Genomic DNA, 65,707 nt, shown 5'->3' on the forward strand with positions numbered 1-65,707 from the left:
TAGCTTTTTATAAATAAAACTGTTTTTAATTTGTAAAACTTTTTTCGTTAATAAAAATCTGTGACCTAAAAGTTATAAAAGTATGATTCAACTCATTTAGAACTTCCGGTTCAGTTGAATCGCAAAAAGAGGATCACATAAACATTGTATTCCTTCTACCTTAATTGATATTCTACTAATAGACTACCTAGTACTTACCTTTCCCAACACAATTGATATAAAAAAATTTAACCATGGCCCACTTGCATCCCCAAGAAATAACTTCTGCGACGGTAAGTGAACTTCAATAGATTGAGTTTTCACAGCTGTCTCTCCATGATAAAGTTGAAATTAAGAAAAGAAGCCGTTCAACGCCTGATATTCAAATATCTCAGCCAGGCATTAGCAACAACAAAGTGCATATTCGTAGCTTTAATGGTACCAACGGAAAAGTTGGCTTTGCGGCTGTGAACTAAAAAAGGCATTGTTCTGCTTTCCTTGTTTGTTGTTTGGGGGTGATGTAACGTGGACAAAGGACGGTTTCACAACTATTAGCAAAATGAAAGATAGAACTGAAAAGCATGAGAAGTCAAAGAAGAACGTTGACAATGTAGTTTCCCTATCAATTCTGGGGACCCTAAATATTAAAGAAAAACTTAGTGAGGCCTACAGACTTTCAATCAATCATCATAACATGAATGTTAAGAAAAACCGTGAAATGTTATCTAAAATAATAGATTGTATTTTCTTTTGTGGGAACTTTGAAACTCCCTTACGAGGACACGATGAAAAAGATGATTCAGTAAATCCAAGTGTATTTAGAGGATTATTAAATTTTGCATCTTAATTAGATCCAGATTCAAAGAATCACTTAGAAACCAGTAGTTTCTTCAAAGGTGTTTCCAAGACCATTCAGAATGACATACTTGACTGTCTTTTACAAATATACCGTGATGAAATTAGGGCAGAAATTAGCAAAGCTTCCTTTGTAGCTGTCATGGCTGACGATACAACAGATGGGTCTGAACATACACAAATGATCATTGTTTTATGGTACGTCTTGGATGAAAAAATACTTGAACACTTTGGGGATTCTTTATTCCAGAAAACCAAACCGCTGATGGGATATCAAAATTTATTCTACAACAATTAGATATAATTCTTCAATGGAATCGCCAAAAACTGATAGCTCAGACATTTGATGATGCAAATGTCATGAAAGGCAAAAAAGCTGGTGTTCAGGCGAAAATAAAAGCAGTTTATAGTAATGCCCAGTTCACTGTTATGCGCATCAACTTAATTTAATAATGAGTTATCACCACAGCGTCTGTCCATTGTCAAAAAGCATCTGAATGTAAGCATTCTACGTCCATCCGCCACAAGGTGGAACTTTAACATACATAAATAGAGTTCATGAAAATGTTCAAGCATAAAAATCTGTCACTGAAATTCAGTCAACATCATATGTAGATGAGACCGTTGCAGAAGCGAGAGGAATTCTGAAATATTTGAACGATGAAATTTTCATATTTTGGTTTGAGCTATTTTATAAAATTATGTCTCATGTTGAAATTATTTCTCGAGAAAATTAGCATATATAAAGTCAATGAATACATAACAAATTTTAAAACTGCTCTTTTAAAGATAAGAAACGCCAAATACTGTGAAAATCCTTCACAGACACTCAAGAGCGAAGCTAAAGAACTGTGTGACTATATATCTGTTGATATAACGGACAGATATTCTTCAACTAAACATTTAATACTTGCTAAATTGTTTTACAAGAAAAGCCTTGCTAGTTTTAAGAAAAAACTACACACAGAACAGATATCCTTGACAACCGAAGCATATCTCATGATTGAAAGGAAAGTTTGAAACTGAGCTAGAAATATTTTATAGTAGGTCAGATATCCATGAGTATTGCAAAGTAATTGATCTCCTGAAATTTATTTTGAAAAACAATTTAAACAATATTCTTTTAGTGAAATCACAAAACTCATAAAAATAATCATGACAATTCCCATGACTACATCAGAGGCAGAACGGTGTTTTTCAACTCTGAAAAGAATAAAAACTTTTCTAAGGAACACCATGGGTTGCGAAGGACTAAATGCACTTACGGTGCTTTTAATTGAAAAAACGTTCTTCAGCAGTCATTCAGAAGTTAAGGAGAAAATTATCAATCTTTTCTCACAAATTAAAACAAGAAAAATTGAGTTTAATTTCAAATGAATGTAATAAGTAAAATATTTAAAATATTTACATCTATTTAGAATTCCTTTAAGTAATTGTATTTTTATACGTGTGCATATGCATACATTATGTATATTTTTCATGTTTGTTTTATTTTTACACAATATTAAAATAATAGGTATTTTTTTTAAACCAGCACCCTCACTAATCTTAGGCACGAGCCGCCACTGCTTATATCTGTGTGCTGAATTATGCATACCTTCAATTAATCTTAGTTGAATTAAGTCTTCTTCTGTTGTCTGTTCTTCTGTTCCTATTTTTTCAAATTCACACTATTTACTCACACTTCTTAACCGGTGTAAATATTTTACTATCGGTTAATCCACTTCCTGCTTCATTGCCATAAACTTGGTCCTTTTTACAATCACCAGTCTTTTCTTTGGCCTCATGTTTCCCTTGACAACCTGACTTATTTCTTTGAAAGTCAATTCTTCTAGTTCTCGAGGGTAAACCATTGTAGCAACCTTCATAATTGCTTCACAACGAGCGTTAGCCATGAACAAGTCGGTGACTTCATTCTCCTCTCCTTGTTTTTGTTGTCTTTCAACTTTTTGCTTCTCACATTAGCAGCAAAGCAACGAAGTCACGTATCCACGTATTCCGGGTCTTCAAAGACCAGAGAGTATCCTATCGTCGACGCCATTGACACGTCGTGTATAACTCTAAGCAAGCGTTCAACAACCACTTGTTCTAGTTGGAGTCAGTTTATAAATATGGGCTCATATGTAAATTATACTTAATTTGCATATCATTACAAAGATTAATGTGCAAAATGTATAACGATTTTTTCAGAAAAAAACAGAATTACGAAGAAAAGAAGAAATAAGACACTTTAAAAAATAGAAAAAGAAAACTGTGAGTTAACGATATTTCTGTTTTATATTTAAATCTACACTAGAAAGAAAAAACGGTACTGATACAGTTTTGCTACCGCGCTTTTTCCAAGCCTTCACGAGCGTTTCTTGGCAGATATCAAGAAGAACTGGGATATGTCAAGCCGCGTAGTCTATCAAATTCAAGTTAGCAGACGCCAAAAAAATTCAATGATTTTTTTTTATTCAATTATTTTTTATCAAAGTTCACCTTTTAATAAAGTTCATTTTGCCAAAGTTTCCAGTTAAATAAAATACTGTATTTATAAACTTTGTTGACCCTACTATACACGCGACAACGAACCACGTCGAGAGAATGTGGAGGGAAGCAAAGCAAAGAAACAAAATCGAATGCGGAACAAATATGGAACTATTAGAAAGCGACCTGACAGAGTTCATGTGGAGACAGAAATTCAAAGATCCTTTCGTTAATGAACCAGATAGCTCCCTTCCACTTTCTCTACGGCCTCTTCTCTACCTTTGCGGTTATCGTCTGCTCTTGCAGCAAAAGAAAATTTGCCAACCACCCTACCCTCTACATTAGAAAAATCATTAAAAAATAAAAACAAAACAAACAAAAACACATAAACATGACCACTAACCATCGGCAAAAAATGTAATAACTCACAAGAAAAACATTCATAACAATGCCCCCTCCCCAGAAAAAAATGGCCTCTTACAATAATAAATCAAAAAAAATTGTAATTATAAGGTTTCATAAAAAGACACCTGCAAAAAAAAAATGTTTTCATATCTTGTTTAAATTCTTTTACATCGTTTTCGTTTTCTTGTTAAAATAAAAGTTTAAGATTACCAGTGGTGTTTTAATTATTTTCTTCTTAAGATATATTAGCAACTATTTTGCGTTATTTGGTTTTGGTCTTCATCGCGTTTCTGCATCGGCATATCCCGATTCTTCCTAATATCTGCTCGGAAACGCTCGTGATATCTCGGAAAAAATCGTGATAACAAAACTGCATAAGTACCGAAAAAAAAAATTTTTTATGCTATTTTTAGTTTTGTTTCATCATATCAAATTTGAAATAGACGTGTCTAAAAGAAAAAGAAATTTTCGTTTCTTCCATTTTTCATTCTGGTTTGTAGTTGTATTTATATAAAACAAAAACAAAAAATGAATAGAAAATGTTACAAAGCGGTGACAAAACAAATCCCAATAAATATTTTTATTAAATATCGTAACATTACATAAATATCGTAACATTACATAAATATCGTAACATTACATAAAACGCTACCCCCCATCGTACTTCGATCTTTAAAACAAAATGTTCACTTTCAGAAAATTTAAAGACAACTCACAAAAGAATGTACCTTCGATATTATAGTCCTAGAATGAAAGTTTTCTTGTTTTCCTTGCCAATGACATTGTCAAAATCTATTTGTCTTGTAAGTTCGTTTCCAATCGACAGAACAGCCGGATCCGATAGTCTCGACTGGCTCATGGTTGACCGGAGGTAATTTGTTATAAATTTCATTTTGGAAAAACGTCTTTCATACGATGCCACAGAAACACATATGGTCAGAAGGAATTGTAGAACCAGCGATGGTATGGCAATGACTCAGTAATGTCCCACTTGATGATAAACTGTAGAAATTGCAGTACAGTCCAATGCTTGGCTTCCTCCAAGTTTATTTCGGCTACTTGTAGCTATCGCCTTAAACGTAGAATTTCTAGACAAAGGTCTTCAAATAGCTCATCATACACAGTTGTGAGCCTGGCAATAGACAACTGTATTTCTTCCTCGCCGGCACAAATAATATGGTCTGGCTGAACGGCAGAAAAAGTCAATTTTTTCACATTTTGCAAGTGCTTTCTGGAAGGCATTGTCAACACCAGCTCTCCGGGTGGTAGACACGATATCCAAAGATATCCACACGATAGGCACATCAACAACAACGGGTCAAGATATATAACCGGCTAGCATGGGTCGCTTCTTGTGTTCATTGCGTCGTCACGGGCATCTTTCCATCGTCGGCATTAATGGCATGCTGGAATTTAACGCTTATTCAAGAATAGGGAAAAAATGCATTTTTATAAAAATATAATTTATTTAAGATGAGGAGCATATTTTTCTACAGACCAGTTGAAACCAGGCGCGTTCTTCGGCTCAAGAATGCAAGTGTACGAGCCTTTTTCAAGTCTCACACAAAACACACATTCATATTTCAAGCTGTCATATATATACGCGCACACAAGCATTCCCCCACTCTTTATCTATGCCTAAATCAAAACGTAGATTCCATGAACAAAGCTTCTTTCTTAGAACTGCACGCCTGTGGAACTCTGTTCCGTCTGCCTGCTTCCCTCCGGACTACAACTTGGATGTCTTCAAGTCTAATGTTAACAAATTCCTAATGAACCGCCCCCTTAAGTAAACACTCCATCAAATCTCCACACTAACGTAATGTACTTGCAATAACCCTTATCCCTGAGTGGCTTCCGGGCCTTGATAAGTGGTGATCACTGTGTAAAAAAAAAAAAAAAAAAATACGCGCCCACGTCCACACATGTACACATATTCACGTTCGCGTACATACACTCACATTCACGTATATATACACACACGCTTACGTATACACATGTACTCACACACGCGAACACGAACACACACATGGACGACGTCACTTCCGCTTTCTAAGGAAATACACATGCGCAAAAGACACTCCAGAAGCGAGTATAAAACATGGAGACAAGTTGTTTCTAATCCTCTTTTTAGGACCAACTCTCAACTAGAGAGGTTGGGCGAACAAGCCGCCGCCATTTCGGCGCGCGCGCACGCGCACCTCACGCCCACTTCTTACTATGTATGGGGCACGAGCTGATGACTGTATGTATACATTCTCCCTCTTTCTCTCTCCATCTACTACTGTCGACTAAGAACACCTTCGCGTAGCTGACTACTAACTGATGACAACTCTAATATCCACTCGTTGTCTACACGCTGGACTACCATTCTCAATTTTCCTACAACATTTATTTCTCTTCCCACGCGCGAACAAACAATAGTGACCCGAACTTGAGATGAAAACACATTTCCTATTCTTGCTACAACACCAGTCCTGCAACGGACATTGGTTACATACGCGCGGACATGTTATAACTAAATGTTCATTTCTTTCAAGAGCAAATAAACGACGTTTATCTTATCCATTACTTGAGTCTTTGTTTCCTTCAATTCCCATTCGTTTCATTATTCTTCTGTAACGGGATTGGGGTATTTATATATCCTAGTCCCCTACACAAGCGCCAATTGTTTAAAACAATAATATTATATTTAATTCTCTCTTTCTTCATTGAAAGAGAGAAACAGGGAGGGGGGTGAAAGAGAGAGATACATTGTTTTGTTTTTGTATCCATGAATTCTTTCGAGTGTGGCCTTTCAAATTCTGAGGTCTTATATCGTTTTTCCTTTGTTCAATATTATAAACAAACTGTCATTCTTGATTCATAGCAGAACATTTTCAAAATCACAAACACCTGCTTAACACATTTGCACCTCACAAGTACAGACCAAGTTAGGCACAGGGTTCATTGTCTCGTCGCTTTCTTCAACATCACACACAGCTTCAATAATTTTCACAAACTGGTTAAACCTCTGTATCACCGGCTTCACTGCATCAGCGTGTGCACTCCAGCGAGTTGTGGACAATCTATTCACTGTAAGATCTGTGTACTTTACTAACACATCCCAGCGATGGGTCGACAGAGCGAAAAAAAGTGTACAGTGCCTCAAGATTTCCAAAAAATGTTACCCAAGAGAAATTGTTAGAAAACGAATATTTTCTTGTTAAAATAAAAGTTTAAGATTACCAGTGATGTTTTAATTATTTTCTCCTTAAGATATATTAGCAACTATTTTGCGTTATTTGGTTTTGATCTTCATCGCGTTTCTGCAAAGTTCAAAGAATGATTAGAACAAGGTGCAGAAACGGTCCTTGAATTAATCTCCTTGATCTTTTTTTTCTTTTTTTTATTTGCACACCTCCGTGGATTCCAGCCATGTTTGCAACATTATCATACCCTTGACCACGACAGAACTTAATATCTAGTCCTTCGTTTTCTAATTTCTCGGGGATTTCGTAAGTCAATGCAGTTGCTGCTTTACCTTTCAAATACAAAAATCTTAGGTATGACTCCCGCACTTCTACTGCACCATGGCTGATATGTACATATTGATTACTGTTGACATTTTATCTGCATGCGAAACGTCTGGTGTGCTATCAAAAGTATACCAAAGTACTTTGCATTCTTGATGTCAGCAATGAGTTTTCCAAGCACATGTTTTGCCAAAAGAGAAATAAACTCGTTCTGTGTTTATGACGACATGTATGAACATATTGCCTGACTGTCGACCCTTTGCTGGAAGCTGAAAAGATGTTCCTTTAACACTACATCGTAGTGAGAACACAATTCAAAAAGCTCCAAGAAGTTACCTTTGTTTAATGAGGACGTATTCTCGCGATGTCCTCTTAATGATAGGTTCTGTCATGAAAGAAAAAGTATCGCGTCTAAAATTCTGTGCAGAATGTCTCTGGACTTCCTTTTCCCTTTCTCCATCAGGGAAATGTACGCTGCAATCTGCATCGATATTTTTATTTATTTATTTATTTATTTTATTTTATTTATTTATTTATTTTTTTTTTTTTTGGAGCTGGAGTCCTGAGGCCAGCGTGTTCCACTTCGCTCAACACGACTTTGATTGTTTATGCTCAATAATTTTGTGATTTAGCTTCCACGAAGCTTCAAAAACCAGTAACAAAAGAAGACGTTTCAGGAGCCTTGTCATCTTTTGTAAACAACCGACAGCAAAAGCAGTTCAACTTTCCGTCACGCAGCGAGTAAGCTATTCACGATCAGAGCACCGTGTCGCTATTTGATAATGAGGAATAAAACCAGGTTGTGGAAAGTTACCGCAATTCATCTTAAACCTTTGCACCTGGCCTTTTAACCGACATGAAAGGTCACTGCTTATTCTGTAATGGCTTGCTCCCCTTTTTGATGATATCAATTTTGACACTATCAAGCAAAGGAATTTTCCACGATGACACGCCGAGTTTCAACTCGACGCGCGTGTACGCGCGTGTACGCGCGCGTCGAGCATCAGACAAGAATTCCAATAGCAATTAGAAGTGAGAAAAAGGAAAGAAAAATAGAATTCGATCGGTATATATATATATATATATATATATATATATATATATATATATATATATATATATATACATATATATATATGTGTGTGTGTGTGTGTGTGTCAAAGTCAACGTGCGTGTGTGTGTGTGTGTGTGCGTGTGTGTGTCCGTACACTTCCCTACGCAATAACTCTGTCGATTTTCAGTCTACAGACTCGAAATTTGATATACAGCGTACTGAGATTTGGGAAAATCTTTGTAATCGGTTTTCGCCGAGAAATTTGGCTGTTACGGGGTCAAAGTTTAACGATTTAGCCTTTGAGAACTCTACCAAACTCCTCCACCAATTTGGGGTACAAACACTTGAGATTTTGGATAGAGGTTCCTTGGGCATGGATGTAACTTAATAATATGATTTGAGCTTAAAATAATAAATGTTAAGGGGTCATAATAGGGGTCATAGTTTTAAAAATTGACTGCTTTAAAAAATTTTTTTTTTTGCTCAACATACACCTCAAAACACCCGGCCAACCCCGGGCTGAAATGCTAGTATATATGAAAGTGAAAGCGTCTGTTTGTGTGTGTGTGTGTGTGTGTGTGTGTGTGTGTGTGTGTGTGTGTGTGTGTGTGTGTGTGTGTGTGTGTGTGTGTGTGTGTGCATTTTCCAACACAATAAATCTGTAAATATTCAGTCTAAGGACTCGAAATTTGATATACAGGGCACTGAGATTTCGGATAATCTTTGTAATCCGTTTTTGGCCAGAAATTTGACTGTTAAGGGGTCAAAGTTCAACGATTTGACCTTTGAGAACTTTACTAAATTTCTCCGCCAATTTTAGTTCTAAACACTTGAAAATTTGTATATAGGTTCCTTGGACATGGTTCTACCTTAATAACTTGATTTGAGCCCACAACACTAAATGTAAAGGGGTCATAATAGGGGTCAAAGTTTAAAAAGAATTGCCCGTTGCGTTCTCTACCAAATTACTCAAACAATTTCTGGTCTAAACATTTTAAATTTTACATAAAAGGTATTCAGAGATAGGGCAAGCTTTTTAATCGGTTTGGGTGGAAAATTTGAGCTACATTTATATAAATGTATATATGTATGTTTGCATGTCTGCCTAAAATTTTCGAAAGAGACAACGGATTTTCCCAAGATCAGTATCGTTTTACAGTTTGACCTTTCAGACGACAAATATCGAAAAATTGGCTAAAAAATTAATTTCTTCATCTTCAACTGGGCACTTTTTTACAATGAGAAGTCTTTTTTTTTTCGCTGATATTGTCGAAAGTCATCCCCTCTTTTCGACTGTCTAGACCGGTGGTTACCAACCTATTTTGGGCCATGCCCCACCTAGGCATTTCTAAAATCCTGATGCCTCCCCTTTGTGATATTTAATATATAATATGGTATAGTAAGCCCAAGGGTGCACGTCCTGCCCATGCCCCACCAAAATATTGCCATGCCCCAACGGTGGGGCATGCGCCCCACGTTGGGAATGACTGGTCTAGACTTAATTTAAACCTACGTTACTTCCAGTTTGGCAGTGGTAGTAACAACAGAGACGTCACGTTTTTTCCCCGTTCTTTTCCTCCTTTGCGGTACGGGTTCGAGCCTGCCTTCTTACTACCACTTTGTTTTTTTTTTGTTTTTTTGCACAACATACACCTCCAAACACCCGGGCAACGCCGGGCTGAAATGCTAGTATATATATATATATGAAATGCTAGTATATATATATATATATATATATATATATATATATATATATATATATATATATATATATATATACCAGTTTTGTTTGTTGTTTACATAAATACTTGCAAAACAAATACACAAAAAAGTTCGTTCCACTTTTTCTAAACTATAAAAAAAATACTTTAACAAGAAAGTTGCTGATTAATTTTTATGACTTGCCCCAACGTATTATAAACACCCCAACCTCCTCATGTTAAAAACGGCTTTCGGAATACCCCCACCTTCCATGTTAATAACGGCTTTCGAGGTTTGGGGTGTATTTAATCCGAAAGCCGTTTTTAACATGGGGGGATTAGGGTGTTTATAATACGCTGGGGACAAGTCGTAAATTTAACCAGCAACTTTCTTGTTATGTATTTTTTTTATAGTTTAGAAAAAGTGAAACAAACTTTTATAAGGAACTCAGCAAATCATACAAAGTTTTACGACCCAATACATTAGATAATATCAATTTGGAAGCAACATACACAAGCATATAATAATAATAATAATAATAATAATAATAATAAGAAGAAGAAGAAGAAGAAGAAGAAGAAGGAGAAGAAAAAGAAGAAGAATCTCTATAATAAAGAAAAAAATTTTCGATCCATCTATAGACATAATAGCAAAATAATTCAAACCTTACACATAATTCTTTCTTTTACATTTTAATTGATTCTCTTATATTTTATTTTGTAACTAAGAAAATATAGTAAACATCTACGATATTAACTCAGGGTGGTGGTGAATCTGGGAGGGGGCATTATTAATATTTCACTCACTAGGAGTTGTGTCACAGGCCATCATCAGTGATCGTTCACTGGCAGTAACCTGTGGTATTCGCTGGAGACCGAGTGACAACAAGTCTTCCCAAATTTCTAGTGTTCTCCACCTCTTAACCACTCGTGCAAATGATTGCACATTATCACAACAGCCGTTTGCCATTGATTTCTCGTTGGCATCGACCATTAGTGTTTCCTGGGGATTGGGTGACAAAAAGCCCCTCCAAGGTACCAGATTTGAACTGCACACTTCCAGTGGAGATCTGGTTAGTACTGTCCTTCCTCGGACTTTCCATCCTCTTTGACCCTTCACAACTAGTTGGTGTGGCGCCAGTATATGTCATCTACAGTTTGTTTTTTGTGGCACTTTATGGGGGAATGTGAACCCTGCATAAACGGGTTTTAATTTAATGGCTGCTCCCTGAGGTTTTCTTTCACTTTCTTTGTATATATCTCATAGACTTTTTTGTAATCGAGTGTGTATCTATTTTATTTTTTTTATTTTTAATTCCTTTAATTAAATTTAATTCTTACTTTTATTTCGTGCTTGTTTTTATTTTATTTTAATTTATTTTTATTATATTTTCCACACTAAATATTTTTATTTTTTGTTACATTTATTTTTTTCATACATATTCAAATAATGCTTTTGGCCTTTCTTTTGTCTCAAATAGTACATTCAAAAAAATTTTTGTGATTAAATAAACGAATGAAAACCTTTTGCGCGTGCGCTTTTTAGGGAGCAACCATTAAATTAAAACCCATTTATGCAGGGCCCACGTTCCCCGTGAAGTACCTTTTTTTATTATTGTTGCTGTTGTTGTAATAATAATAATAATAATAATAATAATAATAATAATAATAATAATAATAATAATAATAATAATAATGGTGCTTATGCAGTGTACACACCGTGCTATATTTTAGATAGGATTTCCAAGTTAAATTAAATTTTTATGATATCTTTTTTTTCATTAAACTGTTAAGTGAAAGCGCAGAATTGTTAGAAAGTTCCCCCTCCTGTTAAGAATGGCTTTCTATGTACAATTATTATAATAATTGCAATTATATAATTATCCAAATGGAGAATTGTTTTTTTCTTTTTAGGAGAAGAAAAAAAAACATGCAAATTACCACAGTCATTCTCTAAGGTAACGAAAAATAGTTTTTATGGCCACGTGGTTGAACACAGGAAACTTCAGGCACCCTTTACCAACATGTTGATCTGGAATGACGTCACGCTGTCATGTTGACCGGCTTCCTCTCTTGGTAGCCGTGGCTCAACGCATCCGGTCGATATGAAAAAGGTAGAGATATACAGAAAAAACATATAAGAAACTCATATATAAGGAATTCAACAAATCATACACAGTTTTACCACCCAATACATTAAATAATATCAATTTGAAAGCAACATACATGAAAATATACATACACAAACATATAATAATAATAATAATAATAATAATAATAATAATAATAATAATAATAATAAGGAGAAGAAGAAGAAGGAAAAAAAGAAAAAAGAAAAAGAAGATTGGTTGGTGGTTATTGTTTTACGGCATATCAACCCTTTCCAGGTTATTTACTGCCGAATCTGGTGATTTTGAAGAAATTTTTTTTAATAGAATATATTTGTTTTTTGCAAGTCGGTTTCTATTTAACCCATAGTTGGGACCCTAACAGGTACTACCACTCTGGTCAGAGTGGACCTGGGAGCAATGGCAATGAAAGGGTGGCTCCACACTCCCCAAAGCCCGCAGGCTGGGGCCTCACCATCGGATATAGTTTAAGGACATATCCAGGACCGAAAAAGAAGAAGAAGAAGAAGAAGAAGAAGAAGAAGAATCTCTATAATAAAGGAAAAATATTTCGATCCACCTTTAGACATAATAGCAAAATAATCCAAACCTTACACTTAATTCTTTCTTTTTCATTTTAATTGATACTCTTATATTTACTTATTTTTAAAAATACTATTTTATCTTTCCAACGCACAGTACTAAGACATGTTATACCTTACCGCAGAATAAAACAATATCTCTACTAATATATAAAACACACTTTATCTTTGTGTATGTGTCTGTGTGAGTTCGTCCCCTATGAACTCTGAAACGGCAGTGCCGAGTTTTAAAAATTTCACGCAAATGTACATTATGTGTCTGGGAGTGTTCTTAGATAGGTTTTGAATTGGAATGTCCCGATAAGTATCAAAAATCGATAATAAAAAAAATACGATTAAAGAAGGATCAGTCCGATTTTGACCAAATTTTTATCACAGCACAAGCAGAAAAGCCCAGCTGCTGATAATATTAAGTGAATCAGCGGTGGCTGGCTGCTGCTTCTGATTTTCCTCTTTTTTTTATATGATGGTCACCACTTATCAAGGCCCGGAAGCCACTCAGGGATAAGGGTTATTGCAAGTACAGTACATTCGTGTGGAGATTTAATGAAGTGTTTACTTAAGAGGGCGGTTCATTAGGAATTTGTTAACGTTGGACTTGAAGACATCCAAGTTGTAGTCAGGTGGGAAGCAGGCAGACGGAACAGAGTTCCACAGGCGTGCACTTCTGAGAAAGAAGCTTTGTTCATGGAATCTACATTTTGATTTAGGCACAGATAAAGAGTGGGGGAAACTTTTCACAGTGGATTCAGCTAGACGGGGTTTTTTATGAAGGATTGGCGAGGGAGGACCAGAGATTGGATAGGCTCGCAACGTCTCTTCTGTGGGATAGAGGTTGCAGGGTAGAGAAAAGGGCATCCCCCACTAAGCCACAAAGTCTATTTTGTACTCTGTCAAGGCAGGATAGGCTGTTTTTAGCAGCTCCTGCCCAGATATGGCAGCAGTATTCCATCCTTGGACGTACTTGGATATATAGATAGAGAATTGCATCAGTAGTGAGATATCTTCTGGAGCGGTAGAAGGATCCCACCATTTTTCCAGCGACCTTGGCAACAGACTTGATGTACGTGTTCCATTTCAGATCAGGAGTAAAGGACAAACCCAGAAGCTTGTCAAAACATGGGGCTTCTCCTAGACGAGAGCCATCCATTTCAATTGATCCCAGATGGGGATCAGAACGTTGATGATGTAAAGATAGGAGCTTGGTTTTAGATGCATTAAAGGTAACCAGCCAGGTCTTCCCTCACTGAACCACACGCTCGAGATCAGAGGAGAGAGAATCAGAGAGAGCTTTGTCATTTACAGCCTTTGATGTGTTGCCGTAGATGGTCGTGTCATCAGCATAGATGTTAACGAATGATTTAAGTATGTATTTAGGGAGATTATTGATGTAGATCAGGAAGAGAGTTGGGCCCAGGATTGACACTTGAGGGACTCCAGCATTAATACTGCAGGCCTCTGATTTTTGTCCATCGACCACTACTCTTATGAGCCTATCAGAGAGAAATGATTTAATGATTGAGAAAACATTTCCAGTTATACCGTAGCTGGAAATCTTGTGAAGTAGGCCCTTATGCCATACCTTGTCGAAGGCCTTTGATATGTCAAGAGCAATTGCCCTAGAAAGGAAGCCTTTGTCAAGAGATTCACTAATCCTGTGAGATATAACTGTTAGCACATCTGCGGTAGATCTTGCAGAACGGAAACCATATTGTGTGTCACTAAGAAGGTTATTTCTGCTGAGGTGGTTGACTATTTCTCTATTTAATATGGATTCCAGCAACTTACTCATAACACACAGGAGACTTATTGGTCTGTATTGAGAGGGAGATGACTTATCACCTGAATTCTTAAATACAGGGCATACTGAGGAGGCTTTCCAGGGATTTGAAAGCACTTCTCCTTAAAGCAATGCTTAAACAGTTTCGTAAGTATGGGAGCAAGTTCTGGTTGAAGCTTTTTTAACACTATAATTGGGATGCCGTCAGGGCCAGTTGCTTTACTGGAATCAAGGTTCTTGATTAGCTTGGCGACCTCATGTACAGATATTTGTATTTGGGACGAACTTCACTGCTCGGTGGGGTAGCCGTTTCTGTGCTGCTTGTCGAAAAACCAGCTGTATTTATACTATTTGTGCGGACGTAGTTGTAAACATGAATAGCTCCTGGTGTTAATATATCATTTTCGTTTCAGATTTGTGTTAGTTTCATCCCTAACAACGTACAGCAGGGAGTCATTTGTTTTGTCGGGTATGTTGTCTTGTCCATATCAAATTGAAGCTGATAAAGTCGTTGATGTATTCGAGTGGGAATTGTCCTCTCACAATGTTGCATGGGATAACTATTTGTGTCGTTGTAAGAGAGACGTCGGCTGTGTGATGTTTATGCTTAGGATTTGATTCTTTTTTTGATTAGTTTCCTCTAGCGGTTTTCTTTGCTGCGATGATTTGCGAATTATACCGTTGACGTAAATATAGAAAGAAATAGGCTTTGACACTGTTGTGTGCAGGGTTGCGGAGTCGGATGGTAAAAGTCCGACTCCAACTCCTAGAATTCTTAGGATGCTGACTTCCACTCCAATTCCGACTCCTGACTCCAACTTTGACTCCCGACTCCGACTCTTGACTCCTTGACCCCTATGCGGAAATCTATTCTGCAGATCCATATACCAGCCCCCCACACCTATTCATCAATCATTTTATAAATACTTTTCATGCATATTTTTTTTTACATTTAACATTCACTTGTATGATAAATGAACTCACATATACACTATTCATTTATTTGTTTTTTACTCACGTTCATCCCTAACAAGGCATATCGTCATTTGGATGTAAGGGGCTATTATTTGGAGCCATGCCTAGGAAAAATTAACAATATGTTGGTTTACATTACATTTAAACTTCTGCATATCACTATGGTCAGAGAAGCAGGTAGCAAGAAGGCAATTCCAAAGTCTAGCTGTTCGAGAGAAGAAATTATTAGAATAGAAAGCTTTCTGGCATCTAGGGACCTCAACAGAAAAGGTTTAGTGGGGTAGTTGTACCCCAGCTAATTATTTATCTGTTAGAACCCTCGATAAAAAACGACAAACTCCTTTTAACATTGAACCTTTGCAAGTCTTTATTCCACGGGATAATAGTGGTGGAGCTCGAAGTTCTTGAGTCAGGTCCACGTCGGACTGTTGGTGCTGGGTGAGGAGGAGAGGAAGGTGTGTCTTCGCTCGCGGCTCTGTGCTGACTGTTGGATGTTCCCTGCACTCTTTTTGGGGACAGTAGGATCAATGCGCCCTGCCTGTCGATTGGCCAGTCTATGGCTGAAGAACTTACAGGGAAGCATTGATCCGTCAGAGAGTATAGTTCATTGGGGGGGTTGCTACAAAAGGATGAGATTTTATTGCTAAGTGGGTTTGTCAGGGATATGTATGGCGATGAGGTACAAGTGCAAGGAGTTAATCAGAAAACATTCCATTAAAATATTTGTAAAACATGTACAGAGATGCAACATTGCGGTGATGGGATAGGGGCTGGAGCTTAGTTGATAAAGTGGGACCAATTAGATTGACATCTCTTTTTTTTGGACTCTATCTAAGAGGGAGAGACTAGTGTAAGATGCACTAACCCAGATATGGCAACAATACTCCATGCATGGGCAAATGGTGGCCTTGTAGAGGTACAAAATACTCTCAGGTGTGAGTAGTCGTCTCGCTCGATAGAGGAACCCCACCTTCTTTGAAACAGTCTTTGTAATATCCTCTGTGTATTTGTTCTAGTTCATATTGTCTGCAAATATTAGGCCGAGGAGTTTGAAGGTAGAATTCTCAGGTACAGTGTTATTTGTCATGGATATAGGCAGTTGGAGAGGCATCTTGTAATTGTTAAAGGAGAGCAGCTTAGTTTTACTAGCATTGAATGTTACCATCCATATACGGCCCCATTCCACTATGGTCTGGAGTTCATTATCTAACGTTTTTGCCATTGTCTTAGATTTATGTATATCCGTTCTTTGTTCATGCATGTTAATGTTGTATCATCAGCAAATATACCCATCGCAGATACAAAATTATCAGGGAGGTCGTTTATGAATATCAGGAGGAACTCCCACATTAATGTTATGCTGCTGGGATGTACGTCCGTCAATGACAACCTGTATGCTTCTATTGTCTAAGAAAGATCTAATTATATTTAGTATACGTCCAGTTATACCATATGATTTAATTTTCATTAGCAAGCCTTTGTGCCAGACTTTGTCAAAGGCCTTGGATATATCAGAGGCTACAGCCCTGGCTTCGCCCACCTCATCCAGTACATGGTAAATGTGTTCAGAGATGATTGTTAAAATATCTTTTTTTCTTTTTTTTTCAATCTTTACCCCAAACAAGGCAAGTGCCACTTTGAAGTAGGGGGCTGCTATCGGGGACAATTTGCAAGAGCATTAACGACATTGCCCGAATTCATACTGTTTGTCAGAGACAAGATTTGCTTTTGCGAGGTGGTGAACTAGTGTTTGATTAATTAAAGTCTCAAAGATTTTAGTGAAGAGTGAGAGGAGACTAATGAGGCAATAATTGAGAGAGTCTGTTCTTTCACCAGAATTCTTGTACACTGGTACCATAGAGGCCATCTTCTAGCTATTAGGAAAGTAAGATTCAGCAAGACATTTATTGTAGAGCTTGGAAAGTATGGGGGCTAGGTCAGCTGAAAATTTCTGAATTAGCATAGCACATCAGGCCCACATGTCTAAGTTTTTTACGATATCGCGGACATGAGAAGGGGTGATTTTTACATCATATAATGTGGCTTCATAGGGAAATTTGGGAGGGAGTTATTTCTTGGCTCTAAGCTGGAGTTGGAGGCGAATTGCCGGGCAAGCAGTTCTGCCTTCTTCGTCGCCGTGCATGCAACCTTCTAGTTGTTGCTCAGTGGAGGAATTACTGATTGCCCTTTATTCACTACACTATTATAGATTTTCCAGAGATCACGAGTTGCTATCTTTTGCGATCCTATGCGTTCCCTGATTATTTCAGCATACTTCCTTTTGGCTGTCGCTATTTCTCTCTTACAATGATTTCTTGCATCTACAAATTTTTGCCTATTTGTATTTGACTTATGCCGTACAAACCGGCAGAATACATGCTGTCTTTGTGCAACAGCAGCTGCACAATCTGTAGTTAACTATGAGGGTGGGTGGGGTTTGCTATAATACTTTCCTAAGGGAACATGGGTTCCAAAGTCTGCTTTGCACCATTCAGTTGTCTCATTGACACACTGTTCAGCAGGAAGAGAGACAACTCGGATGTGTTCTCTAACGGTTTCCCAGTCAGCTCTGTTGTAGTACCTTGTTGTTTACAGCAATGGTTCCTCACCTTGAGGTTGGGATTTAAATGTGATGTCAATTTATACCACTAGGTGGTCTGCATTTCCAAGTGGACTGTGGGCATTAGTCACACAATTCTCAGGTACTGTAGTGAGGAATGAGTCTAAAAGGGAATAAGCCATGGTATTTCGAAGCCAAACTTCTCATCAGAAGAGGGGAGTAGATACATATAACACAGGGAAGAATTATTTTAAAAGATAATATTGCCTTTATGGAAAGAGGATCAAAAAGAAAAACAGGAAGCTGTACTGAGACTAAAGCCGCTTCCAGGACTGCCAGCAATCACTGTAAAAGAGTAATAAAGAATGCAAGAGTTGTTTGCTGAGTCCATTAAGTACAAAATAGCTGAGCAGCAGTTTGGTTCCCACCAGTTTTGGCAAATAGCAAACAGGATTCTAAACAGAAGCGTGTGTTTTATCCCAACCATCATCAATGGACCTGAGGTAATCTTGTCAGCATCAGACAAAGCAAAATTCTTTGCCAAGAACTTTGCAACTCCGGGCCTTGATAAGTAGTACTCCTATGTACAAAAAGGAAAAAGCTATAAAAGGGCTATAGCAGAATGGGTTGCTTCTTATTGATTTATGCCCATTTTTTTTGGGGGGGGGGGGCGATAAAATTGTAATTTCAGATCGATCCCGGACTAATTACAATCCGATTGTTATCCAATGTAATCCACAGTGATCCCATTCAAAGAGAGAATTTTCATTGATCATGTGTGGCGTCACAACCAAAACAAAAACAGCTGTCCAGATAGAATTTGCAATGATCCGATAGACTGAAATAGATGAAGTAGAAGCATTGCAGTACAGTACAAAATATGATATATCTCTAAAAATAAAAGAGAAACCATACAAAAACTGCTAAATTGTGTAACTGATAAAACCAAACAGAAAAACCATGTAAAAAAATAAATTTATTGAACTTAAAGAGTCAGATTCGGATAAAAAATTCCGACTCTGACTCTGACTCTGACTCCTAGTACTCTTAGAAATCTGACTCCGATTCCAGCTAAAACCCCCAACTCTATCTGACTCCAACTCCGACTCCAGAACTTTGGTTGTGTGCGTTTAGTATGATTGTTTAGTTTGTGTCGACAGACGGGGTTTGTGTTAGCACCACCATTATTCTCACTATCATTGCTCCTGCTGGTTTCTGTTTTGTTGATGTAAATATGGAAGGATATGCGATATAACATTAGTACTACGAACGTAAATTGTTTTAAAATATTTTGTCAGTAATAATCATTTTTTTAAACGAAATTTGTAGATAAAATTGTTTTAATGCTGAAGTTATTTTTCTACACCAGGTTGTTTAAAAGAGCTAAATTATCCTTTTCTATTTCACCTGGACAATGCCGGGAACCGAGTTCTCTTAGTAATAAATAAAATATTATCAAAAACTAATAAAATTATGAGAAACAAATATTGAATAAGTATTTAAAAATAATATAAAATAATAATATTAATATTCAACAATTATTAAAGAGTAATGATAATTATAATAATGAGAAGTACAGAAACGCACACACACACACACACACACACACACACACACACACACACATATATATATATATATATATATATATATATATATATATATATATATGAAAGTAAATAGTAGTTTCCTTGAAGCATTGCCGGTAAAGGAATATGTGGAAGTTATAAAAAGCCAAGAGAAATGCGGGAAGGACCGGAACCACAGAAGGAAAGACAGGAAAAACAAACAAACAAATAGACAGGTATGTTCGTATGTCTAATTATTTATTCATTTATCAATCCTCTCATTACATAATTAATTCGCAACCAAGTTATTGGTATGTCCGGTGTATATAAAGTCTGTTGGTGGTATGGAACTTTGATTAATTCCGGGAGAAATACCTCTCCTTTTCAAAAAGAAAACAAGAGTATATTCAAGATGGTGAAAGAGACTAGGACCGCAGATAGACGTTAGAACCGCAATAAGATGTGACTAGTTAAATGTGTAGGTAATTGGGGATAATATTTATTGGTTTATTATTTTTAATATTGTTTATTTCGAATTATTTTTTCTTTATATTTCTTTATAGGAGATATTCTTATGGTTAAATTTATTATCCCATTATGATAATGTATTTTGTTTATTTGTTTTTTATTATAATTATTGTTTAAAACTAGCAATGCAGCCAAGATTTTTTTATATAGTATCGCAGTAAAATTTGGGTAACTTATGGTGTAAGGGAGATCGCTGTACTTAACTTTATTTCTTTTATCTTTTTTCTAACTTTTTATAAATATATTTTATTGTTTATGTTTTTATTTTTATATTTATTTGTATTAATGTGTAAGGGGGATAACTGAATTTAATTTCATGTATTTTTTAAAACTATAATTTGTGGTTATCATATTGTTTTTTCGTTTATATATATTAATATTTACTTTTTTCCTGTGTTTTTTTTCTTCATATTTGTTATATGTTAACTTCATCCTCTCTATCTCTCTATCTCGTCTTATATCAATATTCTCTCATTCACTCTCACGTCTCTATTACCTTTTTTTTCTTTTTTTTATTTATCTATTATTATTTTTTATATATAATATAAGGTGATCTAAAATCTGATTCTTAAATATAAATGTGTTATCTACCTTCTATCTCATATCGTTTGCTCTTTGGTCTGTATGTAGTTATATGTTCCTATTATAATCTCATCTCTTAGTTTACCGCAATGCTTCATGTGGCCGTTTTATTTTCTATATACCTCATAGTCTATGCCTATGTTACTGTGTGTAGCCATGTTCTTTTTTTATTTATTTTTTATAAGATTATATATTTTTTTATATTTTATAAGTTGTATATCGTTGTTATTATGAGCTCTCTTGTTATTAGGAGTCAAAGGATGAAGGGAGAGATCAGTTCAAGTCTGTTATTAAGGGAAGGTTTGTGTTTGAAGATGAGGAGTGCTTCTGCAATTCTGACATTTCCAAGGTTTCTGGCAGAGGCAAGGATACTATAGCGGATGTTACGTTGTGTGTTGTTGCATGAAATAATATACTTGTGGAATGAGGAGATTCTAGTGTTTACATGTTCTTTAATGCATTGATGTAGTGGTCTGGTGGTACTTCCAATGTAGGATTTCTTGCATTTAGTGCATTGCAGGTCATAGACCACATGGATGTGCAAACATAAACCTGCATCTGGAATGAGGCAGTTGGATAGGGATGTCAAGTGTATGTGGTGAGTGTTTCCGAGTTAGGTGCTGTCGTATGGTGGTGTAGGTGTGGATAAGTTGTATGTCTAGCTTCTCATGATGAATGGCTCTACAGATAGCTGAGAAGATTCTATCATTGAAGAAGGGGAGCTTGAGAAAACAGGTATTTGAGAGAGTTTGACGTTGGCGTTTTTTTCTTTTTTTAAGTGAAGTTAAGGTGGAGTTAGGATAGCATTTATGGTAGGAAATTGCTAGTGTGTAGGATTTTGTCAGATATGTTAGTGCACTTATGCGTATATGCAAAATCTGTGCATGTGCGTAGCTCAGTTTATCTTTGAGGGGTAAGGCAGATCTAAAGTGCACGAAGAGACGCCTGCAGGCTGGTTTCCTGTAAAACTCTGTACATATAGAGCCGTTTTCATTGATGTTGAGTTTGAAATCTCATAGGCTAGGCTCATATGAGTAGTGGTTGATTGGCAGAAATCAGAGGCCTACAGTATTAATGCTGGAATCCCTCAGGAGTCCATCCTGGGCCCAACTTCATCAATGATATCCCAAAACACATACTTAAATCATTCGTCGACATCTATGCTGATGACACAACCATCTATGGCAACACTTCAAAGGTCGTAAATGACAAAGTTCTCTTTGATTCTCTCTCTTCTAATCTTGAGCGTGTGGTATAGTGGGGGAAGAGTTGGCTGGTTACTTTTAATGCATCTAAAACCAAACTCCTATTTTTACATCATAAATGCTCTGATCCCCATCTGACATCAATTGGGATGGATATCTCTCATCTTGGGAAGGCTCCATGTTTTGACAAGCTTTTGGGCTTGACCTTTACTCCTGATCTGAAATGGAACACGTACATCAAATCTGTTGCCAAGGCTGCTGGAAAAATGGTGTGATCCTTCTACTGCTCCAGAAGATATCTCACTACTGATGCAATTCTTTATCTATATAAAAGCCAAGTACGTCCAAGGATGGAATACTGCTGCCACATCTGGGCAGGAGCTGCTAAAAACAGCCTATCCTGCCTTGACAGAGTACAAAATAGACTTCGTAGCTTAGTGGAGGATGCCCTTTTCTCTTCCCTGCAACCTCTCTCCCACAGAAGAGATATTGCAAGCCTCTTTGTTTTATCGTTATTTCAATGGCAAGTGCTCGTCTGAGCTCCAATCTTTGACCCCCCCCCTCGCCAATCTTTCACAAAAAACACCCATCTAGCTGAAACCACTGTCAATAATTTTCCCCACTCTATATCTGTGCCTAAATCAAAACGTAGATTCCATGAACAAAGCTTCTTTCTTAGAAGTGCACGCCTGTGGAACTCTCTTCCGTTTGCCTGTTTCCCACATGACTATAACTTGGATATCTTCAAGTCCAACATAAACAAATTCCTGATAAACCGCCCCCTTAAGTAAGACACTTTATCAGATCTCCATTACTAACGATTACTACGATATTGTCCCATTGATTACTGTACATGCAATAACCCTTATCCCTGAGTGGCCTCCGGGCCTTGATAAGTGGTGATTACCATGTAAAAAAAAATCAAGGAGTGAGAGAGAGCCAGAGTCGTTTGGGTGTTCTATGGTGAACTGCAGGTGGGGATCAGTATTGTTGAATGTCTTGAAGATTTTAATGGCTTGATCACAGGAGCATGTAAGGATGAGGATGTCACCTATGTATCTCGTGAAGAGAGTGTAGGAGTATGTGTTATCAACAATCACTCGGAGAAGTTGGAGGATGTTGGCAGGGGTTATTCCAAAACAGTGTAAGCTATTGGAGGATATGAGGTCAGCTATGAGGTTGATAGTGGGGTGTGCCAGGGAGACAACGTTCAGGCTGAAAGAATACCTGTTTTGCCTTAGTTGTTGGGGAGGTAACCTGTTAAGCCTATCGATGACTTGATCAGAGCTATTGACATGGGCTGGAAAGGTAGAGAGTAGGGGGTTAAGTAGTCTGGAGATGTGCCGAGAGATCTTATAGAAGGGGCTGTTGATGCTGGAAACTAGAGTGTGCTGTTTTTGTGAGTTTTGATGAGGTGGTAGAAAGTGGGGAGTTTGTTGTTTTTGGTAGTTAAGTTTAGTCTATATTATTTTGGGATATTTCTATGGAAGCAAATATGTGATAGTGTTCGCTATTTGGGTGACAGTGCTATTATCAGATGGGGTGCATAGGTTGGTGTTACTAAGGTGATCTTGGGCGGGGGAGTCATAAGAGTCTTGGGAGATGACACAAAATTCTTTACCTTTGTCGGAGGGTAGGTAGACGAGATTTTGTTCTTAAAGGTGCTACAGAGTGAGGTGATGGGCTCTTGACAAGTTGGGTATGATGCAGGGCTGCTCATGTTTAAGTATAACGAAAATCTTTCGTGTTTAAGTGTCTTCTAAGCTTCATGTTGGGGGTGGGTGTAAAGATTTCCCGACACATAACACTCGTCTATAACTCTATTAAAGCCAGAAGTCAGGCTACATGTTTGCCAATGTAAAAGTTTTAAAGTGGGCGTTGCGTTTGCATCACAGTTGATCAAAAACAAGATGTTGATGATTCAGAGTGATGTTTGCAAATGTCTCACCGCAATAAAAAAAAGGGATGAAATATAAATCTATCACTTCGCTTTGGAATCATATCGAGAGTCAGCCGATAAAAGCTATTCGAAGTGACTAAAGATGCAAACGTAAGCAGGCAAGTATTTTTTGTTTGTTTGTTTATTTTGTGGAATGTCTTCTTTTTTTTTTTACATAGGTATCACCACTTATCAAGGCCCACAGACCACTCGAGGATAAGGGTTAACAGTGTACAGTAGTCAATTGGACAATATAGTAATCATTAGTAATGGAAATTCGGCAAATTTGTTAACTTAAGTGGAACGGCTCATCAAGAACTTGTTTACATTGGACTTGAAGACAATCAGATTGTAGTCAGCTGGAAAGCAGGAAAACGGAAGACAGTTCTGCAGGCGTGCAGTTCTAAGAAAGAAGCTTCGTTCATGGAATTTACGTTTAGGCACAGATAAAGAGAGGGGGGAATTTATGATAGTGTTTTCAGCTAGACGAGTGTTTCTTGTCTTGAGATGAGACTTCATAATTTGTATATCCATTCATTTGCAGACTGAAGATAGCGGTTTCAATCCTACCCAAGTAGGCCAGAGGATTAGTTGGCCAAAACATGGTGAGACGACAACTATGGAAAGCAGTAATTACTGGGGATTCCTATTCTGTTGCAGGTAATCATCTGAAGAAGACCAGAGGATGAGTGTGCCAAAACGCGGTGAAACAACAACAAATATGAAGATTGGCAAAACTACATGAATTGAATTTTAACTTGTTTCCGCACACATTCTATTCTTCAGATCTCGCCTCCAGTGACTACTGGCTATTTACTGATCTCAGAAGAATGTGCCAGGGAAAAATATTATGCTTCAATGAAGAAGTGATATTGGAGACTGACACATATTTTGAGGTCAAAAACAAATCATTCTTCAAAAAAAAAAAAAGGCATCAAATGGTTGGTTGTTTTGTTTTACGCCATATCAACCCTTTTCAGGTTATTTAATGCCGAATACGGTGATTTTGAAGAACAATTTTTTAATATAGTATATTTGTTTTTTAAGTCATATTCTATTTAACCCATAGTTGGGACCCTAACAGGTACTACCACTCCGGGTCAGAGTGGACCTGGGAGCAATGGCAATTAAAGGGTGGCTCCACACTCCCTAAGGCCCGCAAGCTGGGGCCTCATCATCGGATACAGTTTAAGGTCATATCCAGGACCATGAAATGGTTAGAGAAGCATTGGAATCAATTTATATCAAAAGAGAATATTCTGTATGTACCACGCCGAGTCATAAGAAATTTCCAGGTTGGTAGCTGGAGGCACATTAATTCAATGGGAGAGATGAACTCCTTAGTCTTAGTTAAGATATGCACCTCCGAGAAGGTAACTGATGATGTCAGCAACAGGATGTTGGATGGCCATGGAGGAGGATGAATCTCTAGCAGATAACGATTCTGTGGTATTAAGAGTTACGTTATTCAACTGCAGCTATCCAGATGATCTAAGAATAACGGCTAGGTGCAAACAAGCGAGTCAGATGCCACTACACTGGGGAAGGTAATGGCAGTCTACTTCATGTATCCTGCCTGGTTCACGATCATGTGATGTCTTCAGAGGAATTGGACCAACAATGAACCGAAGCTTATGGAGAACACTACCATGATTTCATCTATGCCATGAAGAGGTGTGTGTGTGTGTGTGTGTGTGTGTGTGTGTGTGTGTGTGTGTGTGTGTGTGTGTGTGTGTGTGTGTGTGTGTTTTCTATGGTGACCTTATCTCTTATTTATAATTAATGATTCCCATATTGTATTGAATTGTATACTAAGTTTGCTTAGGAGGTCATTGTCGTCCAACATGTGCGAGTTCAAAGGACAGAGTTTATATCGGTCAAAACGTTGTGAAAATAATAATACTCAAGATGAGAATAATAGTCCAAATAATTCAAATAATAAATACAACAAGAAAAGTGTTATCTAAGAATTGGTCATCACAGTATGTCTGGCTTTAAATGGCAGAGCAAGAATGTCATGATCTAAGTTTGTACGTTTGAGAAACTGTTGTGGAGACGCCCACTAATTAGCATACGTGGGTGAACAAGATATAGATAAAGGTATCAAGTCAGCAAGACGGGAGAGCTGTGTTCGAACGCCGGATAGGCAAGACGCATGTGCCGGTTGCTCCATGAAAGACTTTAACACGCCCTCTGCCAGACAATCTTCCAACTGCAGTACAACTGCACCTTGGTAAATATGTATTATCTTTTCGTCTTAATATATTTGTTTTACCTTTACTTTCTGCGTTCGTGTTGTTATTGATACAGACACAACAGTGGCGACGGGATTTCGAAAAAAGATTTACGCGGGAGAAAATACACTATCAAACTCAACAGTGGTATTCGGGAAATACTTACTCGTCAAAGATTGAAAAAAAAAATTCACTCGGGAATTCAATGTTTAAAACGCAGCAACTACAAAATTGTCGAACGCGATATTCAAGCGCTGGATACTTACAAAACACCAAGATTTTTTTTTTTTGACTACTTGAAAAGGAAATTCAAAACCCGGGACACTTGAAAAGAAAAAAAAAACAGCAAGTACTTTATTCCAGAGTGCCTACGAGAAAAAAAAAAACTTGAAAGTTACAGTAACCCTTTCTGCAAAGTTCGCAAAAAAAAAAAAAAAGTTTCGCTAGGATACCGTGAACTTATTAGGTAGACTGTTTTGAAAGAAAAAGTGATTTTTTTTCTCAGTGTACTAAGAAGGGATTTTTTTCTTTCTTGTACGTAATTAATAACGTAATAAAAGGAATCGGTTGTTCATAGTTATTAAAGAAAGGAAATTGTAAAAGTGACTGATTTACTAATTTGAAAAACAAAATGGAGGATCTTATCAAGTTATTCACGGAAATACAAATGCGTCAACAAGAAAGAGACGAATTACAGAAAAAAGAACTACAAGAAAGAGACGAAAGACTGAATGAACGGCTTCTTAAATTTATAGAGCAAATGCAACTTGGTCAAAAAGATTTGTTGAAAAGATTAACGATTAATTCTGCATAGGAAAGCAATACGATTTTTTTCCAACGCAACAATTGTGAATAGCATAAATGTGTTCACGTACCTACCGGAAGAGGATAAAACTTCTGAGGCATACTTCAAGAGGTATAAAGATATTTTCGAAACAGATTGCGAAAGCTGGTCAAACGCAAAGAAAGTAAGTGTATTACTTCGAAAGCTTAGTACCAGTGAACATTGCAAATTTGTTGATTTCATATTGCCAAGAAGAACGAATCAGTTAGACTTCGCTGAGACTGTAAAACTTCTTAAGGAGTTATTCGGACCAAACATGTCTCTTTTTCACAAGAGATGGTCGTGTATGAACTTTAAGAAAACGGAGGAGCAGGACTACCTGACATATGCGTCAGTAGTGAATAAACACTGCGACAATTTTAAATTATCGGAACTTACGGTGGACGATTTCAAATGTTTAATTTTTGCACAGGGGCTAGTTTCTACAAAAAATTCAGAGATCCGAAGACACATTCTCTCAAAATTAGAGACAAAACAAGGTCTGACACTGCAAAAGTTAGCAGAAGATTGTCAAAGGGCAGTATCACTAAAAAGACTTCAGAGATATAGAAGAAGCAGGATTAAAAAAATCTGGCAGAAACGCAGGGCAAAGAAAGTGTGAGACTCGTCAAAATCCAAAAGATTACACGAGTTATAAATATTCAAACTATAATTACAGAAAACGAAATTACGATTCAAATCAAAGGAACTATAGAAAATCGGGACCAAGTAATAATTGCGGAAGATGTGATGAAAAACATTGGGGAAACGATTGTCCTTACAAAAATGTCAGATGCTTCAATTGCGACAAAGTCGGACATAAGAGTATTTGTTGCAGAACAAAATATAGAGTACACCAAATGAGAACAAACGACAAAGAGAAAGACAATTTACGAAAATATGTGTTGGTTAATATTTTCGGCAAACAAATAAAATTTCAACTTGATTCTGGAGCAGATTTGTCGGTAATAAACGTTAGCACTTGGAAAAAACTGGATAAACCGACTCTGAAAAAGTCAAGTAAGGGTGCAAGAACGGTGACAGGAGACGAAATCAAATTCGAAGGAGAAGTCGTCCTGCCCATTAGTTTAAATGGCACGACGAAGAAATTGAAAATCTTTGTAATTAAAGAAAGCGAGAATTTATTGGGAAAAGATTTTATTGAAAAATTCAACCTTTGGGATAAACCGATGAACGCTTTTTGTAAAAAAATAACCAGCTGCACCACAACATCAGAAAATATTAAAAATGAACTAAAGAACGAATTCCTAGAAATATTTACTACCGGACTGGGAAGATGTAATAAATTTAAAGCTTTGTTCGAGCTAAAACGGATGCAACACTAGTATTTAAGAAAAAACGGAACATGCCGTTCGCCGGATTAGACAAAATAGATAGCAAATTAGACAGATTTGAAAGAACGTGCATTTTATCGAAAATCGAAACTAGCGTTTGGGCAGCGCCTACAGTGTACGTAAAGAAGAAAGCGGAACAAATTCGAGTCTGCAGAGACTTTTCAATCGGGTTAAATAATATGCTACAAGATCACCATTGCCCTTTACCAAGCCCGGAAGAGATTTTTGCCAAACTAAATGGTGGGAAAATTTTTTCAAAAGTAGATTTGTCCGACGCCTATTTGCAAATTCCGATAGAAGAAAAATGCTCAAAGATTTTATGCATTAACACACACAAAGGGTTATTCAAGTATAACCGATTACCGTTCGGGATAAAAGTTGCACCGGTGATATTCCAGCAAGCAATGGACACAATGCTGAATGGTTTAGATTGTGCTTGTGCATACCTGGATGACATAATCATAAGGAGCGCGTCCATAAGTGAACATATAGAGCATTTAAAGCAAGTGTTCACAAGAATAAAAGAGTACGGATTCAAGGTGAAAGGAAACAAATGTGAGTTTTGTCTAGACGAAATCAAGTATTTAGGACAAATAAGTAAAGATGGTCGACGCCCTAATCCAGAAAGAGCGATAGCGATTAGGAACATAATGTGACGACTTTACAGAGCTTCTTAGGCCTCGCAAACTACTACCAAGTATTTATCAAAGGCATGCACGACCTAAGAGCTCCGCTGAACGAATTATTAAAGAAATAAACACCATGGATATGGACAAAAGAATGTCAAGACTCATTTGAGGAAATTAAAAAGATTTTGACGTCAGATTTATCCTTAACTTATTACGACCCAAAATTACAAATAATTGTTGCGAGTGACGCGAGCTCGTATGGTATAGGAGCATGTATACAGCATATCATGCCAGATGGAACGAAGAAATCTATAGCGCACGCTTCAAGGACCCTAATTCCGTCAGAGAAGGCTTACTCCCAAATAGAAAAGGAAGCATTAAGCATTATTTTCGTGGTGACAAAATTCCACCGTTATCTGTATGGGAGACATTTTATACTGGAAACAGACCACAAGCCCCTAGTGACTATTTTTGGCTAAAAAAAGGGCTTACCAGTATATACGGCAAATCGGTTACTTCGTTGGGGTATGATCTTGCTAAATTATGATTTTCAAATAAAACATCTATGTTCGGGAAAAATAGGTCATGCGGATGGATTGTGAAGGCTTATACCGAAAAGGGAGGAAACCCTTGAAGAGTCAGTAATTGCAGCTATATGTTCCAATTATGAGGAAAAAAAAACATGGTGGCGATTATAATAAGAGAATTACCAGTCACGCTTACCGATATAAAAAGGGAGGCTGGAAATGACGACGTCATCAAAGACATAAAGAAAAAATTAAGCAAAAATAACGGAAAAACGCAAAGTATATTTTCCTTATGCAATGAGGTATTATTATATAGTGAAAGAGTAGTTGTACCGAAAACCTTGCAGAAAAAAATCTTACGTGATTTTCATACAGGACACCCGGGTATAAATAGGATGAAGACACTTATGAGGAGTTATGTTTACTGGCGTAATATGGATGTGGATATTGCATTAACAGTAAACAAATGTAAAGGTTGTGCGTTAGCCGCTAAGGCACCACCGATAGATCATAAACCTTGGGAAAAAACTGACCATCCATGGTCACGCATTCATCTAGACTTTGCTGGACCAATCGAGGAACAATACTACCTAATCATAGTAGATAGTTTTTCCAGATGGCCGGAAGTAAAGCGGGTAAAAAACCCAACGACAGATAACACAATAAGTTTTCTGCATGAAATATTTGCACGTTTTGGGGTACCAGACATTGTAGTCACAGTTACGGAACACAATTCACTTCAAGTGTTTTCAAGGATTTTTGTGAATCGTTTCAGGTAAATCATATAACTACACCATCGTTCCATCGTAGATCAAATGGATTAGCAGAAAGGTTCGTAGATACGATAAAGCGTGCCTTTAGAAAATCGATATGGACACCGACGGATAAAGCATTACAACAGTTCCTGCAAATATACAGGATAACTGAGAACCCAAATACACCGTGGAAATTATCGCCAACAGAATTAATGTTTGCGAGAAAAATAAAATCACCATTTGATAAATTAATACCAAAGCAAGCAGTCATATATAAAACGACACACACATCACGTAAAAGGTTTAAACCTGGTGATCAGGTATATTTTAAATGTTTTAAAAATAATATGTCATATTGGGAGTTGGGTACGGTAGATAAACGTATCGGCGACTTGGTCTACATGATAAAAGGTCCAAAAGGGATACACAAAAGACACCAAAATCAATTGAGAAAACGTCATAGGAAGGACAACAAACATGACAAACCTGAGGAACAGGAAGATCCAATTGATATATTATATGAAACGTTTAATATTGAACCACCACAGACCATGCCCGAACCGAGAAGATCGGGAAGGAAAAGAAAGGCTATAGACCCAATGATAATGAACCCTAAAAGGAAAAGATATTGAAATCTACACGACTTCAAATCTTGGGAGGGGGTGTTGTGGAGACGCCCACTAATTAGCATACGTGGGTGAACAAGATATAGATAAAGGTATCAAGTCAGCAAGACGGGAGAGCTGTGTTCGAACGCCGGATAGGTAAGACGCATGTGCCGGTTGCTCCATGAAAGACTTTAACACGCCCTCTGTCGGACAATCTTCCAACTGCAGTACAACTGCACCTTTGTAAATATGTATTTTTATACCACCATCCGCCGGTCACTGATGTGTGACCGACAGACGTGTTATAGTAAATGTCTTAAAGCGGTCTCGGGAAGATATGAAGATGGGCCAATCATTAGGGTCTGTGTAGCAAGAAGAAAATCATACCTGAGATGTTGGATCTGGGTGTGGCTCCTTTCTTTTCCCAAGATGATCTCTTCACCCTGGTGGCATTCTGGTGGGAATCTTCATCTCTTTGTCCTCAGGGCCGCCTTTCGACTTAAGACATGTATGGAGACATTTATGAAGGCATTCATGGCAGACACAAGAAAAACGACACGCGACACAATTGCAATATATATAAAGCATAACTAACTATTTTATTGTACAAAATATATATTACAAAAACTTTTACAATTAAAAATCTGAATAATCGGCTTTTCAAAGCTAACTAACCTAACTAGTATTGAGGGAGGGGGTGCTCCCCCCACTTACGGAGAGACAGAATATGTGTCTTCACTTCATGGTGGTCGTGCAGGAAAGAGAGAGAGCTCTAGAAAAGGGAATTATTGGAAGGCGTTTCTTTGTATCTCTACGCACATGGCCAAATAACCCGACGGTCATGCTGCGGAGTTTGTTAGAAACAGTGGCACAAAGAAATAGTGCCACATTTTATTTTCGTCTTAATATATTTGTTTTACCTTTACTTTCTGCGTTTGTGTTGTTATTTATGCAGACACAACAGAAACGAACACTGAAAATGAGAAATAATGATTTTTATAGTCAAATCAGAATTGTGTTTGTTAGAATATTTTATCATCAAAACACTAAAACAAAAAAGAATTAAGCACCAAATAATTTTATTGAAAAGAACTTACAAGTGATCATTAGAAAATTAAACTCAAATGTGAAAATTATTGGTTATTTCTTTTCTTTACTATGGCGCCTGTGTGGCGAGTACCGATAATTCATTATGACGATCTTCCTTCTGGAAAGGTGCATTAAAAATGGCGGCATAATAGGAACCTGCGTCATACCCTCCACTAATCTTGCCAACCAACTGCTTTTTATTAGCGACGACTACGGTGTTAGTGGCGAAACCACCAAAAACTCTGAAAAAGAAAATTTGCAGTCAGAAATTTGAAGATGTATATGTTGCATGGAAAGAAATAGTTTAAGAATCATACAGTGTTTGCGTCATGTGAGAATTTAAGGATTCTAAAAAGGAAAAGGTTTGTTGTCGACGATGAAAATATTTCAAGTAGAAAATAAAAATAAGAAAACATGTGAGAAATAATCACTGACAAAATGGCATATTGTTAAAACAAATACATTGTGGATATTGCTAAGGCTGCTGCAAAGAAGGTGGGCTCCCTGCACCATGATAGAAAATTACTCCCACCTGAGGAAACCATATTCTTTTACAAAAACACCAGTTGCCTATGTCTGTAGTATTCTTGCCACATTTGTCTAGTGCACCTACCATTTGTCTCTCCATCTTAGAAATAGTCCAAAAAAGAGTCTCCAATTTAATACATTCCACACTATCAACTAAACTCCAACCTCTGTCCCATCGCCACAGTGTTTCATCTTTGTGCTTGTTTTACAAGTCTGTAATGGAATGTGCTAATGAACTTGTGCCCACTCAACGTACATACCCCTGACTAACCAATCAAGCAACAAACTCCCATACCTTCTCTGTTGAGGTCTCGAACTGCTAGACTTTGGAAATACCTCCCTGTTTCCTGCTGCCCTGACTGTACTAACCTGCAGAAGCTTAAATGTAATGTGAACAGACATTTGGCTGTTCATCACTTCACATAGTTTCCTGTATATATGGCCCTAAATAGTAGCCTCTTAATTTCCAAGTGGAAATATGCCTTATTTGGGAGTTACCATATCTTATGAATCCAAAGATTTTATTGTGGCCATTGGTTTCCCCGATATTTCTCTAGATATATCTTTCTAGGAAAACATCAGGGATTACGGGAGTGAAGGTTGCCAACATCCTAAGTGAAAATGATTTTTGTGGAACAAACTGGATTCGAACTTGGGACACACAGATCGTCAATCCATGTAATTAGTCACTAGATCACTCTCACCCCCCGTGTTTGGGGTGAATAAGATTAAAAACAAATAAATAAATGTATTCATTTGTCGACAAATGTTTTAGATATACAGGACAAATATATATTTGCCAAAATGTCATGTGCAACCTATATATATATATAATGTATATATATGCACGTAAAATAATATATATATATATATATATATATATATATATATATATATATATATATTTATAAGAACAAATAGTTAATAAAACATGTTAAAAACACTTTGAAAAATAGTTAAAAACATATTTAATTTTAAAAATGAAACACTAAATAAATGGATAGTCCTTAATCTGCAGAGTTTCGAAGAAATACTTTCCTTCTCATCAGAGAGTAGGATTTAGCAAAATGCGGGATCGGATTAAATGAAACTACAAGAAAGTCATAGATCTTACTTGATTGCCTTTTGGATTACTTTGGATCATCTTCCAATTACGCGGTTCCCTGGGATTTTACTTGTGCGAATGGACATTTAATTAACTTTCTTGGATTCTGCATCTTTGGATTTTACAGTCATTGGAAATTTTACCCTTCATCAGACTATCCATTCAAGTGAAATCACTTTTTTATTCACCCTATTCCCCCTGCTTCACTTTTTGTTATCAAATAAGATCTATGACTTACTTGTAGTTTCATTTAATACTTTTGCAAGCAAAATCCGATCCCACATTTTGCTAAATCCTACCCTCTGATGAGAAGGAAAGTATTTCTTCGAAACTCCACGGATTAAGGACTATCCATTTATTTAGTGTTTCCTTTTAAAAATTAAATATCTTTTTAACTCTTTTTCAAAGTGTTTTTTAATATGTTTTATTAACTACTCGTTCTTATTATAAGCTCTATCTCCTATTTGGTTTTATCGAGCATTTACATCTGGTTGAGATTACTTTATAAATATTAATTCTTTAATATTTATAATTAACTTTAGTTTTGCCATCTTGAATCATTTTGGTAAACTTAACTGTAATTCTTATTTTATATATATATATATATATATATATATATTTGTAGTCATCGACATACAGTCTTGTTTTGTTGTATCACAACTCATCAGTCGAGAATTGAACCTAGAACCATCGCGTTGACAGTCAGCAGTTCTACTGATCGACCCATGGGAGTGGCGCCTGTAAATAATCTCGCTAAATGTCTATTTAAACAAACATCCGTCCACCACCAACATTTTTATTATTATATATTTGTCATATATATATATATATATATATATATATATATATATATATATATATATATATATATATATATATATATATATTTTTTTTTAATTTTTTTTTTATTAAATTTTCATCCCCAAACAAGGCACATTGCCACTTTAATGTAGGGGGCTACTATCAAGGGAAACATCTACTGGGGTACTATGTAGGGATTAGGGCAGCGAGATGTTGGTTCACGTTGCACTTGAACTTATGCATGTCAGTACAGTTGGGGAAGCAGTGACCTGGAATGGAATTCCAAAGTCTAGCAGTTCTGGGGAAGAAACTACTGGAGTAGAAGGATCTTTTACATCTAGGGATCTCTACAGTGTGGGGGTGGGATTGTGTAGCTTGTCGGGTCTGTCGAGGGTGTTCACGTCGTGGGGGCACAAGTGCTTGCAGTTCTTCAGAGCATTCACCATTATAATACTTGTAGAACAGGCAGAGGGATGCAACGTTTCGACGATGGGACAGAGGCTGAAGTTTTGATGCCAGTTTAGGGCCTATCAGATTTGCGACTCTCTTTTGAACCCTGTCAAGGAGCGAGAGACTAGTAGCCGATGCACCGGCCCAAATGTGACAGCAATACTCCATACATGGGCGAATAGTGGCCTTATAGAGGTACATGATACTTTCGGGTGTTAGAAGTTTTCTAGCACGGTAGAGAGAGCCCACCTTCCTCGCAGCGGCCCTGGCAATGCCCTCGATGTAATTGTTCCAGCTCATGTTTCCTGTGAACGTTAGGCCAAGGAGCTTGAAAGACGTACTCTCAGCTAAAGAGTTGTTGGCCATTGCTATAGGTGGTAGAGAAGGTTTCTTGTAATTATTGAATGAAACCAGTTTTGTCTTGGTGGCATTGAACGTTACCATCCATTTTTGTCCCCATTCCACTACTGATTTGAGGTCATCCTCTAGTGTTTCTGCCATTACTTTAGATATATGTTCATTTGTTTTCCTGTCGTGCCTGCTATAGAGTGTGGTGTCATCAGCATATATACCCATCTCAGAGGCAGTTTTGTCGGGGAGGTCATTTATGAATATCAGGAACAGCAGAGGACCAAGGATAGATCCCTGGGGCACTCCCGCATTTATATTATATTGTTTAGACGTACGACCGTCGAGGACAACCTGGATTTTTCTCTTATCTAAGAAGGATTTAATTATGTTAAGTATTCTACCAGTGATACCGTAAGATCTAATCTTCCTGAGGAGACCCTCATGCCATACCCTGTCAAAAGCCTTAGATATATCTAGAGCTACCGCTCTGCCCTCTCCCGCTTTGTCCAGTGAATGGTATATGCGTTCAGAGATTACAGTGAGGATGTCTGCCGTGGAACGGGCTTGTCTAAATCCATATTGATGGTGGGTCAGAAGTTTAGCATCTGTAAGGTGTTGGACTAGAGCATGGTTAATTAAGGTCTCAATATATATATATATATATATATAACATTTTTATTATTATATATTTGTCATATATATATATATATATATATATATATATATATATATATATATATCCATATCAATATCATATATATATATATATCCATATCAACCATCGCGTTGACAGTCAGCAGTTCTACTGATCGACCCACGGGAGTGGCGCCTGTAAATAATCTCGCTAAATGTCTATTTAAACAAACATCCGTCCACCACCAACATTTTTATTATTATTATATATTTGTCATATATACATATATATATATATATATATATATATATATATATATATATATATATATATATATACGAGGTGTTTTCAATAAGATTACAGACTTTTTTGCACAGGCGTTTAAAATTGTCATAGACTCTTGAAAATTCGGTATGTTATTGCTATATATATATGAGATGACTGGCTAATTTTTATGATTTCAGGTTCAGATAAACAGCTGCAGCAGGAATTGGAATACACCCTACTAAACCCTGATTGTCACAGCTGGTGAATTAAAAAAATGAAATCTGGACGTAAGAACACTTTAGAACGATATGTAATAAAACTCTGTTTTAAACTTGGAAAATAGTTACAGAAACGTATGGAATGCTTCAGACTGCTTTTGGACCATCTTGCATGAATCAAGCATCAGTTTTTGAGTGGCATAAGAGATTCAAGAAAGGCAGCAAGTGTGTGAGGGATGATGAGAGGTGTGGGAGGAGTAAGGAAGTCAGAACACCAGACTTGATTGGCCAAATAAAGAATTTCACGAATAAGGACGGTCGTGTGTGTCTATAGAGACAATAAGTGCACAGCTTGATGCCAGTGTGCAATTATTTGTGAGGAACTGAAGATGCAGAAAATTTGTGCAAATGCACCAGTCCACAACTCCATCCTTGTCACAGACAATTTGACCAAGATGAGCATCAAGACAGTTCTTCACTCTCCCTATAGTCCAGTACTTGCTTGGTTATTCCCTAAGCTCAAGGAAAACCTTAGAGGCTGTCGTTATGAGACAATTGAAGAGATGAAAGGGCCATTGACACGCTCACACAAGAGGACTTCCATGGGACATTCCAGAAGTTGTTGGAACGGTACAACAAGTGCATTGCAGCCAAAGGAGATTACTTCAAAGGGGACTAAAGTTTCATCTGTGTACTATCAATAAAAGTGACCATACAAAAAAGTCTAGAAACTTATTGAAGGCACCTTGTAAGGTGAGTTTATTGAGTGATAATACATTTTGAAACAGTTGGCGGCATTTTACAGAACGTCTGGAGTTTGTGACAGTTTGGGACAATTTTCAGATTGGCCCAATCTGCAGCTCAGAGCCCCCCCCCCCTCCCTCCCTGAGAGAGATTAGAGAGATTGGAGTTGAAACCGGGTGAGAGTAGATCGGGTCGAGAAGAAAATCACTAGGGGCTGATACAACCAGAAAGCTAATAATAAAGAACGTTTGGGGTCTCTTTTTTATACACTATGTGACGGTATCACACACACACACACACACACACACACACACACACACACACACACACACATACATAGGCACACGTGCACACGCACACACAGCTCAACTGATTTATATCAAGTACTCGTCCTGAGTTGTTTTATTGTAGTGCGATGACAAAAGTGATAATCAGGTCACACTAAACTCTGTTGGCTAAGTGATCCCCTCTCAAGCAAGATGAGACAAAGAAAGAACGCTTGCATTCATTAATTAATTAATATTTATATTACATTGAAGTTTACCTTTGATCATATCGGGTAAACATTTCATTTCTGCTGCATTGATTGTTTCTTTATATATATATATATATATATATATATATATATATATATATATATATATATATATATATATAAATATATATATATATATAAATATATATATATATATATATATATAACTACTTCATTTACTCACATAAAATGAATATACAAAAGTATGAATTCATGCGTAAACTTTAAGTATTTACTTAAAAGTGCTCAATACGTAGGTAGAGCTAGTTAGTTAGTTATAAAATATATATGGCGATTAAGCTACACTGAATATTCCACGTTTCATCCACTCTAGGACTCTTCAGGCTTATGCGCGAATTTTGTGGTTGTCTGTCGTTTTTATACAACCACAAAATTCGCGCATAAGCCTGAAGAGTCCTAGAGTGGATGAAACGCGGAATATTCAGTGTAGCTTAATCGCCATATATATTTTATAACTAACTATATATATATATATATATATATATATATATATATATATATATATATATATATGTAGTATAATAATTTTCCAAGTTCTAAATATCAAATTTTTTCAGTTGGTTATTTATTACTTTTGAAAAGGTATCCATTACAATATTGTTTCATATTGTGAATAACAAGTCTGCAAAATAATGTTATTGTTGCATATTTAGTCACATACTCTTCAGATGTTTACCTTAAAAAAAACATATAAAAACACCATTTTGGACAACTTACATGGTTCATGTAACAGACACACTTTGCCGTTCTTTCTCAGTGAGGATTATGGTCGTGCTGAATTTATTTTAACTAATTTAATTAATGTATTTATTGCGGACTATTATCCTCATCTTTTAGTTGTTGTTTTCACAATGTTTTGGTCAACTATTCCTCTGGCCTTCATCAGGTGGTTACCACGATGGATAGGAACTCTGAATCTCCTAACTGCATCCTCAGCAATTACTGCCATCCATAGTTGTTATTTTAACTTATATTAATTATTTTCATATTTTTTGTATTATTATTATTATTATTATTATTATTATTGTTATTATTATTATTATTATTATTATTATTATTGTTGTTATTATTATTATTATTATTATTATTATTGTTATTATTATTATTATTATTATTATTATTATTATTATTATTGTTATTATTATTATTATTATTATTATTATTATTGTTATTATTATTATTATTATTATTATTATTATTATTATTGTTATTATTGTTATCATTATTATTATTATTATTATTATTATTATTATTATTATCATTTTGTTTAAAAAATTGTATACTTTGTTTTTTATTTATTTTACCATTCTTCAAGTCCTATTTTTAAGTTATATTAATTATTATTTATATTTCAGTTAGAGTGTTCTTAGTGATTTGTTTAATATTGTTTTTACTGTTTTTTTCCTTTCTTTATGTACACTCTTTTGAGGTTTTAGTTGATAGCTGAATTTAAATTGATTTTATAAGTTTCGTTAACTTCATCCTAGTTATAATATGATTGTTTTATGTGTATATGTATTTAAATTATAATTTTTATATCACTTTTATTTACGTTGTGTGTCAATTTTTTAAAAAGTTTTATTAATCGAAGTATAATTATTCTTTCTTTGTATTATCTTCTTGGCAGTCAAAGGGAAGTAATTCTTGCAAACTAATTAAGATTTCCTATGCGTCTGTGATTTTTTATTTTATTTTTTTTATACTGATCTATGATTACCTAACTATTAGAATGGTTAATCGTAACGTTGTGTCATTAGTTGATGAGTATTTATTTTAGTTGTATTTAATTCTATAGTTGTAAATTCTGCTAGAAATTATATTAAGGTTGGTATAGATCAATTTATTCTATTTATTCTAAGTAGTTAGTACCTTTTTTACAAATTGTTTCCATCTTTGGTAAGCTAGCTTTCATTTTCCGTAGAAAAATACGTATCAAAAATTTAGTAGTAGAGAAAGAAACATTTCAACACAAATGTTACTCTGGAAAGCCAACGCTACTACTTTGTCATTTTTGTCCACAGACTTGAAACTTGATATTTATTTGATATATTTGGATCTGTCGAACAAATTCAATTTGTATCTTTAGCTAGTAAAATAATTAAAGAAAAATTTTAAAAATTGAAACTTGGCATGCACAAATATTCATTTATTCATGAATGTTGGTTAAATTTTAACACTTTCCTATCTTTGTCTGTCTTGTGACTGAAGTTACAACGTGTTGGTTAACATTACACTGCTTATATATATATATATATATATATATATATATATATATATATATATATATATATATATATATATACTAGCAAAAGTACACGTTGTTGACGGTTCAAAAACAGCCTACAGAAAATGGACTCTGATTTATGAAAGTATGATAGGTTATGAAAAGGAAGGGTTGTAAAGAGATAGCTTCGAATTTGGGGCTATCAAAACCAAAGTAAAATATGATGAAAGTAAAAATAAAATAGATAAACCCCATAATTTATTATACCATACCTGTTCACACTGAAACACTTATCACAATATTCTGTGGACCTATATTAAAAAAACCTTGTTAAACTTTGTGACATATTTCCATTCTATGGAGGTCATGCGCGAACGAACACCCCATAATTTTATTATACCATATTTTTGAAACATAATTATCAAAGTATACTTAAGTAGATAGATATGAAAAGTCTTTATTAAAGTTTGTGCCTATTTCCATTCTATGGAGGCCAGGTGCGAATGCAGACCACACAATTTTATTATAACATCCCTATTTAAGTTAAAACATACTAATCAAAGTATTCTTATGTACATCTAGATCAAAAACACTTCTAAACGTTTTTTTTTTTAATTTTTTAATTTTTTATTTTCATACTTTGTGGACCAGGCGCATACACAGAACCCACAATTTTAATGAATCATCATTATGCCAGATCAAACATACCCATTCCTGTGTCTCAATACATCTTCTATCATTATATGGGATCAGTTTTCTATAATAGTCAATCATATTGACTATTATACTATACAAGCCTATTCGTGACCACACACACACACACACACACACACACACACACACACACACACACACACACACGCACACGCACACACACACACAGACGTTCAGCTTTATATTATAGATTACTTTTTAAATATAATTATCCACTGACACATGTTTTTTCACGTATCAGTGAATAATTATATTTTTTAAAAATAATACATATGCTGCTCCTCATCTGGGGATATCAAATTGGTTAAAGGGAAAATTATTCTCGACTCGCATTTAGGTAAAAATGCGCTTTCGTATAAATAATTGAAGTCATTAATAATCTCTCTCTCTCTCTCTCTCTCTCTCTCTCTCTCTCTCTCTCTCTCTCTCTCTCTCTACATATATATATATATATATATATATATATATATATATAACGTAATGAAATCAAAAGGATGTAGCGTTTACCAGATATATGCAATGGTAAACTTCAATATAATATAAATACCAGTATTTATATATAGATAATTTGATCCCAACCAATTAAAAAAGCTCAGTACGCAATAGGTAGAGCTTATTATAAGAGTTCAACTTACAGTTTTAATTTTCTTTCTCTTATATACATACATATATATGTATGTATATATATATATATATATATTTATGTATATATATATATATATATATATATATATATGTATGTATGTTAACAGTTAATAAACATGTTAAAAAACACTTTGAAAAAGAGTTTAAAAAAGTTTTAAAAAAGATTTATATATATATATATATATATATATATATATATATATATATATACATACATATATATATATATATATATATATATATATATATATATATATATATATATACATATTAATCATGAGGATAAGGGTTAAGAGTGTACAGTAGTCAATTGAACAATATAGTAATTGTTAGTAATAGAAATTCGGTAAATTTGTTAACTTAACGGGAACGACTCATCAAGAACTTGTTCACGTTGGACTTGAAGATAACCATATTGTAGTCAGCTAGAAAGCAGGAAAATGGAAGACAGTTCCACAGGCGTGCAGTTCTAAGAAAGAAGCTTTTTTCATGGAATCTACGTTTAGGTTTAGGCACAGATAAAGATTGGGCGGAAGTTTTTATAGTGTTTTCAACTAGATGAATGTTTCTTGTGAAAGTTTGTTGTCGGGGGGACCATAGATTGAAGCTAAGTCGAGCACTTGCCATGAAAATAACGATAAAGCAGAGACAAACTCACAACATCTCTTCTGTGAGATAAAGGTTGCAGAGAAGAGAAAAGGACATCTCCTATGAGGTTATGAAGTCTATTTTGAACTCTATCAAGGCAGGACAAGTCCTTTCTAGCAGCTCCTGCCCAAATGTGGCAACAGTACTCCATCCTTGGACGTATCTGGCTCTTATATAGATAGAGAATTGCATCAGCAGTGAGATATCTACTGGATCGATAGAAGGATCCCACCATTTTTCCAGCAGCCTTGGCAACAGATTTAATGTATGTGTTCCATTTAAGATCAGGAGTAAAGGTCAAGCCCAGAAGCTTGTCAAAACATGAGGCCTCCTCAAGACGAGAGCCATTCATTTCAATTGGTGCCAGATGGGGACAAAACGTTGATGATGTAAAGATAGAAGTTTAGATGCATTAAAAGTAACCAGACACTCCTTTCCCCATTTACCCACGTGCTCAAGATCAGAGGAGAGAGAATCGGAGAGAACTTGGTCATTTACGGTCTTAGATGTGCTACCATAGATAGTGGTGTCATCAGCATAAATGTCTACGAATGATGTGATTTGGAAGATCATTAATGTAAATCAGGAAGAGAGTTGGGCCCAGGATGGAACCATGAACCTTTTAGGGTCCGAATCAGCTGAACTTAACTTTTTCAAATTTCACACAAAGCTAATTTATTTGTCCAGCAGTGTTCTTACATATGTTCTGCACAAAAATTCATTCGATAAATACTGAAAATCGAAAAATCCAATCCTAAAAAGAGTATTACTTTCTTATAGACAAAAAAAGAATTTTACACTGACCAAGGGAGATAATTCTCAGTAAATCATTTCTTCTTAAAAAAACCAAAAAAAAAAACAAAAAAAAAACAACAACAACAGATTTATTATAATCTGGTTGGTTGGTTGGTTGGTTGGTTGGTTGGTTGGTTGGTTGTTTTTGTTTTACGGCATATCAACCCTTTTTACATCATTTAATGCCGAATCCAAAGATTTTGAAGAAAAAATTTTTAATAGAATATATTTGTTGTTTTCAAGTCGGTTTCTATTTAACCCATAGTTGGAACCCTAACAGGTACTACCACTCCGGGTCAGAGTGAACCTGGGAGCAATGGTAATTAAAGGGTGGCTCCACACTCCCCAAAGCCCACAAGCTGAGGCCTCACCACTGGATATAGTTTAAGGTCATATCCAGGACCCTCATTGAGGGACTTTTACCCTCTGCAGGGGGGCAGTCGGTGTATTCTAATGCCCCACCGACAGGCCTTATTATAATCTGGAGATATAGATCAGTTGTAGAGTATTCAACTACAGCTCGAATGGCCCCATGTTCAACCCCAGGTGTATCTCAACATTTTATTTTAATTTTTTTGTTATTAATGAGTTCCATTTACGATAAAAGAAGAGGTAGCATTGAAAATCGCTGCAAATCATTTGCTTGTTTGCATATTTTAAAACTAAACATTAATCAGAAATGACTTTTCCAGGGCGTTCATCGTCAAGCTCAAATATCAGCTGACGTGATATTGTAAACAAATACAGACGGAATTTGATGTGTGACATTATCATTATTATTTATTTATTTATTTATTTATTTTATGAATTAGTCCACCTGGCAAATTATTCCTCATAATATATAATATTCAATAGAGAATTGATTCTATAATAATACATATGCAATCTGCATCAATTCAAATATCATGTTTTAGCATATTGTACGACTGGGCAACACCGGGCAACACCGGGCATCCAATTAGTTATTAGTTAAAATAAGAAATAAATAACTGAATAATTTATGATTTGATTTCCACTTACTTGACATATCTGAGGCCACTTGGGATTTTGACACGCTTAATAAAATCACTATCTGGTTCTGGCAGGTTCGTTTCGCTTGTGTAAAATAACATCCTTTCTGGCTGGGTGTTATCTCCGACATATTCCTTTAACACTGGGACGCCTATTTTAATTTTTCTTTCTAAAAAAATATGAGAAAACAATTTTGCTGTGGTAAAGACAAGAAAATGTGACAAACGAATAGAAGGCAAAGTAAAATATGGAAAACTAGCTAGCATACCTGTGCCACGGCGGATCCATAATAATAAAGTCATTCAACAATGTTTTTAATTAAAGATTAATTGGCGCTTCTACACTATTGGGACGAAATTTCGGAAATTGTCATACTGAATTTCACATGAAAAAATGGTATTTACGTATTCCTCGTATTTTTAAGATGATTATATCGAAAAATTATGAAAATCGATCGGGTAAAAAATTATTTATTTAAGAAAATAAAAAATAAAATTTGATTAAAACGATCATAAAACACAGGAGAATTCAAAAGGGAGGTAATTTCGATTTAAAAACGATGGCGGCAATTTTTCACTTGCTACCATGAATAAAGTGATTTTTTTTAATAATTCAATAATATTCAGGTAATTTCGACTGCATAATTTAGAAGCTACCATTGTAAATTATTAGAATTGACAAACAAAAAAATCAGTTGAAACCATTGTTTTTTATCTGAAAACTCCATTTATCGACTACAAAATCTGGTCCCACTAATATAGAAGTGACAATTAGTTCGTTTATGCTAGGAGAAATTCGGTACAATTAAAATGTGTTATTGATATTATTTTGATTCTTTGGACTACTGTTCTTATCTTGAGTGTTATTTTCACGTTTTGGTTGATGTAAGCTTCGACCTTCTTCAGGTATATATCTTGTCGAACTCGGAAATCTTCATGGGAGTAGCATGCTCTTGTTCAGTCAACCATGTTCTCAGTTCTAAGTAATTCACAATTGTATTTTTTAAGTGTCACCTGCATTGAGAATTGAACCTTCAACCTTCAGAAGAGTGTAACACAAAAGCGATCAGTAACCAGCTTGGAGTGGCCAAGAGAGTGAATCATTAGTAGTAATCAGTCACTCTGAGACAAAGATACGGCTTTTAGGATTTCCAGTCCGGATTCAATACATTTAGGAGTCCGAGTTAGTTTAGGACAGTTTTCAGTTTGGAACAGTTGGTGGATCAGAGGTCTTCCAAAAGAGATTAAAGTCGGATCGATCATCACACTCACTCAGGATGTCAAATAATGGGCCCAACGTAGACAGACTGGTACTTGTAACTAGTGCAATATATAGAATTAAGAATTATATCTCATTGTTTTTGGTCGACATTTCATCCCAGGTTAAAAATGTATGTCGTCCCATTGCTTTCAGTTTTTAGGTCATTTTCCATGATCCTGTCTCTTCGATCAGAATGTGGATTCTGTTTGTTTTCATTGAATTACATGAGCAATCAGATTTAATATCTGGCTTTGCCCAGATCCCGAATTTTTCTTGTGTGTAATACATTTGATGTTTTTCGGTGTCGTCTGTCATCTATGCAACAAGGCCACAACTGATTTATACATGATGTATGTTTTCTTTTGTGAGTTTGTATTGTTTTGTTTGGGTTTTTTATTCTCATAAATCAGTGCTTGCCTTCTTGGCAATCGCTAATGTGAGATAATGACACTGTCAGAGAACAAGAATTATGTGGTGAAGTGAAGGTCTGTGGCATGTATACGAATGTCTTTTTCTCTGTATCTATCGATGTAATCATGATACGTCTGGTGTGTATACTTGGCCGTGTTCATAATGTCTTATATGTGTGTATAACCAAACGTTGACATACCATTTTTCTGCCTTTTGGCTTCGTCGCTCATACAAAGGAAACCGCATTTAAAAAATAATAAGTCATAGGCTTCTGTTAATTAATACTTAGTTTATTTATTTATTTTATTTTTTTTTTTTTTCACTCTTGGCAGTTCGATATTCTTTCTTATCCACTGTTCGTAACTTGTTTTTTTGCGTTTCTTTCCCAACGCATCTTTGTGCCGATCTCAACATGTCTGCTCGGTCCAAAATCGGAAACTAGACTGACTTGCATGTGAGGAAAAAGATATCTTCCTCTTTTTCTTTCATGCTCTCTCTCTCTCTCTCTCTCTCTCTCTCTCTCTCTCTCTCTCTCTCTCTCTTTCCACATTCTTTTTCACACAAACCCAATTGACCTATTTCAGGCTGCTATCGTCGACCTCAGCTGTGGAGGTATATATGCGGTAGCAACTCAATGCTTGAACTCTTCTTGCACTAACCAACCCTCACATCAAAATCACAATTTTCAACATGCTGGTATAACCCGGGATAGATTACATATCAATTAGAAGAAACAGTGAATAGAAAACCCCGCAGCAAACAGCATTGGATCAGCAGTTGTCAAGGAGATTCACAAGAATATTTTCAATTAGATCGTGCCACATGTCCATAATTATTAATAATTTTTTAAAATCTGATTTTTTTTTTTTAATAACATTTTATATTTCTAAATTCTTCTTTTAAGGTAAGTAAAACGGGCAAAACTTACTTTCTGTGTTACTGCCATTAAGATAATTCAGCAAAAGTCGGAAGCGCCGCCAAGGTCTTCCAGATATGTTCATAGCCAGCCAATTGGTTTCATCATAGTTTCTCACTTCATAATCCTAGAATAAAATGAGAATAAAATACTGAAAAGTGGGTTCAATTTTACAATAAATACCAAAGAAAACTCAACTATTTTGTTATGCTTTCATCAACATATATGTAACTAGCAAGGAGATGCGACTTTACCCGGGATTGAATGATGATCCACGAATGTTTCACATTCATATTCTTATTGTCATCGAAATATTGCCTATTACAACTTGGACTACTGTTTACCTGCTCTACGTGAGGACCCATCGCAATGCACAGAGAGGAAGCTTCACATGTCTCCTCACAGTGATTTGTCACAATACACTGTTGTCTACATTGCACTGTAGAGAAATTACTGTTGATTTCATAGAATTATTTTTTATATATAATGGCTTGAATTAAAGTTTAAAATTCCTTTTCTCTTCCCCACAGAGAATACGTTGCGAGCCTGTCTCTGCTTTATCGTTATTTTCATGCTAAGTGCTCGACTGAGCGCCAATCTATGGTAACCTCTCGCTAAACTTTCACGAAAAACATTCGTCCAGCCAAAACCACTATCAATAATTTCCTCCACTCTTTATCTGTGCCTAAGCCTAAAGATAGATTCCATGAACAAAGCTTCTTTTTTAGAACTGACCGCCTGTGGAACTCTCTTCCATTTGCCTGCAATCTGATTGTCTTCAAGTCCAATGTAAACAAATTCTTGATGAACCGTCCCCCTAAGTAATCCAATTTACAAAATTTCCACTACTAATGATTACTACACTATAATCTACTGTACACCCATTAACTCTTATCCTTGAGTGGCCTCCGGGCCTGGATAAGTGGTGACTCCTATGTAAAAAAATAAAAATATCCAATCTGTTATTAAGGTCAGTAAAAAAAGTAGTTGAATCACTCAGTTACATAATGAGGGCTGTGTTTAAATGGAAAAGTTTAGTGACACTCTAAAGGTCAGAGGCGAAAGTCGATTGGGGACTTTTCTGTCTCTTTGGCTGGTGAGACTTCAAGCAGAAAAGACGTGCCTGTATACTGTCCCCAATGCGATATAATCACCTTGACACACCGGTTCTCATTAGATCACTAAAGTTAAGCAACATCGTTGGCCATTTGGGAAAACGTTGACACCTCCTTGCAAGAACTGCAAAAACCTAATATTGTCATCTCCATATTAAACTGAAAAAAAAAAAAAAGAAAACCTCTCATTATGGAAATAGGGCAAAATATTTCTTTTTGTTAGGGTCAATCTAAAAAAAGAGTTACTTCCTTTAAAACAACAAGTAAGTGATCGCCCTTGGATTTTGGAGTCAGCCATGACACTTTGAGACATGCACAAATCGAGAGGCTTTATCATTGCACATCCAGTGGTTAAAATTATCATAATCTAAATTGTGGAGAAGTACTACTTCAGTTTTGTCAAATTTGTTTTATGTGGGGAGAGACTCATTTTCTGAAATAATGATCATGAGAGACCTCCAAAGCGAACCATAGAATTTACTCCTATATGTAACACAATGTAATTTAATATTAGTTAATTATCATAACTTTTGTAAAATTTAAAAGAAGCCTAAAATAAACTGGTAATAATTTTTTAGAATGTGAAACTAAAATCGTTTTTACATTATTGATGCCTTAAAAGACTGTTCTTATGTAGTGACCATTTTTAATGCACAGACATACGTTTTATTAATCTACTAAAAATTAACTAATAGTAAGATTTTTGCAACATTTTCGATACTTATTGATTTTTGGATTAATTTATATGTAAAATGCAGTTTTCAAAAAATATATGAAGGGAAATATTTTTGTACCTGATAACACTCATATTTCATTTTATGTAATCTGAAAAAATATATTACAATTCTTCGTAATTGTAGCATTATATATGATGAGGTTACATTTATTTTCAAGTTTACCATGAATTCGTATATAAAAATGCAAATGAATTCAATGTTATTATATTTCTAAACAAAATCATCTCATTAATAATCTGTTGAATTGTAACGAAAAAAAAAACATTTTAGAAAATTAATTTAAAAAAAATTAAAATGATTTAAGTTTCATTGTTTCGAAATGTTCAATTGTAACATTAGAATCGTGAGTAAATGTTTCTTATTTTTTTTTCTAATTATTAAACGTTACTTGCATTATTAATACTTTATGCTATTTATCTAACAGTAAATAAACAGTAGATATAAATAGCTTTATAGAGTACACACAAAATTAAGATATCACCGATTTTATGGCGAGCAATGGAAGTCCCTACTGACCACATCATAAAAATGAATAAATACATTCATACAAAGAGAATATTTAATAATATTTCTTTTTTATTTAACATTCTCCTATATTACCCCGGGCAACGCCGGGAAACCGATCCTGCTAATTAAATATATTTTGTTTCCACTAATTACCGAGTTGTGTTTTTCTTCATGGTCCTTATGGAACCACAAGAGTAAGATGAATCGGCAGTATAACTGAAATTCCTATTTTCTGCATAAAGACATGGGAAACGATATTCTACATCTCACCAATCCTTATCCTCAAGTGACTTTTGGTCTTGATAAGTGGTTACGCATGAGTAAAAAAAAGGATGATTCTGAAGAAAGGATTTCAGTTATACTGAATAAAATCATACAATAATGAAAATATAATAGTGAAATAGATCCACTCTGTACATGAAAATGAATCATTTTTTATACTAATCATGTTATCAGCATAATAATTTGCATATTTTTTAATGGTCCAAAGATGATGCAAACTTTAAATTCTAAAGTTTTGTCAAAATAGTGTTGTTTACATTACCTCAGTTTGGCTTTCGACCGTGAATTTTGGACAAGCCTTTTCTTGGCAAAAGTCGGGAACGTCTGTGCTTTGTTCAAAGAAGTCACTGAATTTTCCAGATTTCTTAAATTTCCTGTCTTTATTGTAACCAGGTCCACCAGGTCCACCTTGTCCACCTTGTCCACGTCTTCCTGGTCCACGTCTTCCTGGTCCACCTCTTCCTGGTCCTCCTGGTCCTCTTCTACCTCTTCCGTCGTCTTCATTACCGTTTCCATCTGCTTGTTGCCCATTTACAGATGCAACAAAAAGGCAAATGAGGATACCCAACAAGAACACCGAAATTCGAATCTGAAAAATAAAAAAGAAATAAAAAAAATAATAAAACAAAAAACATATTTTTTTATTTTTGAATCTTTTGAGGTTTCATAATTTGTGTATTCATTCTTTTGTAGACAGTTATCCTCATCTTTATAGTTGTTGTTTCAAACGTTTCGGCCAACTCATCCTACCTTCATCAGGTGATTAACCGTGACGGGATAGGAATATTGAGTCGTGTAACTGTATGCCCAGTAATTACTGGCTTCCATAATTATTATTGTCTCACCATATTTTTGGCTAACTAATCCTCTGGCCTGCTTTGGGTAAACTTGAAACCACATCTTCAGACAATGCTCACCTGGAACTGTAGAGACTCAACGCCTTTATCCACTGCACCAGGGGCCTCGAAGGGCGATTGATTGGATTTTATGATCTTATAAATCCAATTTTGTGTTTTTATCTGGACTTTCACTGTCGGGTCCATACCAAATGGTTAATCACCTGAAGAAGGCCATAGGATGAGTTGGCCAAAATGTGGTGAACCAACAAAAACTTGGAGACTGAGGATAAAAGTCCACAAAAGAATGAATATGCAAAAAATATCTAAATAATCTAAATTCAGATTGTTGTCGCGACTTATTTATGTCGTTACTAGTCTAAACCTAAAATAATGACAAATAAAATAATTGTTTGTATTAATATTCACAAAATCATAGAATTACTTGGGTAATTTTTAATATATAAATTATCATTTCTGATGACTTGAAGAAAAATGCATACCAACTCCTAACTTTTATTTTGAGTGTAGAATTTCTTTTTCTTTCCAAATTTATTTCAGGTAGTGGGGGTTGTCTGACTTGCTAATTGCATTCTCATTTCCCCTAACCAATTGAAATGATTTGGGCCAATGACTACTCTATATGACAGGATGAATTTATTTATTTATTTATTTGGGACTGTTATCCTCATCTTTTTTTATATAAAAATTATGATTTCTAATGCCATAAAGAGAATAAAAACAACATACCAACCCTTGACTTTTTATTTTGAATGCAGGATTTCTTTTTCTTTCCGAATTTATTTCAGGTAGTGGAGGTTGTCTGAATTGCTATTTGCATTCTTACTTTCCCTAACCAATTGAAATGATTTTGGCCAATGACTAGAAAAAAAAAGCACGTTTTCTATTCTACATAATAGGATGAATTTATTTATTTATTTATGTTATCCTCATTCTCATAGTTGTTGATATAAAAAATAATATAGAGGATGGATTTATATTTATACAGGGTGGGCCGATAAAATTGTCGCCCTAGAAAAGACGACATGATTCTATTTCCGTTTGATAAAAACCGGTTTTCTTTTTGTTTTGTTGCAAACCATCTACTAATTAGCCAATTGTGTAAAAATCACAATAGAGATCGGGGCCTTCTATCATGTCTGAAAGTGACAATGTTCAACAAGCGAGATTGGAAATGCACAACTAATGCTTTCTACCGATCCAAGCTATGATAACAGGACCATTGCCAGCACCCTCAAAATGCAAATCCAGATAGTTCAATGCTTAAGAGACGTGTCCAGAGTGAAGAAAACAAAGTTTTCGGACATGATTATGGGCTTTGGTGTGGTTGCGGGCCACTATGCCACCTCACATCTTTGAAGTCGACTTTAAAGTCAACACCAAAGTGTACCTGGATGTGTTGAAGAGTGTGGTGATCCCCTAGTGGCAAACTCTGGGTGTGGTAGCAGGATTCGGCGCCGTCCCACTAGTCCAAAAAACTCAGGTTTAGCTTTAGAAGGAGTGCTACGACTTTGTACCCTTGTCTCTCACTGCCCCCCCCCCAAAACCTGAACTCGCTGGACTACTTTGTTTGGTCATACGTTGAGAACATCACCAACATGACCTCCCACAACACCAAAGCCAGCCTGATCGCCGCCATCTGCCGAGTATTCGCCGAGCTCACACCTGAGAGTATCCTGTATCTCTATAAGGCCACCATTCTCCCATGTATGGAGTATTGTTGCCACATCTGGGCTGGTGCATCTACCACTAGTCTCTCCCTCTTAGAGTCCAAAAAACGGTTTCCAATCTAATAATTTCCACTTTGTCAACTAGACTCCAACCCCTATCCCATTGCTGCTATGTTGCATCTCTGTGCCTGTTTTAAAAATATTTTAATGGAATGTGCTCTGATGAACTCATTGCACTTGTGCCCCCTCGACATACATATCCCGAACAAACCCGCTTAGCAACAAAATCGCACCCCTTCACTGTTGAGGTTCCTAAATGTCAGAAAGTTTTCTACTCAAATAGCTTCTTCCCTAGACCAGCTAGACTTTGGAATTCTTTTCCTGCTGCCTGCTTCCCTGACTGTACTGATATGCAGAAGTTCAAATGGAACTTAAACCAACATCTTACTCTTTCTTAGGCATGGTTCCAATTAGTCGCTCCTTACGTCCAAGTGGCAATATGCCTTGTTTGGTGTGAAGGTGAGTTAAAAAAAACAAAAACAGAACTATTGTTCTCATTGTCAGTGTAATTTTCACGTTTCAGTTGATGTAACTTCTGATCTTCTTTAAGTGTATCTTGTCAAACTCTAAAATCTGCACAGAATTTCAAACAGATCCCTTTATTTAATCCACATGGGGTAGCATGTTCTCATTCCATCAGCTATGACTGGCTAGAAGTCCAAAGTAATTCGTGATTGCATTTTTCAGTCACCTGCACTGAAGATTGAACCTTCAACCTTCAGAAAAACGTTGCTTTTCAACTGAATTTTTCCAAGTACTCTAACCACTGTGCCACGTTATTTGCAGACAATTCTAGTATTAATTTTTGGGAGCAGATTCAAGAGTTCGACAGAAAGATTTCTGAGTTTGACAATATACACCTGATCAACCGAAAAGTTACAAAAATGATGCTCACGATGAGAGCATTAGTTCAAAGAATCAAATAATACGGACATATTTGCTGGTATTGAATCATTCTTAACTAGCTATCCTATCTGGAGTTCACTTAATCTAAAAATATTGCATAAGGACAAGCACATAAATTTAAAGCTATCAAAATAGAATTTCATAAACTGTTTAATTAAAATGGATGACTTTTTTCCTAGGAAATCTGAATGTCTTCTAGTGGATATAAATTAAAACCTAAATTACATTTGGTAAAAAATTATTTAGTATAAATAGGAATTTATCAATTTTATCCTTATCTTTTCTTAGTTGTTTCCCAATGTTTCAGCCAACTGTTTTTTTGCCAAGTAAGCCTCTGGCCACCTTTGGCTAGGATTGAAACCGCAATCTTCAAACAATTCTCGCCTGGAACCGCAGAGATTCAATGTCTCTATCCACTGTGCCACGGGTCCCGAAGGGCAGTCAAGGTTGGATTTTTTTGGTCTTATAAATCCATGTTTATTTATTATCTGATCTTCCATGGTCGGGTCCATATCGAATGGTATATATATTATTAATACGGTTCCAGGTGAGAATTGTCTGAAGATAGCGGTTTCAATCCTACCCAAAGCTGGCCAGAGACTTACTTGGCCACCTGATGAAGGCCAGAGGAACAGTTGGCTGAAATGTCATGAAACAACTACAAAAAGATAAGGATAATAGTCCACAATAAAATAAAATTAATGAATAATACTCATCTCAATAATGAATTCCAATTAAATAATATAAATAGGAATTTCTTTCACTAAACAGCTATTCATTAAAATGATTGACTTCTCTAAGAAATGGAAGTGCATTGCATAGGATTTAATATGACCAATAAAATAATTATTCGGATATTTTATCAATCATCGTCAAATACATATACTATGCACTAGACAAGGTCTAGTATGAATGTCTTCTCATGGAAATTAAATCATACTGGATGAATATTTAATATAACATTTTTTTTAGCTAAAAACAAAATCCCAGGTTGTGCTTGTATGTCCAAACAGCATGATATTAATGCAAGTATGGGCCAGGAAGTAATACTTTGTTATTCCTGGTATTCATAGACGACCTTCTAGAGGAAATTGTGTCCGACATGGATGTATTTACTGATGTTACCATGTTCCATTCTAGACATGTAAACAAAACTTTTAATGCTCCAGATAAGGCATGAAGCCACTTGATGTAAGAAGTTAAAAGAAAATACTACTTCAAGATCAAAAACTGACCAACGATAAATGTTAATATAGAGATTCCAACCTAGAAAACAGAAATTCTTTCCCCTTTGTCAGAGACACTGCTCATTGAATGTGAGGACTAAAGGACAAAATAAGGGAAGTGAGAGTTACAAGGCTGCCAAAAGTAAACCCAAAGGAAAGTTCAAAGCATAACTTTTATTTATCATGCTGTTTGACATACTTAAAATTTTGTTAAAATTTTGTTAAAATTAAAAAAAGAAAATTATCAACAAAACAAATAGAAACAAAATTCAAATCTTATTCAATGAAATATAATTGAAAGAAGAACAAATGATGGCTAACTTTTCTTTTTTTTTTTTTTTTAACTTTTATTCATATCAAAGAATCCATATTGAAAATGAAATGTGAGAAGTTAACGTTATTATGATTATGAATCAGAATTATAGGAGCCATCTTTAATGGGAAGTTATGCAGCAAGGAGTTTGTTTACATTTAAAAAATATTTTTTTCATGTTGATACAGTTGAGGAAATAGGGAGCATGGAGGGAATTCCAAAAGCTATCAGTCTGATAACCTGATAGAGTAGTTTTCTGGTGTCTGGAGACCTCAGCAGTGAAGGGGTGGAATTCTGCTGCGAGTTGGGAATATTTACATTGAGTAAGAAGGATACAATTGCAGTATGTTCGTTGGAGTGTATTTGCAGAACAAACAGTTGAATGCAGTATTGCATGAGACAACTTCATGTATGTGTGTGTGTGTGTGTGTGTGTGTGTGTTTTTTTTTTTTTTCTCGTGTGAAGGAAACTTTGATAATTATACATTGAATTATTATTGCTTTTATTTATTTGCCGTATTTAACTGGCGTTTCCCGGGTGGAGACACGTTGTACGATTAGGAGGACTTTGGGGAAAAATAATTCAAAATACAGCCACATTTACCTTTTTTTAAAAGAAGATTTTTTTTTTTAATTAGTTTTAGTTTTCCCTTATTTTCTTTTCAATTATAATAAATATTCGACTAATAGTAAATACTAATTGTCTGTATTTTTTAGATGAGGTGTTTTCATTTATTACGATTATCAGACTGACTTCCTCATCTTGGTTGTTATAGTCACAACGTTTCGGCCGTTTTGCCCTCCGGCCTTCATCAGGTGTTTTGTATCGAACTGGAGAACCGTTTGTTAGGAGTCTCGAACCCAACCTTCTATTATTATTACGGGGGTACTGTGTTTGCACTCTGGGACATAGTTGCTGATTCTGTTTTGAATGTTACTTTTCACTGCCTTCGTGCAGGATTGAACTCAGCACCTTTGGATAACTGTAAACTTTGATACAACGTCTACGACCATTCGGCCATATGTCACTAGGACAATTCTTAGTTGGTTTTTGTTAATGTTAAACCTATGTTGTTATTCAAGGTTTTCTCTCTCTATTAGAGGTGTCCAAATTGCATTCAGCTCTACGCTTGGTTTGCCCAGTAGGTTGTTATGTCCGAGCATGTGAGCTGTTTCTTTTTCTCCCTTTCCAGTGGGTCTCTCTGTTTATTATTTTTACTTCATTCCATGACTATAACAACCAAGATGGGGAAGTCAGTCCGACAATCTCAATAAATAGTAAATACATTTAGAATTAGTTCGATGCGAATTAAAGATGAGTCGAGAAGCCAAAAAAAAAAAAAAAAAAACTGACTGACTCGTTTATGAAAAAAAAATGAATTTTGATGACTTTGATTTTGTAATAAGAATCTGTAAAAAAAAATTTGTTTTTAGCATTTGATGTTAATCAACTAAAAATAAGTAAATAATCTGCAAATAATGCAGAAGCAAGAAAACACGCACAGAATAGACAAGTTTTAAGTTGGAGGTATTGTTAGATATTTATCCAACTGCTTTTTGCTCCAAGACAGTGGCAAAATAAGATAAACAAACAAGGTCTAACTTAAAATTCAATATAAATTTTTATTTGATTGTCAGTTGCAAAAAAGGAATACACATTTTTGCCTCTGTAAACAGAGCTGTTAACAACCTCGAAAGGTGATAGTCGTTGAATCTTCAACAGGAACTATTTGCTAGTTCATCTGTCTTCAAAGATATGAGTTTGCAGCCATTGAAAGGGTCGATATGATGCTGCTGTAAAAAGATTCAGTCCTCGCATTGACAGAATATTTTTTTTTCATTTCCACCCCCAAACAAGGCACAGTGCCACTTTGATGTGGGGGGGGGGCTACTATCGGGGACATAAGTTACAGGGATACTATGTAGGGAGTTGACGCTAATCAACTAAAAATAAATAACAAATAATCTGCAAATAACGCAGAAGCAAGAAAACACCTACAGAATAGATGAGTTTTTAGTTGGAGACATTTAGTTCTCTCTCACTGCAAGAACTGTGACACCAGAGTCAAGAGATGGGGTTGAGAAGTCAGCACCCCCGAGGAGGGGCACTCTGACCGGCAAGTAGTGCCTGAGCAGCCCCGTTGGCATTCTTCTTCGGTAAGTGCACCTCAGTGGTTTGCAATAGACTAACCCCTTCTCAAAGAGGGAAAGTAAAGCCTGGGAGAGTGGACCTCCAAGAACTACACAGAACCAGCATTACACCGTGACGAAAGAGAAAAGTTAATTACAGGAATGATCTAATCTCTGTTGATTTTGGGGACCCGAAGATAAAAATCCCCTAGTTGGATACTTTTTATTTTTAAGAACTCAAGGGAGAGAACTCCATTGAATCTGTTTTCATGAATAAAGAAAGAAGTTTTTTTTTTTTATTGTTATTTTTTGTGTTTTTTTTCATAAACAACCGGCAACAAAATAAACTATATTCATACCAATAACATAGTGGTTTGAAAAAAAATCGCCCAACATTCCGGACAGACTGCTATTTGGTTAAGATTGTGAAAATTTGAAATGTATTTATTTAAATAAATAGTAAAAAAAATATTTTTCAAAGAATTTAACCTGAATTTGCCATTACCGGCGGGAAGGAGGGGGAGAGGAGTGAAATTGTTTATATTTTTTCTGTTTCTTTTTTATTCATCATTGGTGTTGTCTTTATAAAGTAAGGTATGTTTATATGTACAGAGAAATAAACGCTCTTACTAAACTATTAACTGATCATTATGAATGTAGAACACAACTGCTAGGCTAATATATGGGTTATATTTAATTTAGTTTTATGCAAAAGGAGGTTAAAAAGAGGGTGGAAGCCCTTCATGAAAATAAATACCTAATTTTAATGCATCTAAAATCATGCTTCTTTCTTTTCATAATTATCGATCTGATCCCCATCACGCTCCAACTGAAATGAATGGCTCTCGTCCTGGGGAAGCTCCATGTTTTGACAAGCTTATGGGGCTGACCTTCACTCCTGATCTGAAATGGGACACATATATCAAATCTGTTGCCAAGATCGCTGGAAAAATGGCTGGAGTACTCTACCGCTCTGGAACGTATCTCACTGCCGATATAGTTCTCTATTTGTATGAGAGCCAGGTATGCTCTAAAATTGAGCACTTTTGCCACATCTGGGCATGAGTAGTTCGACGTGCCCTATCCAGCCTTGATAGAGTTCAAAATCTAGTAGGTGATGCCCTTTTCTTTCCCACAGAAGAGACGTTGCGAGCCTATCTCTGCTCTATAGTTGTTTTCATGGCAAATGCTCGACTGAACTCCAATCTATGGTCCCCCTTTCCAAATTTTTACAAAAAAAACACTCGACTAGCTACAACCACTATCAACAATTTCCCCCACTCTCTATCTGTGCCTAAAACTAAACACAGATTCTATGAACAAACCTTCTTTCCCAGAACTGCCCACCTGTGGAACACTGTCCCACTGGTTTGCTTTCCGGTTGAATACAACATAGTAGTCTTCAAATTCAATGTAAACAAGTTCTTGTTGAGTCGTCTTCACAAATAATCAAATTCTACCCAATTTACACCATACTATACTACCACCTTACCTTCATCAACTCTTACCCTCGAGTGGCCTTTGGGCATTGATAAGTGGTGACTCCCAAGTAAACAAAAAAAGAAAAAAACTCAGATTTTTTTAGAAAGTTTAATAATGGGTATTAGACGTCAATTAATGAATAATCCCAAAATTTCAGTTTCTTTTGAGGTTGTTACATAAGCACGAGTTACCTCCCTTTGACTTAGTGACTGCCACCGTCACTCTTGACTGCAACCTCCCACTACTTGTATTAGTGGTACCTATTTACAATGCCTCCCCACGGGACAGAGTTAGACACCAGGGTAATTTTTTAACGTGGAGAAAAGGTACAAAAATAAAAAATTGTCTCAGTCGTGAAGGATTTCACCTTCACTGAAAGAGAACGAGAAATGGAAGTGCCGCATCTGAAGAACAGATACTACACTTTGATCTTGGCCATTTGGCCGGGATCAAAGTGTAGTATCTGTTCCGGCAGATGCTGCACTTAAGATAATTTGTACCAGTCAATGGAGGGGAAACCCTCTATACTGGGACAATTATTATTTTTGGTAACCAGAGTGCCCCCTTTTTGCCTACTTTTGGGGGAGCTGGTTTTTGCCTCACATTAAAAATGGCCTTGTGCCTAATTTGCTCAGTGGGGGAGCAAATAAATACCATCTGTTCCGACAGATACTGCAAAGCTATGACTAGCAAAGACCAGCTATGACTAGCAAAGACCATATGTGGGGGTAACCCCACATATCTGACCTTGGTCACTGAAGGGGCAACCCTTCATACCAACAGTTTCTAATCCAGCTCCCACTTCCCACCTCTCGGGAGCTGGATCCCCATTTCCCTCCCCCTTCCCCCTATCTCCACATTAAAAAACGGCCTCCTGCCTAATTTGCTCAGTGGGGAAGCAAATAAATACAGTTCTTTGTTACGTTACCATGTGCGTCTCGCCTCTGTTCATGAATGCTTCACTAACAAGTTACTAACATGGTTTTATTTAATACTCGCCTGTATCAACATGTAATATAAAAGAGGTATTTTGAAGGGTTTTAAAGGGCATAATATGAGTGTAATCTCTCATTTGGAAATTAAAATATATCAGATTGGTGTTATATTTTATCGATTATATATTGATTTTAATCTTTGTAAGAGGATATGAAAGCGATGCAAAAAAAAAAAAAAATCATGTTTGGAAAATTAATTTTCCCATTCTAGGATGAGTATTTTCTTGTTTTCTATATAATATAGGACAATGCCGGGTAGCCATGTTGGTATCAAATTGAACAAATCAAATATTAAATAAATCAAAAAGAAATAAAAAGGTAAATTATTATGAAAAATAAAACGTCTTACTTTTCCGATTGGTGACATGATTTCAGGATCGTTAAGCAATAATCAGTTGATTCTCACTCAGTTGTCTGCTGATGTCGAAGGCTTTCAGTTGAAAGACGACTTTATATAGACAGCAAACACATCTATTTGTTATGTAACGATTCGTTAATGCAGCATATAAATGAGATCTGTCGGTTTTAAGGAACAATGGTTGTGTGAACAAAGAAACTTTCCTTTTAGAAAATTATGTTTTAAAAATAATGTTCTATTTGAAGATGTTCACTTCAATTATTGATTGGTGAGAACATGGACACGTTTATTTTTTTTATTTATTTGCAAATTCAGATCTGCTGCGCAGTAGATCAGGGAAATGAAAAGTTCAAGAGAAAATCCTCGTTTCATTAAAGTACATTTCTAGTAAACAAACAGTTTAAAATAGACTGGTACTGATTTCTAAATAGGATTGGCTAGCAAAGCATCACGTGTTTTTCTGCATGACTTATGGTGGAGTAACAAATCAGAGCTCATAACAACTAACTACTCCCAAATAATTATATAAGCCCTAATAAGAGACTACTTTTTGAAAACAGATAAATGTTTTTATTATTTTAATCACACACACACACACACACACACACACACACACACACACACACACACACACATGAACAGATTTGTCCAGTTTTATCAAAATTTATTCAGTACATTATATAAGGAATTCAAATGTTTCAAATTTAACAACGATTTTCAAAAAATAAAAGTTAAACAGAGTTTAAGTTTGGCCAAAGTAATATTTTGTTATCATATTGTTAATAATGACTCTGTCTCCCTCTCTTTCTCTCTCTCTCTCTCTCTCTCTTTCTCTCTCTTTTTCTCTCTTTCATGCGTATTAATTCAAAATGGTAATATAAATATTAGTATCAATATGAATACTGTTTAATATTATCATGAAAAAAAATGCTCAATATTCTAGATAGAACAGACGTGGGGAATTAAATTATTTAGATTAACATTTTAAAAAAAGTTGATTGTTAAAAAACAAAGAATATAAGATATAAACAATCATTTCCTTATTCCATGGAGTTTCAAAAATAAGATTTTTTTCTTTAGAAGAAAATTACTAAGAAGAAAATTATTTTATAAATTTCAACTGCATTTATAAAATAATTTTTTTCTTAGTTATTTTAAGTAAAGGGGTAAAAATAAAACTATGGAATCTTCCAGAGCGTTTCTTAAACAATCTTTTCTAGAACTCTTTCTCTCTTTCTTTTTTTTTTTCTCTCTCTCTCTCTCTTTCTCTCTCTCCCTCTCTCTCTCTCTCTCATATGAATAAATTCAAAATGGTAATATAAATATTAGTATCAATATGAATATTTACTGCTTAACCCTATCCCGAAAAAAAAAGCACTCAATATTCGAGATAGAACATCAATATATGTGGGGAATTAAATTATGTAAATTAACATTTACAAAATTTATTGTTCAAAAACAAAGAATATAAGATACAAACAACCATTTCCTTATTCCATGGAGTTTCAAAAATTAGACTTTTTCTTCAGAAGAAATTTTTTTTATAAACTTTATAAATGTCAACAGCATTTTATGTAAAGAGGTGAAGAAATATAAGTATGGAGTATTTCAGAGCGTTTTTGAAACATTCTCTTATAAAACTTTTAATTAGGTTTTATTACATCCTGCTCGAAGATTTCTGAATCAAAAATGCAAATGAATCTAGAGTGGAATCCACTTTTCATAACTGTTTCTTGTAATCCAATTATTAGGTGACTGTCACATTCAATTAAAAAAATTGCATAGGCATTGCTAGTATTAGACTCTTTGTAATTAGTGTGTTCTTCTAGCAGGTAGAAAGCCATCATGTACTGCATAGTCTAAAAACTCCAAAATACAACACGTGACCAGATAGATTTCAATTATAAAGCATATATTGTACACCTATATAGTTGTTGCTAGCTTGCTGAAGAAACTGCATCCGGTTCTCCAGAAAACATGATCTCTTTAAAGTAAATTCATATGTGTACATTGATAGTTCTGACTGTCAGATGGCATACAGAGTTTTCTGAAAGTTTGTCAATGGTGAGGTCGAATAGAAAAACAATGCACAGATATAATAATATAGAATAGATTTATTCCGATAGGTACAATAATAGACGGCCGTATCAGGTAGCAACAACTGGTAACTGAGTTTGCAAGTAACCCTCCTAATGGTTCGCTTTCGAACTCACAGCTTCAATTGACAACTACTAGTTTCGTTCTCCTTAAATCTCTGTGAACCATAGTCATGTGTTCGAACCATATCACAGCACAGACATAATGGATTCCATAGGAGGGTGTCACTTACAAGTTCTGACTGACTTCTTCAAGAGTGATCAGCACATTTAACCCTTTTCTTTTTCAACGATACTGAGATAGGAGGAAGGTGTCCTTTAGTTAGGTATTTCCTAAAAATATGCCTTTAGAGATTGTTTGGCGTAGAGAATATGACAGCTTCAGGGACAATCATCCAACATGACAACCTTAGAGATACATTGCTCCAGTTAGAGAAAGATAATCAATCAATTATAATAGCACAGATTAATGTTATCGATCGTTGAAATATATATATATATATATATATATATATATATATATATATATATATATATATATATATATATATATATATATATGTTTTTACATCTCTGAAACAGCTACATGGTAAGCAGCTGATGATCCCGGTTTTCTATCTACAAAATTTTAGTTAAGGTTTTCTCTTTTCATCCTTATGTAGTTAAATTCTGTTTTAAAATTGAAGACTTTCCCGACATCGGCTGATGCAAGTGCTAAGTCTATTTCTTTTAACAATTTTAGTTTAGGCCTTTTTTTCCATCCATATATAAATGAATTCTCTTTGGTCATTATAAACTTTTTAGAAATCGGATTATGTAAGTGCTTAGTCTGCGATAGGTTAAAATTAATTTTTTTTTCCTTCCAGGAATCTAAACTGCATTCTTTATTTTTGTATTTTTTTTACTCAAAGCTTCTTTAGACTATATATATATATATATATATATATATATATATATATATATATATATATATATATATATATATTAGAACAGAGCATTTATGAATAAGTGTGGTTTAAATAGGTTATAGAAACAAGGGAGGTTCCAAAAGTAATGCCTCCTATTTTTTTATTCTGACCAGATGGATTACTCGGAAATTACAAAGGCATTCATGACCTGGAAGTTTCATCTCTCTTTTGCAGATATTGACGGTGTGAAGGCAATCCCTTTCATGGACACATGTTAAAAGCAGAGATGCGGCATTGAATTCCTCCATGCTGAAAAAATTGGACCGATCAAGATTCATCAGTGTTTGTTGAACGTTTACTAAAGAGATGCAGTTGATGTCAACGCAGTTAGGAGATGGGTTAGTCGATTTCAGAGTGGTGACATAGATGTGAGTGACTTTTTCAACCGCGCATCATTCATCGCTGGCAAAATTGCCTTGAGAATGATGGTGACTATGAAGAAAAATAAATTCTAGAGCAGAAAAGGTCGCTCATTTTAATGGTACCACTTCTGTCTTTATAGCACTTTAACTTTTTAGTTTTTGAGTTAAAAAATAGGTCTTATTTTTGGAACGACCATCGTATTTTGTTTTTTTTTATATAAATGGGATCTTAATGAGAGTGTTCATGTTAGGGGCTCATGCTCATTCCTTCAAACTATGATATGAGGAGAGAGACATCTACTAGAAGATTACTCTTTGTTATTTAATTACGAAAGACGAGATTACTCTTTGTTATTTAATTACGAAAGATGAGAAATCGAATTTGAGTGAGAGTTTGGCATTTATATGATATTTTAATTTGTCCAGATTTCGTATATATTATGATAGAGTCGAGATTTATAAAAGTAAAAAAAAAAAAAGTATTTGGGTGCCATCAGCTAGAATCGAAACCGAAAGCAAAACTGCAGCATTTAAAGCTGGTGACGTTGCCATTGTACTGACGTCACATGCATATGAACTGATTAAAAAGTAAAAATTAAAAATGGACTAAGATGAATGTACAGAATGTATAACGATTTTTTCAATTTTAACCCATTTTTGACCCCTTATAAACAATTTTAACATGCTAAAGATCCATAAAAGAATGGTCCATAATAAATCCAATCATTTGAGGCCCCTAGCACTGCTCTGCAACTTTTAGTTTCGGGAGAGATAGAGTTTGAAAATATGGAGATAGACAGCCTTTTATATATTGGATTAAATTTTTTCAAATTTAACATCATAGCATTCCAGCACATAATTTTTTCATGTCAACATGAAACGGATCTGTTGCTCTTTGCTTGCAAAATCACAAAGTCCAGGATCTGTACAGAACAGCTACACATGAAAATTCTTTATCTCCAGATGTGCAGAATAGCTTTCTATCGGAAACTCTTTTGAAATTAAACATGGATTACAATTCAAGATGACCATGTAAAATATTGGCAACAAACACTGGACTACTACTGCTACTACAGAAGCCGACACATACATCATACAGCAACCATAGCATAGGAAATACAATAATGAGTACATGAGTGAAAATCAATGTTCTCTTAACGAAAGAACCTATAAACATAACAGAGCAATTAAGCTAGGTGATGTATAAAATGCAGTTGTTTCGAATATGCTTGAATTTAATTATAATTTTAACTTAAATAAAATTTAGTGCCAACCAAATACACACTTAACAGAAATCACACTCGATGATCGGAAAAGCACCCCTTCTCAAGTTTGTGATATGATAAAAAAAAACCCTAGACACCTCAAACGCATGTGAACCTGATCTCATCCCAGCTATACTATTTTAAAAAAATGCTCTGCTTAGGTTGCCCCTGTTCTCTCCAGACTTTACAATAAACGCCTTACCAAATCTTGCTTTCCTGACTGCTGGAAGATTGCTTCTATGGTACCAGTTTACAAGAATTCTGGCAAAAGAACTGGCCTACTAAATTATCGCCCAGTAGCCTCGTACCCTTTCTTCACCAAAATTTTGGTGTCCTTAATCAAACACTAGTCCACCACCTCACAAATACTAAACTTTTTTCCGACCAACAGCATGGATTTAGTCAAGCCCGTTCTACTGCAGACATCCTAACTGTAATCTTTCAACATTTTCTTGTTTTATTTGTACTCCTTGTCGAATAATCAAAATTTTGTATGCCTTCCTTACAGGTTTATAAAGTTTTTTGAAAATTTGAATAAATTTTCAATATCAAGATTTTTATTCTGTGTGTGTGTGTGTGTGTGTGTGTCTCCCTCTCTCTCTCTCTCTCTCTCTCTCTCTCTCTCTCTCTCTCTCTCTCTCTATGTATATATATATATATATATATATATATATATATATATATATACTCGGGTTTTTTTATTCAAAAGTAATGGATAATGAATTCAACGAGGTTGTTAGATAGTGCTCAATAAAAAGAGCTGATAATACTTGTTTATTGTTATATAAACATGCTCACATCCCGCTGCTACAAATAGCCACTTGTTTCAATCAAACAACAGATATCATCAGGCAGCGACTTGACTATTCAAAAGTTCAATGAATAATCTATATAAGATTATTCAAAAGTTCAATGAATAATCTATATAAGATTATTCATTGAACTTTTGAATAGTCAAGTCGCTGCCTGATGATATCTGTTGTTTGATTGAAACAAGTGGCTATTTGTAGCAGCGGAATGTGAGCATGTTTATATAACAATAAACAAGTATATATATATATATATATATATATATATATATATATATATATATATATATATATATATATATATATATATACATAAACAGTAGCGTTCAAAACTAAGGGACAATTTTTTTTAAAAACCTAATATTTGTTAGAAATAACAACTGTGAACAGCTGAAATTTTGCCAACTGGTAGTCGTCATCATCCATAATAACATACTAAAATTGGAATCATTTGCAAAGGATAGAAAAAGAATTATAACATTTATTTATTTATTTTCAAAATAGGAACGTCGAAAAGTAAGGGACAAAATTGAAAAAAACAATGTAAACAGCCAAAAAATAATAAAAATACATGTACAATCAACATTTAGTACTACAGTATATATATATATATATATATATATATATATATATATATATATATATATATATATACACACACACACACACACACACACACACACACACATATATATATATACTAGCAAAAGTACCCATCGTTGACTGGGTTCAAAAACAGCCTACAGAAAATGGACTCTGATTTATGAAAGTATGGTAGGTTATGAAAAGGAAGGGTTGTAATAAGATAGCTTCGAATTTGAGGGTATCAAAACCAAAGCAAAATATGATGAAAGTAAAAATAAAATAGATAAACCCCATAATTTATTATACCATACCTGTTCACCCTGAAACACTTATCACAATATTCTGTGGATCTATATTAAAAAACCTTGTTAAACTTTGTGACATATTTCCATTCTATGGAGGTCAGGTGCGAACGACACCCCATAATTTTATTATACTATATTTCTTCAAACTGAAACATAATTATCAAAGTATACTTACGCAGATAGATATGAAAAGTCTTTATTAAAGTTTGTGCCTATTTCCATTCTATGGAGGCCAGGCACGAACGCAGACCCCACAATTTTATTATACCATCCCTATTTAAGTTAAAACATACTTATCAAAATATTATTATGTACATCTATATCAAAAACACTTGTAAACGTTTTTTTTTTCTTTTTTTTTTCCATACTTTGTGGACCAGGTGCAGACGCAGACCCCACAATTTTAATGAATCATCATTATGCCAGATCAAACATACCCATTCCTGTGTTTCGATACATCTTCTATCATTATATGTGATCAGTTTTCAATAATAGTCAACGATATAGGAGCCTATTCGTGACCAGACACACACACACACACAGACGTTCAGCTTTATA

General features: G+C 35.3%; 1 protein-coding gene across 1 annotated transcript; it reads right to left on the reverse strand.

Moving 5' to 3' along the window:
- Positions 1-31,817: 31,817 nt before the first annotated feature.
- LOC145277576 (uncharacterized) lies at positions 31,818-59,304 on the reverse strand. The gene is made up of 5 exons (XM_080129072.1): positions 58,751-59,304; positions 49,026-49,352; positions 46,135-46,249; positions 43,545-43,704; positions 31,818-32,086 (listed from the first exon to the last, which is right to left on the reverse strand). Exons 1-5 carry the CDS (start codon positions 58,766-58,768, stop codon positions 31,912-31,914), a joined length of 795 nt encoding a protein of 264 aa, XP_079985198.1. The 5' UTR covers positions 58,769-59,304; the 3' UTR covers positions 31,818-31,911.
- Positions 59,305-65,707: the final 6,403 nt, after the last annotated feature.

The sequence above is a fragment of the Euprymna scolopes genome, chromosome 1 (genome assembly GCF_053919585.1).
Source record: "Euprymna scolopes isolate OS-2025 chromosome 1, ASM5391958v1, whole genome shotgun sequence".
In the NCBI taxonomy this organism is placed as follows: domain Eukaryota; kingdom Metazoa; phylum Mollusca; class Cephalopoda; order Sepiida; family Sepiolidae; genus Euprymna; species Euprymna scolopes.

Bases quoted from the DNA above. Each gene is read 5' to 3' on its own strand.
- LOC145277576 (XM_080129072.1), bottom strand. The intron at 46,250-49,025 runs GTAATGTAAACA...ATTTTATTCTAG, and splicing joins CGGTCGAAAGCCAAACTGAG to GATTATGAAGTGAGAAACTA. The intron at 32,087-43,544 runs GTAAGTGGAAAT...TTTCTTTTTCAG, and splicing joins AGTGGCCTCAGATATGTCAA to AGTTTTTGGTGGTTTCGCCA.